General features: G+C 40.6%; 1 protein-coding gene across 1 annotated transcript in view; it reads left to right on the top strand.

The window, feature by feature from the left end:
- Nucleotides 1-70,628: 70,628 nt before the first annotated feature.
- Nucleotides 70,629-72,089, top strand: part of LOC141628358 (uncharacterized) — a 3,607-nt gene continuing 2,146 nt past the window's right edge. Inside the window, exons 1-3 of the mRNA XM_074441514.1 lie at nucleotides 70,629-71,172; nucleotides 71,377-71,407; nucleotides 71,572-71,914. Of these exons, the coding sequence (XP_074297615.1) occupies nucleotides 70,629-71,172; nucleotides 71,377-71,407; nucleotides 71,572-71,914 (918 nt within the window). The remainder of the gene's footprint in view (nucleotides 71,173-71,376; nucleotides 71,408-71,571; nucleotides 71,915-72,089) is intronic.

Below are 72,089 nucleotides of genomic sequence, written 5' to 3'. Positions count from 1 at the left end.
GGGAATTATAGCTGTCTTGGGATGCGTGAAGCCTTTTCGAGAGCTAAAAGGACAAGTCAAAGTCAAACTAACGAGAATCATGAGCTGCTGAAGTCAAGATCCACTCGATCGAGTAATTAATTAGTCGATCGAGTGGTTTTAGGATAAATAATCAGGCGGTCGAGTAACTATTCTGGTCGATCGACCAGTTTTGAGCCTGAGTTGCTCGATCGAGTGGTTTTATTCCACTCGATCGAGTGGATTTTGCTACGGGCTGGGCTTTTTGCTTTAATTCCGTCAATTAGGTTTAGCAAATCCTATTTTCTTATAAATAGAAAGTCAGTATGTCATTGTAAACTCTCTCATCTCCTCCCTCCTTTTCATCTGACACTTCTATTACGTTACTTTGGCTACTGTTACTTTTGTTCTTCATTTCCGGATCTTTTAATTTAGTAATTCTTTCTTCCCTTTTCTCTCTTTAATTTAATGTTTATTGTTCCTATTTCTTTTATTCTAGTTTTCCTTATTCCCATGTCTAGCAAAATCCCCTTAGTATGTTAGGATTAGGGAAGTCGTGGTAGCAACATGTTATAATTGACTTGAATAGATTAGTCTGGCGATAAGAATTGTATTAGGCAATTTAATTGTTATTAGGTTGAATGTATGCATGCAGAAGACCAATTTATAAAAGTAGTTAACCCCGACTTGGATCGAAAGATTGGAAGGGAAGGCTTGCTTAATTACAATAGGTAATACCTAATTAGGGCGAAAGCTAAGTTAGGAGACCCTAGGGCGATTTAAGGACCGAAAGGTGACGACCATAGCTCTTCTTATCAATAGTCTAATCGCCTCAGTACACCCGATAGTACAGCTGCCACGGTAGACCGACTCCTAGCATATTCCCTTCTCCTCTGTTAAATTCTCGCTTTCCTCTCCCTCTTGCTTAGCATCTTTAGTTTAATATAAATAATCAAACCCCCAACTTGGTAGACAAATAGATAGTACACCGCCTCCCTGTGGAGATCGACCCTACTTATCTCTAGCTTCTGTTAGTTATACTTAGGTATTTTATTTTTGGTACAGAAACGACAGTATCAAATTTTGGCGCCGTTGCCGGGGAGGCATCTATTTATTTAATTGTTTCATTTTATCTGTTTCTAGCCTCAGGGGATTTTTCCCTTGAGGCCGTTTTAATCTTTTTCCTTGAGTGCTGTTTTGATAGGCCTTACAGGTTCTACCTAGACAGTTCTAGGTGAAAGATCGTCAAAGGGAAGGCTTGAGTACCTTTGACCCATCACCAATGTCCTATTATATGGGACAGCCGGTGATTTACTGCGGGAGATGTGGTGCTGCTGGGCATGATGCAGTTTTTTGTCTGGCAGAGAATGACGAATTTTACGCGTTCAAGCAGCGTAGTCGAGCTAGTCAAGCAGCTGTAGTTGTGGCGCCACATCCACCATATCAATGGCCACCGCAACAAGATCCTCCTTATATACAAGAAGAAGAAATTGTGGAGCTGAAATCTCTATTGGAGACACTTGCATCTCAATTGCAAGAGAAGCAAGATCATGATAGACGCACTTCTTCGCGACTTGCTAAGCTAGAAACTGACATTGCTCAGTTAGTAGCTGATATACAAGAAGAAGAGGTTGCGGAACTGAGGTCTTTAATGAAGACATTAGTGTCAAATTTATCCATGAGGCAAGAGAGTGATAGACGTAGGGATGCTCGATTCATTGAGTGAGTCGACATTGCTCGATTAGTATTTGAGATGCAAGAAGAAGAGGTATAACTTACCGAGAGCGGTTTTTCCCACGAAGAAACCGTGTTGCCCAATGCTGAGGATGACCTCTACAACTCGGATGACGAGTTTCTATTATATTTCAATGCCTTACGCGAAGATTTCAGCCCTGTACAGGAGGAATCACTCGGTCGAGTGACTTATATTGGTCGATCGAGTGATTTTCCCGGAAAAAGTCCTCGATCGAGTGATATTTCAACTCGATCGAGTGGAATTCAGGAGGAAATTGGTCGATCGAGTGATTATTCTGCTCGATCGACTGAATTGGCCATTGGGATCTTTGATCCGTCATATGGGTTTGATTTAGATGACAATTTTGATGACGACAATGGTTACGGTGAATCTCCCTTATTCAAAGCCGATTTAGATGCACTCGAGGCCGAGATTTACGGGACGAATCCCGCTGAGGGCGACGAAAGGACAGCTGAGTCGGTACTTGCTCCTAGCACGGATGAGGTAATGCATTCCCTTGTCAGTGATTCCGTTGTTGAGAGCGACCAACCTGAGGTAGTAGACGATAATCTTATTATTGTTTGTTTTAATAGCATATTGCCCCGTTTGATTCATGCTTCTTCCTTTAATGCTATACCCCCTCCCATGTGGACGAATAAATTAGCGATTATTCACCATCCTTGTCGTCTTAATTTTGTTAATCCAAAACGAATCCTTACTATATTGACGATTGCTCCCGCGCTCCTTTATTTTGTCGATAAATTTAGGAGTTCGCATAGGAAATTTGTTCGACTTAAACGGTTGTTTAATTTTATTTCCTATTTCTTCATTCCACTTTGGTGCTACTTATGCTTTTGTGTAGCACATGCGCAGATGTACGATCTAATGCTGCGCGCTTTGAGCTGTTTTGATTGTAGCTGATTATAAAGACTCGAAGAAAAAGGAGGTCGAGCTGGGACCTGACTGAAGCTAGCGCTACTCGGGAGGCAACCCAGATAATTTTATTTTGTTTTGCATTTTATTAACTTTCAGTTGTAATAAATGGTTTTTATACCATAGACTATCTTAGTATGCTTGTTTAGTTAGTTTGCGGGCCGTTTTTAATTACGTTTTGCAGGGAACACGCTGGGAATCACTCGATCGAGTAGTTTCCCTACTTGATCGAGCACTTTTCTTTGATGAATTCACTCGATCGAGTGAAATATTTACTCGATCGACCACTGCAGGAGAGAAGCGCTCGATCGATTGTTTTTCTCCTCGATCGAGCAAGTTTTGGATGCCCACTCTACTCGATCAGCTACTGTTCATCTGTTATCGAGTGTATTTGACTTGGATTAGCTTCCTGAGACGATTTTTCCGGGCCTTTAGCAACCTCCCATGTTCATGGTCGGTTTGGGGAGGTCCCTTTATTCGCGCATTTGTGAGTTTTTCCGTATTTACTCTCTTTCTCCTTCAGTTTGCATTTCCTTTCCATGTTTTGGTACAATGGGGGCATTGTACGGTTTGGTTTGGGGAGGTTTTGCATCCATATCTATGTCTGCATTTTATTTTCATTGCATTTCAGTTATCACGTTTAATTTATGTTTGCATTGTTGTTTATTTTTGTTAAAAACACAAAAATTCCATAAAAATTAAAAAAATTGTTAAAATTCAAAAAAATCACGTTTATTTTTGCATATAGGTTGAGTCGGAATGGTAGATTTCAGTGATGAAATTGCACTATTTTTTTGTCTTTTTGCTTAAGCCTTGCAATAAACTTTTATCTTTTAGCTTTGTCTTATTGCATATCTACGAGTTTATGTTAAAATTTAGCTGAACATATAGACTTGACCTGAGATTTTGGCAACCTACTTATAATTTCTAAGATTTAGAGCCTTATAAACTGGTGTCATTTGTGACCAGTTTCATGTAGGATTGTGAGTAGTTACTCCTTGCATAACATGTACCATTAATTTGCACATATATGAAATTCAATTGCTTTTTGCCTACATACATTTGGTTAGTGGTTGGTGTCACATGCAGGGAGGTGCTTACAATTTCCCTTTCTTTCATTTTTACCCATTTAACTCCACATTAGCCAAATTTGCCTGTTGACCCTTAACTACATTCCAAATTTAGCCTGCCTTGTCAAGCTAGTTTAGATTGTTTTTGCGGTATATTGTCTATTGTATCAAGTTTGGCTTATATCTATTGTTTTGGAGTTGGTATTTATGAAGAAAAGGAGGAAAATAGAAAAAAAGAGTTGAAAAAAAAACGTGAAAAAGAAAGAAAGAAGAAAAAAAAAAGTTGAAAAAAAAAAACAAGAAGAAACCGAAAAAAAGAATGAAAAAAAAAGATTTGAAAAAAAAGATGTTGTTTGGTTGTTGACGGTTTCTGCTCCTATGTTTTATTTATATCATTTGAGGAGTGTTTCTAGTTCGGTTTGGTGAGTTTTGTGCCAAATGAAGGGCATGTATTTATTCATAATTGAGTTGGAAATGGATGTTGCCATATGGTTTTGTTTAGGTACTAGCTTGGCCGCCTATACCTCCACATTTCCATAAAATGTTTTGCCTTTTCTTACCCATTGCCTCACTTTACCATATTTTTGTAAGCCCTCGGCTGTGACAGGACCTTGTTTGGTTGGAATGTATGTACGGTAGTTAGAATTGTCTATCATATTAGTTGCATGCATGTTTATGTGGGTCGTAGTCTAGGTGAGCGACTATTTTTCTTTCTCTCTTACATATATATGTTCACCCTTTGCTTCATGAGAGAAGAGTGACCCGTGAGAGTCCATTATTAAAGATCTTGCAAGGTCGACGGTTCAGCTTTATTATAAACATCCTATAACTCGTTTGCATTTGACTCTTTTTAGCTATAAGTGTTAGTTTGCTTGCACTAAATCGGCTTAAGTGGGCATTTGTAGCTAGCTCTGAGTTATCTTTCCCGTTCCTTTAGTTGCATTTTAGTTTACTCGAGGACGAGTAAAGGTTTGGTTTGGGGAGATTTGATACGTGCATTTTATATAGTCTTATTAGCCTATTTTATGCACGTATTTCTATGCTTTTATCGTGGTTTTATGCTACGAAATGCCCCGAATATGCTACTTTGGTGTATTTTTTCTTAATTGCAGGAATGGACCATAAAGTAGTGAAATCAAGCCATTTACCGTCCGTTTTGCATGCATTTTGAGGAAGAGTGGATTTGGAGCGGGAATTATAGCTGTCTTGGGATGCGTGAAGCCTTTTCGAGAGCTAAAAGGACAAGTCAAAGTCAAACTAACGAGAATCATGAGCTGCTGAAGTCAAGATCCACTCGATAGAGTAATTAATTAGTCGATCGAGTGGTTTTAGGATGAATAATCAGGCGGTCGAGTAACTATTCTGGTCGATCGACCAGTTTTGAGCCTGAGTTGCTTGATCGAGTGGTTTTATTCCACTCGATCGAGTGGATTTTGCTACGGGCTGAGCTTTTTGCTTTAATTCCGTCAATTAGGTTTAGCAAATCCTATTTTCTTATAAATAGGAAGTCAGTATGTCATTGTAAACTCTCTCATCTCCTCCCTCCTTTTCATCTGACACTTCTATTACGTTACTTTGGCTCTTTATTACTTTTGTTCTTCATTTAGGATCTTTTAATTTAGTAATTCTTTATTCCCTTTTCTCTCTTTAACTTAATGTTTATTGTTCCTATTTCTTTTATTCTAGTTTTCCTTATTCCCATGTCTAGCTAAATCCCCTTAGTATGTTAGGATTAGGGAAGTCGTGGTAGCAACATGTTATAATTGACTTGAATAGATTAGTCTGGCGATAAGAATTGTATTAGGCAATTTAATTGTTATTAGGTTGAATGTATGCATGCAGGAGACCAATTTATAAAAGTAGTTAACCCCGACCTGGATCGAAAGATTGGAAGGGAAGGCTTGCTTAATTACAATAGGTAATACCTAATTAGGGCGAAAGCTAAGTTAGGAGACCCTAGGGCGGTTTAAGGACCGAAAGGTGACGACCATAGCTCTTCTTATCAATAGTCTAATCTCCTCAGTACACCCGATAGTACAGCTGCCACGGTAGACCGACTCCTAGCATATTCCCTTCTCCTCTGTTAAATTCTCGCTTTCCTCTCCCTCTTGCTTAGCATCTTTAGTTTAATATAAATAATCAAAACCCCCAACTTGTGACATTAGACAGATAGAATAGACAAGTAGATAGTACACCGCCTCCCTGTGGAGATCGACCCTACTTATCGCTAGCTTCTGTTAGTTATACTTAGGTATTTTATTTTTGGTACAGAAACGATAGTATCACTGTCCATCCCCAAAATCTCGAATATATGAGATATATCTGATTCTATACCCAAGTCCTTCAAGATCTCCGGGTCAACATAACGAGTCGGCCTCATGGTACGACCCATTAGGGCTATGAAAGCAGCCTGCTGTTTAAAGTTATCAAAGATTACCGATGGGTACTTGTTAACTTCAGGGACAAGCGGCTCTTCTCTTGATTGGCCTTTCTCGATCACGACATTAGCGCGAGTCCTCTTCTTAGGAGGTGCTCTAGCTCTCGGCATGCTGCAAAAATACAAGTTCAACAAGAATTTTCCGAAAATTATACCATAATAAGTGGGACTTTTCAGTTTATACACTTTTAAGACGGAGGTTTAAGACATATTTTTCTATCAAAAGGCATAAAATATCAACTTGGTAAAGCGTTACCACTATCAATTGAACCTTTATGAGCATCCTACAAGCAATCTAAGTGACCAAAAATCAAAATTTTGTGGCAAAACCCTAGAAATTTTCGGTACCAAATTAGAAGTTTTTGAGCTTAGAAACCATCGACAAATAGGAACAATTACTATTAGATTAACACCATACAAACATGAGTCTTTGAATTAAAAAACTAGAAACTTTCAGAGTTGGGGTAAATTTCTCAATTGCTTTGACTAAAAGTAAGAAGTTTTTGAAGATACATTACCTTAAGTCGGAAATTGATTAGAAAGAACGAAGGCAAGAACAAATCCGAGAACAAAATTAACACAAATCACCCAAGTTTGTGTTTAGAAAGAAAATTGAGTACACCTGCACAGTAACGGAAATTGAGTTTTTTTTACAATTAATTTCCCTGCAAAACAACAAACATTGTTCGGAGTCCAAACTTATTCGGTACTCATCACACTTAGTACTTACTTCTATCAAACATTAGGAAACTTATCAGCTACACACACCCCTATGACTTACTTGCAAAACACATATCATACTTCAGGTAATTCCTTAAATGGAAACTAATCATGTTACATGCACACTTAACCTACTCAAGCTTGTTTATATCACCAACAATGTATAAGCAAGGTCATACGCATACAAGCATCTACTCCATTTATATAAATAATACTAGCTCAAGTCATGCATACACCTTGTCATATCATTACATGTTAACCGTTACTATCTACCATCACTTCCTTTATCATAGCCAACCATACATAAGGCTTTTAACCAACCACGCAACTCATCCGTAAGCACAAGCACATAGCATCTCTTGCATCCTAGATACTTCATATTGACACCAAGCACAAACTAACATCCAAGAAAACCTCATATTAGACATCCAACACACACATGACCCCATACGTTTACCCCACGCGAAGTTACTGGCTTAAGCATGACGGGGCCGAGATTCTTAGATGAGGGCGCCTTCTCACCCAAAACCGATATAGAGGGCTCCCAACACACATATACCAGGTTCATTTTAAATTGACACCCTACATTCATTTGGTTAATTGGTTCATGTTTCAAAATCGTCGCTCTGATACCACTTTGTAACACCCCCACTTACCAAGGAGCCTTAAAAGGACCTTCCCTAATAAGTAAAGGCATTACCATCTCGGTTACCCAAGGTACGTATATCATATAAACAATAACAGAACGTTTATTAAAGGTATCTTTACAGTTATACAACCTAAAAAAAAAAAAACAACGCCGAAGTAACTGATAAGGTCTACTAAGCATAAGTGACAACGACAACTAGCTAGACAGCGTGATGACTCAATCTCCTCCATATCCCGCAAGCAACATATTAACCGACACCAGCTAAACCAACTGCTCACCATCCCCCAATGGATCACCACAAGTATAAAATAATAAACGGGGTCAGTCAACTGTATAATCAAGATAAGAATTCTCAACACAAACGATACAATCAATTCAATTACAATATCAATCCCCAACTCCATTATCAATCAATAACTGACTACAAACTTAAGTGTGTAGTCCTGCCAAACTACCCATCGCAACAGATAATCTTCACCGCCAGTGAGGGACCGCAGCCGTTCAAATCTAAGCCCCGCTCATCGTAACGAGCGCATCCATATCATTAATGTGGAAATCCCCCTTTGACAATTTACATGCATAAAAAATGGTACTATTCAATTATATGGAGCAAACTAATTATTGTTGATGCTATAATTTTTTTTTTTTTTTCTGTAAATTGAGCACATCATCACTATAATTTAGGGAGAGATACGAATTTGGGAAGGGTGAGACATATTCGTCATGCATAATACGATGCTTTAACCACCTTTAGCAAAAATATAAAAATAAATGAAAAAATTTAAACCTTAAAGGGGGTCACGTACTTGACAACTCTTCTATAGTTCTTTACCGCATTAATATTCTCATGAAGTTTATGACATTTATTTCATATTAATAAAAAAATAATTATACTGCTTCATACAATTTGTGATTTATAACTTTTCTAACTTATTTGAACTTGCTTAAATTTATATATTTTAAGTGAAGAATATTAATTATAAATATGATAAAGATAAAGTTTGATCTTTAATTTCCTCAGAGATTAAAAAAAACTCAATTTTTATTTTCTTATAATATACTAATTAAAGGTCATTATGTAAAACAGGAAATTGCAACACAATCTACTATTTCAATTTGTCGATGATCAACACTCAAACTAGCACATTTGTTATTTAAATAGTGTAAAAACTCCCAAAATGCTAAAAAAAATGTTCAATCTGTCGTTATCAAACAAAACCTAAGTTTCTGCGTTTTTTTGTCATGTTCAACTTAATATTTACGGGGATGTAAAAATGTTGAAGTTTAGAAAGTAGCGGTTAGTTTTATGTTAGTTAGACGGACTTTTTAATAGAGAGATGAAAGCTTTGCATTTTAGAGCGTTTTATGTGTGAACCGAAGGGATTAAGTAGTGGGGTAAAGGTTGTTTCGAGTGGGAATGAGGTTGATAATAAATAGGTAACATGAATAATAACAAGAAACCTCAAAAGATCATACTGATAAACTTAATCTTGGCCTCATCAATCCAAATTAAAATAAAATCTTAATTCTAACAACATTGTCGAGAGCAAGGGTTAGTTTCCTTTGGACTGTGGATTTTTCTAGAAGTAGGGGTTTAGTTTTTCACTTGGTTGGATAAATTTGAGAGAAGTTTCGAAGCCAATGACCGATCTTTCAAGGGATGAGATTGTTTTAGATCATGTGTGTGAATAAGGAAGAAAAATAGGGGTCTGCGTGAAGGATTTTGTTTCAAATGAGAAGATGGGGGGCAAGACTATTGTTATAGGGGGTGTCATAAGCAGCCCCAGCCATGTAGTATTGCGTTGGAATTTGGTTCACATTCAAAGGCACGTCTATAGTTTGACCGGGAGATAAACATTTAACTACCTGTAAATGTTTTTACGTAACTACCATTTGACCCAACAATAATTAAATTATGGTTGTTATTCTAAAGAAGGAGATTCGTTGCATCATTAAGTTGATAATGCAAAGTAGATATTATTGTTTTTCTTGACCAATTGAAAAACAAACAGGTATTAATGAACAAAATCTAAAAACTCGCAGTCCCAAGTATCATATATATAAACTTCATATTGCTTTTATTTTCCTAAAAAAAAACATTGTCGAGAGCAAGGGTTAGTTTCCATTGGATGGTGGATTTTTCTAGAAGTAGAGGTTTAGTTTTTCACTTGGTTGAATAAATTTGAGATAAATTTCGGAGACAAGGATCGATCTTTCAAGGAATGAGATTGTTTTAGATAATGTGTGTGAATATGGAAGAAAAATAGGGATCTGCGTGAAAGATTTTGTTTCAAATGAGAAGATGGGGGCCAAGACTATTAATATAGAGGGGGGGGGGGGTCATAAGCAGTGATACATGCATTTTATATAGGCATTTTATACTTCATTTGCACGCATGTCTATGCATTATGTGTAGTGTTTAGCTACAAATGTCCCCCGAATAGTCTACTTTGGTTTGTCTTGTATTATTTGCAAGTATGAACCGGAGAGGAGCATAATCAAGCTTAATACATGTCCCTATGCATACATTTAGGAGATGAGTTGAGTGGGAGCTTGGAAACTACTATTTTGAGATGCGCATAGAAGTAAGGAAGCTTAGCGGACAAAGGAAGAGCTTCATATTAGTAGTGCCTAATTTGAAGAGCCATATCTCTAGTTCTACAAATGATATTCAGGTGATTCCAAATGGATATGAAATATTATTCTCTTAGCTTTCCAACGCCACCAAAACGCCTGATTTGCCCAAGTAATGAAGAAATGGCGGCCGTTCGAAGTTCAGTGCGCAAAGCAGGAATTACGTGTTGAACATCGCTCGATCGAGGGATTAATCAACTCGATCGACCACCTAAAGTACTCGATCGAGAGGTGCTTAATTGGAGGTCCTCGATCGAGTAACAAAAGTACTCGATCGAGAGGTTTTAGCTTGGATTTGTTCGATCGAGTGATATGAAAGTGTTCGATCGAGTAACTTGCTATCTGACGTGAGATTTTCTGCGAGAGCTTATTTACTTATTATCCTATTATCGTACGTAGGTTAAATAAAATATCTTTCCTATATAAAGGAAAGATTAATTAGGTTAAAAACATTCCTTCATACTGTATTATTCATCTTTCATCTCAGCTTTTCTACTGTTGAACGTTGCTTTGCTTCTTTCTTTTCCGGATCCGAACTTTTGTAATCTTTCTCTCTCTTTTATTCTTTCAGGTATTGTTCCTCTTTTGCATATTGTTGGGCCCAGAATTACCCTGCCTAACTAGACAAGAATCAGGCAGTGTCCAAGGCCAAAATCTGAACAAGACATACTTAAAGCCAGGCATTTGGACTGCCTGGACAGGCACCAAGCAGGAGAGAAACTCAGGAGAAACAACTGCTAGGCCTGGCCTGAAAAGACACCACGTCAGGCACAAGGGTAGTATCATCAAAGCTGAACAGGAGACAAGAGAAACATGATCAGGCCATATAAACAAAATCCCTATAAACAAGGAAGACCTATTCAAAGGAAGAACATAGAGGAAAGGATCAAGGGCAATGGCTGGAATGAAGAATGGGTCAATTAACCACTTCCGGGTAAATAGGGCACGAGTCCTATTTACCAGGAAACCCTAAACAAACTTGAGGAGACCGTTTTGAAGCTACTATAAATAGAAGAGAAGACTAGATAAGAGACAGAGATACTCACCCACTCGTATACCCACACTACTACTCTCATTCTTGTATTCAACAGATAATTGAGCAACACTCTTAGCCTGTCACGCCTGACATACAAATTCCCTGTCAGGCTACTTAAAATCATAGTGAAAATCCCTCCTGGCTTGGTGCCCGTGGTTTTTTCCCTTATTCCCATGGTTTTTCCACGTATAAATCTTTGTGTCTTTACTTTTTGTTCATTTGTTTATTTAGATACATCAGTCAGGCGAGTTAAATTGAGTTAGATCACCCCTCAAATCTTACCCGGCAGGACGTTCTTATTCAGTAAAATCCTGCTAAAATAATTGGCGCCCATCGTGGGGCATCTAGCTCAAAAATAATCAAAACCCAAAACCAAACAGCACAAAAATTCAAAAAATGACTGGAGACAGCATTGAACAACAACTGGCTGCCGCCCAACAACAGTTGTTGGAAATGGAACAGCTGAAATAGAAAATGGCCCAGGCTGAAGCTGAAGTCGCAAAACTAAAGGAATTAGAGTCCAGCTTGAAACTTAGGCTAGGAGGAGACAAAGCTTCAGGATCAAAATTGAAGGTTCAACCTGGCACGCCATTCTCCTCAATCATCAGGAACATTGATTTCTCCAACTTTGGTACTCCTACTCCATTAAAGTCCAGAGCAGGAGAAGATACAGACTCAGAAGAAATTCCAAATGAAGAAGCTGTACCGGATCAAACCAACACAGCAATCATGATGGCCATGCTCCAGGAAATTCAAAAACTCCATGAAAAATTCGAAAAGATCCCTGGAGTACCCCTCCCATTGAAGAGGCAAATCCAGAAAGCTATGCTGACTCACCCTTTGTGGATGAGATAGCAAGGATAGATTTGCCAAAGAAATTTGTGGTTCCTTCGATGAGAATCTATGATGGGACTACAGATCCACAAAATCATGTAGCCTACTACAAACAAAGGATGTTGGCAGCTTCTATCCCCAGTGAACTACGACAAGTCTACATGTGCAAGGGATTTGGGACAACCCTGAATGGGCCTGCCCTACAATGGTACATAAACTTGCCAAATGGAAGCATCAAATCCTTTGCTGACCTGGTCAACTCCTTCAACCATCAGTTTACCAGCAGCAGGGAACTTGAGAAGAGATCCAGTTATCTATACAGGATCAAGCAAAAGCCTGGTGAATCAATTAGATCCTACATGACGAGATTTAACAAAGAAAAGGTGTCAATCCCCAGATGTAATGTTGGAACAACCGTGGAAGCTTTCAGACAAGGGCTACCCCTGGAGAGTGACTTCTACGATGCAATGACTATGAAGCCCTGTCATACCTTTGAAGATGTCCAGGCATTAGCCATAGGCTATATTCGGCTGGAAGAAGATAAGGGCTTCAAAGTAGACAACACTGACAATAACTCAGGATATGACAAAGTCAACAGAAAAAGTTCCAACCACAGAGAGAGCAGTTCCAGGCCATCTCCTTATACAAGGCCTGACAGATCAGAAGTTAACTATGCACAAGAACAACGAGGTAATTCCTATACTTATCCCCCTATCCAAGAATATAACTTCTCTGTTGATATTGCAGGATTGATCAAAAGACTTGACAGCATGGGAGACATTGTCAAATGGCCAAAGAAGACAGACAACCCCAACTCAAGGAAAGACACTACAAGATGGTGTGAATTCCACATGGACATAGGGCACACAACAGAAGAATGTCTGGGATTGCTCAGGAAAGTAGCCTACCTACTAAAGAAGGGATATCTGAAAGACCTGATGCCATCAAAGAATAGGGAAGATGATGGAGCAAGAAAGAATCAAGAAAGGCAACAACGTGACCTGCCCCCAGCACCACCCATCTATGAGGTAAAATTCATCAGTGGAGGATCTGAGATCTGTGGCTTGACCAGTTCAGCTGCAAAGAAAATTGCCAGGGAGTCAAAAATCAAATCTCCTTTTAAATTTATAAATTTACCTCAAATTACTTTTGTTGACACTGATATGTAGGGAATTCCTGACCTACACCATGATATCCTGGTTATCACCATGTAAATAGGAACTGCACATATCCTGCGAATTCTAGTAGATGGAGGCAGCTCAGTAAACCTGATCATGCTTGACGTCCTTAAAGCAATGAAGATTGATGAAAGCCAAATCATAAAGAAATCAAATGTCCTAGTGGAATTCAGTGGAGAGACAAAAAACACGTTGGGAGAAATATACCTGCCAGCATATGTGGAATGAGTCTCCTCGTATGAGAGATATGGAGTCCTGGACTGCCTGTCATCCTACAATGCTATCCTAGGAAGACCATGGATCCATAATGTCAGGGCTATACCTTCCACCTACCACCAATGTGTCAAGATACCGACAGAATGGGGAGTGGCAACCATAAAAGGTGAACAAAAATCTGCCCAAGAATGTTACACTGAATCGTTGAAACCTTCCAAGACAGATAAGTCTCTCGCCTAGCAACTACATTACCCTGTCAGGACCACTTATGTGGCAGAAACCAAAATGGAAACAGATCAAGTTATTTTAGACCCTGAGTATTCTGACAGGCATGTACTGGTGGGATCTGATGTCCCTGACAATATCAGACCAGAATTAGTAAGCTTTCTTAAGAGTAAATCTTCATGTTTTGTCTGGTCTCATCTTGATATGATTGGTATACACGCTAACATCATCACACATAAACTTAACATTGACAAATCTTATAAGCCTGTGCAACAGAAAAGATGAAAATTTGCCTCTAAACGCAATACCATTATTAATGAAGAAGTAGACAAATGGCTAGACATGAGAATGATAAGAGAGGTCATGTACCCTGAGTGGCTGGAAAATGTGGTGGTAGTACAAAAGAAGAATGGCAAGTTGAGAGTTTGTGTAGACTACACAGACCTCAACAAAGCCTGCCCAAAAGACCCATTCCCACTCCCTCATATAGATGCAATGGTAGACGCCACATCACGACACGAACTCCTAACATTTATGGATGTCTCAAGTGGATTCAACCAGATTAAGATGCACCCATCTGACCAGGAACACGCTGCATTCATCACAGAAAGAGGCATATACTGCTACACATCAATGCCCTTTGGCCTGAAGAATGCAGGGGCAACATACCAACGCCTGGTCAACATGATGTTTAAAGATCAAATAGGGGATACAATGGAGGTCTACATTGATGACATGGTGGTCAAATAAAAAAAGGCTGAAGATCATGTCAGGGATCTAGAAGTAGCTTTCAAGATCCTGGAAGAATTTAATATGAAGCTCAACCCTTCCAAATGCCATTTTGGTGTTTCTTCAGGCAAATTTCTGGGATACATGGTAACCAAAAGAGGAATAGAAGCCAGCCCAGATCAGATAAAATCCATCCTGGAACTAGAATCTCCCAAATCAGTCAAAGACAACCAAAAGTTAACAGGAAGAGTTGCAGCCCTGAACAGATTCATATCCAGATCATCAGAGAGATGCATACCATTCTATGACCTCCTCAGGAAGAACAAGTCATTCAAATGGTTGCCTGAAGGACTTAAAAGCATACCTGACCACCCCTCAACTATTGGCTAAACCAAACAAAGGAGAACCCCTGACGGTTTACCTATCTGTCACTGACACAGTAGTGAGTGGAGTTCTAACTAAAGAAATTGAGGGTCAACAGCACCCTGTCTACTATGTAAGTAAAAGTCTCCTAGATGCAAAAACAAGGTATGGTTTACTTGAAAAATATGTATTGGCTTTAATTATATCTTGCACCAAACTTAGACCTTACTTTAAAAGTCACCTAATAATTGTCAGGACTAACCTGCCTATCAAATCTGTCCTGAGAAAACCTGAGCTCTCAGGCATAATGGCAAAATGGTTAGTACAACTAAGCACTTATGAAACCTTTGAACCTAGGACAACAATTAAATCTCAGGCATAAGCAGACTTTGTGGCTGAATTCAGTACCAACCTAGAACCATACCTCATAAAAGAGGTCAACCATCTAGACACCCGCAAATCAGGCCATGAATGGACCTTATACGTAGATGGAGCAACAAATATGAGAGGAAATGGCCTAGGACTATGTTTTGGGTGGATTTTGCGCAAGGCGAAATCCAGTCAGGGTAGATTTGGATAGGGTTAACTAACTTTAAATGCCCTAATAGTCAGGTCGTTAGGGGCAAAATATAAACTGTAAATGTAATAAGAAATAACAACAATAAGACAAAGAATTTTATACGTGGAAAACCCTTAAATGGGAAAAAACCACGGGCACCAAGCCAGGAGAGGATTTCACTATTGTATTATGTATTGAGCACAATTGGACGTAATTATCTATGAATGAAATGAGAATGTTGTATATTGCCTTGTCTTGTGATGATCCTTCAAATGATTTCCAAATATCCCTTATATAAGCTCTTGCTGAACGGTTGTGTGATGGTGGCATTAATGTGGATTATTCTCCTTAATTACCCGTAATAATTGCCAATATTATGCCCTTAATTACTGTATTTACTACGAGATCTTCTATTCAATGTTGCGCATATATTCCTCTTGTAATATGTCTTCCTGGTCAAATATCGTCCTGATATTTTGACCGTTTTCCTCTCCATGGCCTGGCGCCTATCTTCATGTGTCCTGATACCCTAACACCCTGACAGCCTGATGGTCAGGTTAAGGTGAGATACTGATCAGGGACGTCTGCGGATTTCCAGGCCTAACAATTGCCCCTTATCTCCTCATTTTCAATGTGTCAGGATAAAAAATGAGGAGATAACTTTAATCTCAGGAAAATTATCCAACGGTTGAATTTTGCCTGGTCAGTTCCTGTAACAGCTACTTCCTGCAGTTTATGACGCGTGTAGCTTTTACTGCAACTCCTTCAATGATTATCCATCCACTTGCGGTTAAAACCTTAATTTACTCTAGTATAAATACCCGTTAACTTCATTAAGTTGATCTCCATCAGAATAATCTCCCTTATTTCTTTCTTAATAAGCTTCTTCTCTAATTTTCCTTAATTTCCAATTCTCTAATCCTCAATTAATCTTCATAATCTTTCAATAATGGACGCAAAAAAGAAGTCTACCAGGGCAGCGACTCCTGCAACCCCTCCTTCCCAGAATCCTGAGGAAACTTCTTCTGAGAATTTGCTTATTTCCTCTGCTGCTCAACCTTCCACGATCAATAAGCCGAGTGACTCTTCATTGGATATGATCTCAATTTTCCATGGGGATTTCCAGTTCAAGCCTATAAAGGATTTGAAGGGCGATCAGTCTCTTGCAAATCGTTTGAAGCCTGAGTTTGAAAAGGTGTTGAAGGATAAGGGGATCATCCCAGCTGATGCTGAAGTCTGGATCCCTGAGAATTTTCCTATCAGGGCTGACTGGGCTTATCCTAGTTGGTTCTACATTCATGACTGGGCTTTCAGGTGTTCCATCTTATCAGCTGATGCCTATGGTGTGGAAGGTTGTGTGTTCCATTGAGTATCTCTGTAAAAAACATAATATCTCGTTTTCCCTTGATGATCTGAAAGCTTGTTATGCTGTCAAAACTAATAGTCCTAGCCGTATAAGCTTTAAGGCCAGGGCTTCTACTACTCCCCTTTTGAGCAATCTGGATAGCGGCCATAATAAGGGCTGGGCTGCTGGGTACATGGTTGTCAGGACCAATTCTGTGGGTCCTGACTTGGCGTATTTAAATTACGAAGCTTGCGTTGCTGGTGAGTTTTCTAGTTTTGCTTTTGTCCTGCATGTTTTACTCGTTAGTAAAAAATAAAATGAAATTCATATTGAATCATACCTTTTATGTGTGCAGTTGATGATTGGGTTACTGAAACTGAGTATCCCACTGCTAATATTTCTGCTTTCCTTGCTATTCCTCCTTTGGAGAGGTCTTGGCCTCTCTGTTGTGGGGTTGGCCATCTCCCTCGTTGTTTGAAGACTGATGGCGCTGCCAGGGTGGCTATACCTTCTAGGGCTGTTAGTGCCACTACCTTAGGCAGTAAGTCTATCTTAATTTCTTTTTTCTTCTTACTTTGGCTTCCTGGTGATGTTTAGTTTATATTGCTAATATAGTGTTTCGTTTTGTAGGCACCAGGTCGTCTACTCGCCTTGCCAGGTTTGGTATGGCTGACCTCTCAGCCAGGTTGGCTAAGATCAAAGAGGAAGGCTCCCAAGGAAGCAGAGATGCTAAGCCTGTTATCGATTTGACTGAACAACCTGATGCTCCTAAGCTTACTGTTGTACCTGCTGCCCCTGCTGAAATAAGTTCAGCAGCCCAAAAAAGAAAAATTGAAGACGTTGACATTTCTGCCCCGGTCAGGGAAGTGAAGGCCAGGGTGGACAATATGGAGGCTGCTAGGTTGAAGATTAGGGATCATACTGCTTCTAAGTAAGACGTTATGCTCACCCTTGACCCTGTTGAGACTGTTACTCAGGCGGTTGCTTCAGTGGATTATTCAGTCAGCCTTTTGGCAGGTGCCTTGGCTGCTGTGAGGCAGGTAGGCTATTTTTATTTTTATGTGTATTCTGTTTAGGTATGTTTATTATTAGGGTATATTATTTATATTCTTCTTCTTGTTTTTGGTCAGGGTGCTGTGACCTGTCTTCATAACGCTTATCAGGCTACTTCTTTGGTAGCTAGGATTGATCTGATGAGATCAGATTATGATAGGCTGAAGTCTGAACTGGATTTTGCACGGGCTGACCTGCTGCTAAAGCTGCTGACTTGGTGAGGGTGCAGGCTGGGGGGGATGCTGCTAAGGCTGAGGCAGATTCAAGTAAGCGACTCTTGCAGGACGCTTTGGACAGGAATGAAGAGCTCACCCAGGAGAGGGATGACCTGGAGTTCAAGCTAAATGATGCTTCTCTTTATTTTTATATTAAGGGGAGGGCCGCTGCTATGTCAGAGCCTATCGAGGCCAGGGAGAAATGGAACCCTAAAGCTGAGATGGCTTTTGTTGCTTCAAAGTATCCTGACCTGCATAACATGGGAAATGAACAGGAGGTCGATTCTCCTGGGGAGCAGGACGTTGATGCTGATCCGGCTAAGAGTGGAGTCTGGCATCTTGTTTCTAAGGAGAAGCGTAATTTGATTTCTTTAGTTGGTTTTTGGCCCATCCGGGGGGGATGTTCTGGACGAACAATTTTTATTTTCTTTTTTCTGTCTTTATCCAGTCGGGAGACTATCCTGGCCTTTATGAATATTTTGGCGCCTTTGCCCCAGGGGGTAAGGGCTTTATTGATATAGGCATGGTGGCCTTTTTTGGCTGATTTTGCTTTTTTGACTTTGCTTGAGCCTGTGAGTTTTTCTTTTTCCCATCCTGATGGACCTGTCAAAATTTGTGTTTAGTTAACCTGCAAAGCATTTTTTGATTTATCTTGTTATTTGAACCATCGTGAGTAATTCAACCAAGTATAGTTTTTTGCCATAATGGTTGAAGGGGTGGGAAAACCGGCCTGTTAGGGGGGCTTATGTCCCCTGCCTATCTGGAGGGCTTGGTATTCGGCCCGTCAGGAGGGCTTTTAGACTAAGGGGTTGGGAGAGAACACCCTTGCACCTGTCTTGCTGCGTTCAGCCGGTTGTAATCATTGGCAGTAAACCTAGTCAGGTCAGGCAATTATTTCATGCCTGATTGGTCCTGACATTTACTGTATCTGGGATGGTTACCAACTCGTTAGGCACAGTTAAGTGCAAAGTTTTGTTTCAGGAATTGATATATAGTAGATTAGCCTTTAATCCTGAATATTTATGCATATAAAACATTTATCATGTATAATTGTTCAGGATTCAAAAAGTGAGAGAAAATGGGTTAGTTAAATATATAGACATGAGTTGCATACAGAGCATGTAAAGCACATAGTTTTCCAGGTAGCACATTTGGTTGAGTAATGATATGAGTTTGTACCTGATTGTAGCCTGATCTGATCTTTACATATGGAATAATTTTAAATGGGTTACATTCCAGGATCTTGGGATTATTTCTCCTTCTAGTGTTTGGAGCCTGTATGCTCCTTGTCCAACAATTGAATCAATCAAGTAAGGGCCTTCCCATGTGGGGGCCAGTTTGCCTGCTGATTTTTCTTTCTTATTTGGAAAAACTTTACGTAAGACGAGGTCTCCTTCCCCGAAAACTCTGATTTTGACAATTTTGTTGTAATTCCTGGCAACTGCTTGTTGGTATGATGCCATCCTGATTTTGGCGGCATCTCTTAGCTCTTCTGTTAGAACCAGGTTATCTTGCATCAGGTCTCTATTTGCTTCAACATTGTTCAGGCTGTACCTTGATGTTGGCACCCGTACTTCTGCAGGAATGACAGCTTCACAGCCGTACACCAAAGAATAAGGTGTTTGGCTTGTTGATGTCTTTGGAGTTGTCCTGTCTGCCCATAATACTAATGGAAGTTCTTCAACCCATCTGCCTCGTCTTCTTTTTAGCTTCTTTTTTTTGGCAGATTATGACTACCTTATTGCTTGATTCAGCCTGGCCATTATCTTTTGGGTATCCAGGGGTTGATGTTACCAGGTTGATATTCCATTCTTGGCAAAATGCTTAGGTCTTTTTCCCCACAAATTGGGTTCGATTATCACATACTATTTCTGACGGGACTCCATATCTGCAAATGATGTTTGTCCTAATGAAGGATATTACTTCCTTTTCAGTTAGTTGCCTGAAAGAATCAGCCTCAATCCATTTGGAGAAGTAATAAGTCATAGCCAACATGAATACTTTTTGTCCTGGAGCTACGGGCAGTTTCCCCACAATATCCATGCCCCACTTTATGAATAGCCAGGGTGCAGAAATTGAATGTAAGAGCTCAGATGGTTGATGTATGATTCGTGCATGGATTTAGCAGGCTTCGCATTTTGAAGTGTATTCCAGGAAGTCATCCCTCAGTGTAGGCCAGTAGTAGCCTGTCCTGAGAACTTTATTTGCCAGGCTCTTTCCTCCTTTGTGGTTGCCACAGTGTCCATCGTGTATTTCTTGAAGTACTAGTTTGGTTTCGTCAGGCTCCAAGCATCTTAGGTAAGGTCCAGCCTGCAATCTCTTGAATAAAGTGTTATTGATAATAGCATAAGTTGAAGCTCTAATTTTAAAAGCCCTTGCTTCATGTCTCCCTTGAGGCAGTATTCCTTGGAGAAACCAATCATAATAGGGTTTAGTCCAAGAGTTATTACCATGATTAACAGGATTGACTTGTTCAGGCTTGCTGATGGCTGGCTCTAATAAATGAACAATTTGTATTTTATCGAAAACTGTAGGGGTAAAATTTGAACCTAGGCTGGCCAAAGCATCAGCCTGGGTGTTCAAGTCTCTCGATATTTGGTATATATCAAATAAAGCAAATTTAGCGGTAAGGTTTTTTGCATATTCTAAATACGAAATCATTTTTGCATCCTTAGCCGTATAAATTCCCTTTATTTGATTGGCAATTAGAAGTGAATCACTTTTTACCTTTAGGTTTTGAACACCGAGGTCTAGACATACCATTAATCCTGCTATCAGAGCTTCATATTCTGCTTCGTTTTTTGTAGCTTTGAACTCACAGCTTATAGCCTGTGCTAACATATCTCCCTGTGGTGATTTGAGCACTAATCTTAACCCTGTTCCCCTGGCGTTGGATGCCCCATCTATGAATAGGGTCCATTCTTGGTCTGGGGTTTTATTTTCTAATTGGTTGACCTCTTTTTTTAGGTTGGGTTCCAGGTTAGGGCTAAAGTCAGCCACAAAGTCTTCTAGGGCTTGCGATTTGATCGCTGCCCTGGCCTCAAAGGAGATATCGTATATGCTAATTTGCACTGACCATTTAGCCATCCTGCCTGATAATTCAGGCCTTCATAGGACAAATTTTATGGGTAAGTTGGTCCTGACTATAATGTGATGGCTTTCAAAATAAGGTCGCAATTTAATACATGACATAATCAAATCTAAAACATATTTCTCAAGTAGTCCATACCTCATCTCAGCATCCAACAAGCTTTTACTTACATAATAAACAGGGTGTTGTTGGCCGTCCTATTCTTTTACTAGGACTGCACTGACCGCTGTGTCAGTAACAGGTAAGTATATTGACAGGGGTTCTCTCTTTTCTGGTTTAGCCAGTAAGAGTGGAGATGATAGATAGCATTTCTAGTCTTGAAAGGCTGTCTCATGTTCATCCGTCCATTGGAACTGTTTAATCTTTCTGAGGAGGTTGTAAAATGTTTTGCACCTCTCAGAGGATCTCGATATTAAATGATTCAGGGCAGCTACCCGTCCTGTCAATTTTTGGATATCCTTGACAGATCTGGGCGACTGTAGTTCCAGGATAACTTTTATTTGTTCAGGACTGGCTTCTATGCCTCTTTTTGTGACCATGTATCCAAGGAATTTACCTGCAGAGACTCCAAAGTGGCATTTGCAGGGTTGAGCTTCATATTGTATTTCTCCAATATCTCGAATGCTATTTCCAGATGCTTCACGTGATCTGCTGCATTTTTGGATTTTACCACCATGTCGTCTATCTACACTTCCATGATATTACCTATTTGGTTTTTAAACATCATGTTGACCAGGCGCTGGTACGTTGCCCCTGCATTCTTCAGGCCGAAAGGCATGGTAGTGTAACAGTATATGCCTCGGTCTATAATGAATGCAGTACTCTCCTGGTTAGCAGGGTGCATCTTTATTTGATTGAACCCACTGGAAGCGTCCATGAATATTAGCATTTTATGGCCTGTTGTGGCGTCTACCATGGCATCAATATGTGGTAAAGGAAATGGATCTTTGGGACAAGCTTTGTTCAAGTCAGTGTAGTCTACACAGACTCTCCACTTTCCATTCTTTTTCCGCACAACAACCACGTTAGCCAGCCACTCAGAGTACATTACTTCCCTGATCGTTCCCATATCCAAGCATTTCTTTCAGCTGCAAACTTTCGTCAACATTGAGTTTATGTGTAATTACATCGGCACTAATTCCAGTCATATCAAAATGTGACCAAGCAAACCAGGATGATTTATTTTTAAGAAACTTTACCAGTTCGGGTCTGACACTATCCGGGGTGTCAGATCCTACTAAAACATACCTGTTAGGGTACTCAGGGTCCAGAATTACTTGATCTGTTTCCATTCTGGGAGGTGCTACATAAGTGCTCCTGACAAGGTACTGTAATTGCTATGCAAGGGACTTACCTGCCTTGGAAGGCTTCAAAGCTATTGTGTAGCATTCCTGGGCTGTCTTGTGATCCCCTTTGACTGTGGCTATGCCCCAGTCTGTTGGCATCTTGATACACTGGTGATAGGTTGATGGTACGGCTTTGACAATATGAATCCAGGGTCTACCCAAGATCGCGTTAGAAGATGACATGCAATCAAGGACTCCAAACTTCTCATAAGATGAGACTCCTTCAACATAGGTCGGGAGGTGGATTTCTCCTAAAGTGCTCCTGGTTTCGCCATTGAATCCTACCAGGACACTGGATTTTTTGGTGATTTGGTCCTCGTTGATTTTTATAGCTTTCAGCACGTCAAGCATGATCAGGTTTACTGAGCTGCCTCCGTCTACTAGGATCCTTCTCACTGTGGCGGTTCCAATCTGCATAGAAATTACCAGGCCATCATGATGAACATCAGGAATACCTACCAGGTCACAATCGTTGAATGTGATTGTTGGGATATGGTCTGGTTTGCAGGGTGAGACAGTCATTGGCGTCCTGGCTATCTTGTTTGCTACTGAACTGGTCAGGCCGCAGATTTCTGATCCACCAGATATGAATTTTACTTCGTATATTGGAGGTGGTGGAGGGAGGCTGCGATCCTGCTTGTGCTCCTGATCCTCTTTATCCTGGTTCGCATTCCTGCATTTCTGCCTTTCGTCTTGATCAGGTCTTTTAGGTATCCGGATTTCAGAAGATAAGCCACTTCTTCCCTCAGGGTGAAACAGTCATCCGTCGTGTGTCCAATGTCCATGTGGAATTCGCACCATTTGGAATTGTCCCTTCTAGGGTTGGGATTTTTCGACTTTCTGGGCCATCTGACTACTGATCCCATGTTGTCAAGTCTCTGGATTAACCCTGCAATATCAACACTGAAGTTATGTTCAGAAATAGGTGGAAAAACTTTAGGCTTACCTTGATACCCATGAGCCAGGTTAACTTCTGATTGATCTGGCCTGGAATATGGAGTGGGACTATAGTTGTTTCCCTTGTAGCTCTTCCTACTGCTCCTCTCATAACCCTTCGGTTCACTGGGTGATCCAAGTTTGTAGGTTTTGTCTTCTTCTAGCCTGATAAAGGTAAGAGTTTTGGCCTGAACGTCTTCAAAGGTATGGTAGGGATACTTGGTGAGCTCGCTGTATAAATCACTGTGTGGTAGCAACCCCTGCCTGAATGCCTCCACTGCTGTTCCAACATCACACCTGGGAATGGATACTTTCTCTTTGTTGAATCTTGTAAGGAATATCCTGAGAGTTTCATCAGGCTTCTGTGTGATTCGGTAAAGGTCACTGGATCGTTTCTCCAATTCTCTACTACTCGCAAACTGCTGGTTGAAGCTATTGATCAGGTTGGCGAAGGAATGGATGCTCCTAATTGGTAGGTTGATGTACCATTGCAGAGCAGGGCCGGTCAAGGTCGTTCTAAATCCCTTACACATGCAAACTTGTCTAAATTCACTGGGAATAGATGCAACCATCATTTTTTGTTTATAGAGAGCCACTTGATTTTGTGTATCTGTGGTTCCATCATAGACCCTCATGGATGGGACCACAAACTTCTTTGGTAAATCTACTTTTTCTATTTCGTCTATAAAAGGCGAATCAGCATAATTGTCAGGGGCATCTTCTTCCTCTATGCTGGCAGGTACTCCAGGTATCTTGTCAAATTTTTCATTGAGTTTCTTGATCTCCTGAACCACTGCCATCATGATGGCTGCTACAGATTCATCGGGTTTTTCATTGTCATTCTTTGGTTCATCGTCACCATCAACATTAATGAATTTAGAACCACTTGGGCTCCCAAAACTGGAGAAATCGATTTTTTGGTGATTGATGCAAATGGGGTTCCTGGTTAGAATCTAGAGCCTACTCCTTAGGTTTTCTCTAATTTTTGTTTCAGAGCTGACTCAGATTAACTTAGTTGCAGGATTTCTGCTTCAGTTTTGGCTACTTTTTCTTTCAAGCTTTCCAACTCAACGATTTATTGGAGAGCTGCATTCAATTGTTCTTCAATGGTAGGCTGGGCTATTTTTGTAGGATTTTTGAGTTTTTGTAAGATGACAAAAAAGGATTTAAAGAGCTAGATGCCCCACGGTGGGCGCCTATTGTTTTGTGTGGATTTTGCGCAAGGCGAAATCAAGTCAGGGTAGATTTGGGTAGGGTTAACTAGCTCTAAATGCCCTAATAGTCAGGTCGTTAGGGGCAAAATATAAACTGTAAATGTAATAAGAAATAACAACAATAAGATAAAGAATTTTGTTCGTGGAAAACCCTTAAATGGGAAAAAACCACGGGCACCAAGCCAGGAGATGATTTCACTATTTTATTATGTATTGAGCACAATTGGACGTAATTATCTATGAATGAAATGAGAATGTTATATATTGCCTTGTCTTGTGATGATCCATCAAATGATTTCCAAATATCCCTTATATAAGCTCTTGCTGAACGGTTGTGTGATGGCGGCATTAATGTGGATTATTCTCCTTAATTACCCGCAATAATTGCCAATATTACGCCCTTAATTACTGCATTTACTGCGAGATCTTATATTCAATGCTGCGCATATATTCCTCTTGTAATATGTCTTCCTGGTCTGATATCGTCCTGATATTTTGACCGTTATCCTCTCCATGGCCTGGCGCCTATCTTCATGTGTCCTGATACCCTGACACCCTGACAGCCTGATGGTCAGGTTAAGGTGAGATACTGATTAGGGACGTCTGCGGATTTCCAGGCCTAACAGACTAGTATTGAAATCACCAGAGGGAGACCTAATTGCTCAGGCTATTAGTTGTGAGTTCAAAGCAACAAACAATGAAGCTGAATATGAAGCCCTGATAGCTGGACTAAAGGTATGTATAGAACTTGATATGACAAATCTCAAGGTAAAAACTAACTTCCTTTTAATTTCTAATCGAGTCAAAGGAATATATGCTGCAAAGGATTCAAAAATGATTCTCTATTTGGACTACGTCAAAAACCTTTGCAAAGAATTTAGTTCATTTGACATTGATCAAATACCAAGAGACCTGAACACCCAGGCTGATGCTCTGGCCAGCCTGGGATCAAATTTCATCCCTACTGTATTTGATAAAATACCCATTGTCCACCTGTTGGAACCAACCATAGAAAAACCTGATCAAACTTGTCCTATCCATGAGAACACAACTTCTCGGACCAAACCATACTATGATTGGTTCTTACAGGGAATACTCCCTAATGATAAGAACGAAGCAAGGGCCCTAAAAATCAAAGCCTCAACCTATACCATTATCAATAACATGTTGTTCAAAAAGTCACAGGCTGGACCTTACCTGCGCTGCCTGGAAGCTCATGAAGCTAAACAGTTCATAGAGGATATACATGATGGATACTATGGAAATCACAAAGGCGGCAGAAGCCTGGCTAGTAAAGTTCTAAGAACAGGCTACTTTTGGCCAACCCTGATAGCTGACTACATAACCTACAACTCCAAATGTAAAGCCTGTCAAATACACTCCCCTTATATCCACCAACTTTTAGAGCTACTAAACTCCATCTCAGCTCTCTGGCCATTCATGAAATGGGGCATGGACATAGTAGGCAAATTACCTCAGGCACCTTGACAGAAAGTTTTCATGCTAGCAATGACTGACTACTTTTACAAATGGATAGAAGCAGATTCATATAGGCAAGTAAAAGAGAAGGATGTCATATCATTCATTAAATATAATATCATATGTAGATATGGGATACCTTCAGAAATAGTCTGTGATAATGGTACACAGTTTGTGGGAAAGAGGACAGCAACTTTCTGTGCACAATGGAATATTAACCTGGTAACATCCACACCAGGCTACCCAAAAGCCAATGGTCAGGCAGATTCTTGTAACAAAGTAGTAATTAACTGCCTGAAGAAGAAGTTAAAAAGAAGAAAAGGCAGATGGGCTGAAGAACTCCCCTTAGTCCTCTGGGCCGATAAAACTACACCTAATATAGCCACAGGCCAAACTCCGTACTCCCTGGTCTATGGCTGTGAATCAGTAATCCCAGCAGAAATTCATGTACCAACCACCAGAAGCAGCCTGAATACCATAGAGGTAAACATGCCGTTATTACAAGATAGCCTAATCCTAACTGAAGAACTGAGAGATGCAGGCAAAATCAGGATAGCCTCCTACCAGCAAACAGTAGCCAGAAGTTACAATAAGAATGTCAACATTAGGGTGTTCAGGGAAGGAGACCTGGTCCTAAGAAAAGTCTTCCCTAACACCAAGGACAAAAATGCTGGCAAGCTAGCTCCCACATGGGAAGGACCATACCTAATTGACTCAATAATAGGACAGGGAGCTTATAGACTGCAAACTTTGGACGGAGAAATGATCCCCAGATCTTGGAACATTTCCCACCTAAAGTTATTTCATGTCTAAATTAAGGTAAATCTATCAACTCTATCTGTGCCTGACTAAGTTTTATATATAGCAAACCCCAACATAAAATCATGCGACCTTAGAAAATTATGTTTTCCTGCTACCTGCTATCTTGCCTGGATATCTGCCTATTTTCTTTTACACAAACTCTATCATGTCTGCCTATTTAAATCATAATATATTGAATCCTGAAAACTTGTTTTATGCCATTTTTGCATTAGTTATACATTATACACAGGCTTAAACAAATATTCAGGATTGAGGGCCACTCCACCCAACCTGAAAAGCATCCCAAAAATGCTTTCTTCAAAAACTAGGCACCTGCCTACTTGACATAAAGAACACACATAAAAAACTGAGCCCAGTACAAAAAAAATAAAAGACAAGTACAATGGTGGAATAGACCAAACCACTTGTCTAATAAGCCCTCCTGACTGGCAACCGCCCCTTCTTTTTAGAAGCCCTCCTTACAGGCAACAAAGCCATCATTTCCTAAATACGGAATGAGGGCCATAAGCCCTCCTGACAGGCATCATTCTAACAAAACACGTTAAAATGCATAATTTACAGGTACAAATCAAGTCACTCAAAGGAATCAAAGAAAAGAGGATTCAATTTATACCAAGACAATGAAGTTGTCCAGGAAACACCCCTCCGGGATAGGGCAAAACATTCTCAAAAATAAAAAACAAAAAACAATTTGTTTGTCTAGGGAACATCCCTCCCTGGATGGGCCAAAACAAGAAAACAACTACTTTAAAAAAACAAACCAGAAACAACTAACCTGCCTTGGAAGTAGTAGCAGAGCTAATCCCCTCATCAAGAGGCTCTTCCTATTCCTCATCATCCTCCCCATCACCAGCCTCACCACCCTTTTCCTTGGACGGAGGAGAATCTACCTCCTCATCAGCATGTAGCTTGCAAAGCTCAGGTAAAGTGGCATTAAGGTTAGCTATCTCCTGGTCAGGATCCCAAAAAGGCCTGACTTCAACGGGCTCCTTCATAGGATTCACACGACCCCTACCAAAGAAGTAAAGAGCAGCATCCTTATACCTGCCCTGTACCAAATCCCTCTCAACAGCCAATTCCATATTTACCTTTAGCTGCTCATGCATAGCCTGCTTCTCAGGCTTTAACTCCTCCTGGACAATATCAAATTTAGCCTGAAGAGCTTTTAGAGCATCTTGGGCAGAATTAAACTTGGATGACTCCACCACCAACCGAGCCTTCGCTGCCTCATTGTCCTCTTTCAAAGAATGATTCTCAGCATTTGTTGCTTCCAACTTAGCCTTAAACTTCACAGCATCTTTCTTCAGAATCTGCACCTCCCAATCCAAGGTATCTTTGAGATTGTTAATAGAATCCAGCTGACAGGCACCTCTCAACATATCATTTACATTCTGACAAGAAATATATCCCCATTTAAGCCACATAAAATAAAAAATAAATACCAACACAAAAACAGACAAAAAGGAAAATACCTCCTGAAGCATAATGATCAGATTGGCAGCATAATCCCTGGTGCGTTACATGACAGCCAAAGCACGAGCAGAACAACCTCATCCACAACCATAAAACATTGAGCCTGGATCTGTTCCTTAGCAAACTGAACCTCATCCAACCGAGCCCTAAACCCCTTAACCTCATGAACTCCTCCTGACGATTCATCTACCCTTTTTCTCTTTTCAGCCCGACGAACCTCATCCACAACCTTCTCAGAGGATACCATATGTACTTCCTAAACAGGTTCTTGAGTTTGCACTGCACTATCACTCCCTGTAGCCTCACTACTCTTGGATTTCTCCCCTGTAATCTGTGAAACGCATGCCTTCACCAGGGATAAACCAAAAGTAGCTATCCTAGCAGAAGCCCTAGTAGTTGCACGACGAGATTCTACATCAGCAACATAAACACAGGATCAAACAAAAAAAAAATCTACAAAACAAAGGCAACAAAACTTACTACCTGATAAAGAAGCCCCTAAAGCTTTAGCACCCTTCACAAGTTTGTAAGTGCCCAATTTAGCTTTCTTGAAGCGAGGCATAGGTGCCTGCCCCAGACAGGTAGGCCATGTCCTTTCCTCTTCAGGCAACGTCATAAAGGCAGCAATCCGGTCAGCCGACCCCTCAGCATCAGGATCATTTGCCCAATCAGTCACTATAAAATCAAGTAAGGATATTTTCAAAAAAGTATAAATCATCTCTAACCAGAATACAATGCAGGAAAAGAAAAATTACCTCCCTCAACGGCAGGGTAATAGAGATAATCCAGATCAGGGGCAATAGAGTCAGCCCTGATGAACATATAGGTCTGGGCCCATCCTTTATCATCTCCTGAATCGAAGTTGGTAATCAGATGAGCCATCTTCAACCTGACCTGAAGATTAAACCGACCAGGGGAATGACTCTTCAAGTGATAGACATTCTTGAAATCTTCCAGAGTGATGACCAACTCCTGTTTAGTACATAATTGCTCCACTGAATGGATGATCTTCCAAACCATTGGCATGAGTTGAAATGGAGGAACCCTGACAGCCCTGATAACCTCGGCCATGAAGGGAGAAAGTGGAAGCTGACATCCACCCTTAAACGCCCATTCAATGATGCAAAACCAGCCTGGACTACTCCAATTGGCCCTGTGATCGGTCCGTTTCGTGTTCACAATTGAATAGAGGTTGTCGTTGGGTCACGTCCGAATCAAAACACAATTTATAACTTCACAAACAACTCTACAATTAGTAAAGAGGCAAGTAAAGGTCGGATCCCAAGGGACGGGAATTGAGATGATATTTCTATTGAAACTAGTGGTGTCTTAGGGGTGTCACAATTTGGGTTGATGTAGAAGGTCACTAACTAAATAGCAATGAAAGTAAATAAGCAATATGAAATAAAAGGGTTGTAAACAATTGATAAAAAGCAGTAGGGTATCATGGGGTCATAGGGGAATCATGGGAATTGATCATACAAACATGTTCTCAAATTATAAGCAAGCAATTATTGTTGTGATGGATTGAGTTGGGTTATATCTTACAATCTTAGGAAAGTTTGGGTCCCGGAGCCGAATTGATTAGATTGTACAACACCTACAAGTCGACTTAGTCTTTCCTACTCAACAACATGCATGGTCTAATGAGACTCGAGTTGGTTTATGTCTTACAAGTCTCATTGAAAAGATAGGTGATGGGTAAAAAATGCAAGGATTCATAGGCTCACATTTCATCAAACATAACATGTTCATGAGTTGAGATCAAAACAAGCAAGCAAATAAACCATGAAAGCATATTAATTTAAGCATGAATCATTCCCCATGTTGGTTTCCCCTAATTACCCATTAACCCTAGCAAGGTCACTACTCACTCATTATCATGTTGATCATGCTAGCAAGGTTGTCAATCATACCAACAAAATGAAACATGATGAACAAATGAAAGTAATTAACAATAATTAAAGAGGGATTAAGAGAATTATACCTAGTAATGATTCCAATAATAAAGCAAAGAATAAAAGAAGTACTTGATGCTTGATTGAGAGGTTGTCAATCTCCCAATAATAACCCAAATAATCTTCAATTACCCAAAATAAAGGATGAACAAAAGAGAGATTAAGGAAATAAAACTTGTATTAAAACTTGATTAATTGTTGATTACAATACTAAAGAGAGATTTGATTGATATTAACTACTATAATAAATGATAAGAAGAACATGCTCTTCTAATTAGACTAATGGGGTATTTATAGTGGAAATTAGGTGGATACATTAGGGTTAATTAAGGGCTAAACTAGTAATTACACTTTTTAGATTGAGCACGAAGAAGTCGGTATTTTTTGAAGGAATGGCTTCTTTCTTTGAAGCTTGAAGAGACGAATTTGTGCTGGGCTGGAATCCGGGCGTATTGGTGTCGGGACGGACGGATTGTAGCAGGGGAAGACGGGCGTCTTCAAGGGAATCCGGGCGGATTCTGGTGGCTGCTTACCCGGGCGTCTTTGAAGGAAGACGCACGGATTGTGCTGTGGAGGACGGGCGGATTCAAGGCAATCCGCTCGGATTGTAGCTCAACATTGTTTCTTCTTCTTTTCTTCCCTTTTCTTCATAAAATCCTTGGGGATTTCCTTGGGGATGCAAGGATCCTTCCTCAACAGTGCTCATCTACTATCATATGTACAAAGGCCTTCTAATCTTGTCTCTCCTTGATGCTTGGTCATTGAATTTAATCAATTTAGTCTCGTTTTGCCATGAAAATACAAGATTTGCACTCCTTTCCTACCAAGGGATCAAAATCTAAAAGAATATGCAAAACAAAGAACTAAAGACATTAAATGACCCAAATATGCACTAAAAAGCATGGGAACAAGGCTAATTCGGGGGCTAAATATGCGCTAATTATGGTCACATCAAATATCCCCAAACCGAACCTTTGCTCGTCCCGAGTAAAGAGGTGACAAAGACTAGGACCATTATTTAAACTAACCTAATAACATAGCCGATATGAGACAACTAGCGGGTCTCACTCCGCCCCTTCAACTCACAACAAGACAACCATGAGGTAGGATGCCTTCTTGCAAGGCAAGGTGGGTCTTGCCAAAATGGCGACACATCCAAACATTAAGCACACAAAATCAAATAATGGATGCATCTACAAAAGGAATAGCCACTTCCTCATCAAGTTTCGGAGGCAACTAAGAGAGAACAAATTTAAGAGCATATAATCCTTCACAAATACTAGTTCAACAAATTACTAAGGCTAAGAGGATGGTACTAAATCACCTCCAAATGGTGTTAAACTAGACTACTTTCGTCCTCAATTTCCAAATGCTTTTGTCAAGAACGATCGGATGGTGGTGGAATGATGATCCCTATGATGCTAGTAGCATATGACATGACAAGTCTCGAATTCTCTACAAAAGTAAAGGTCATGGATCGTCCCAAGCTCGACAAAGTGGTTTGACAAAAGGCTTTTTGGGAATGAAATGCTCAAATCTTTATAAACAAAGGGTGGATATGACTAGTATTCAAAATTGTCCTCATTTAACTTTCACATTTCAAAAATTTAAGATGGGGTTTGTCCCTTCCGGGCTAGTGTCCTTAGCTTTCGCCAATCGCTTATTAGGCAACCATTCAACCTCTAGACAATAGCTTTTCGGGGTGATAGTCACTCTGTCTCTGGGCGGTTGAATTCACAACCGTGTGGGGGCCCAATTCAATGGATCCCTCTCCAAAGCACATCGAAGTGGTACGCCTCCATCAAACAACTAAAATTTCTCAACATTTCAACATTTCATAACATTTGAGGTTTCCTTAGCAATAAATTACTTCCACATAACAAAATTTTCGAAATGAGCATTTCAAACTTATTGATAGAAAGTATTTTTGGGTTGCCTTACCACAAGGTCAATAAAGATCACCTAGACAAGTTAACCAAGTCCACATCGCATCACGGGGTTGGAATAGGTGACTCACATGCAAACCCTTGACTAGGCTTTGGGTCATGGGTTAAAAGACACTAGTATGACACAACCTTGGGTGTTTTACAACCGTTCTAGTAGGCAAAGTCTTAAGTTGAAAAAGTATTTGTAATGGCTTAGTTGCTCTTGTCAAAGTTCTCAATTAGGCACTTTTCAAAATATTTCATCTAAATGCAACTACATGCCATAATGAAACTATTATATACATCCTAATGCAAGTGATTCTATCAACTAATATGACATATAAACTAAATGCAAGTCCTAAGTTCACATTGTTATACCGCATCAATCAAAATAAAGCCACATAGTCATTAACATAAAGAGGAAAAAGGAGATTGGAAAGATCATACCATGCGGTCTTCATGATCCTCATGTCTCGGATGTGGCGTAGTCAATCAATGTGAACAAGGATAGAACAAACACATATACAATATATACATGACTACACTACAAAGGAAATAAACATGTTTTTGGGTTTTTCAATTTTCAAATTTTTATGGTTTTTCGAAATTTTTCAATTTTTTTGGATTTTTGAAGAAAAGTTAAGTTAGAATTCCCCATTCCCACACTATATGGGCATTTTCCTCAATGGCCAAAATGATGGGAAATTATGCAAACATGATGCATGATTTCTACACTAAATGCAAGCTACACTAATCTACACTACATGATGCATGGTTTTTGTTTATAACGGAGAGGATAATTTAGATTACCTCCCGTTGTGTATGCATTAACTCAAAGGGGTTCCTTCTATTCCTTCCGTTAAATCATATACTGTTGTTAATTTGACGCCTCCGCCCCAGTTTGGGAGTAAGTTGGAGGAATATCGTCTTATTTCTTCTTATACAGGTCTTGAAAGGTTAGAAGACCCGAGAGGAGGATTTGAAGATTCCATCCCACATAAGAAGAAGGCGTGAAATAAGGCCAAGAAAGATGGTGGTGTGGTCGATGCTGTAAAGAGTCGTTGTTTTTCCAATACAGTGTTATGGCGACCGAAGGTGAAAGTCATGGATTCTGAAGGGACTGCATTCAGTCAACAACCTTGTTGTGGGCCATTAATTATTGTTAGTGGATGAAGAGAAGAAGGTCGAGCTGGGGCCTATCTGAAACAAGCGCTGTCTGGGCGGAGGCAACCCGGAGTTTAAAACTTTTTAGTTGATTTTCGAACATTTCAGTTTTGTTGTGTGTTTAATAATTGGTTTTCAGACTATAAACTGTGAACAATTTAGACTTGGTTTTTGGTCGCCATTAGTGGTCTGCAGGTACCCCTCGATCGAGTGCCTGATCTTCTCTATCGAACGCTTCTGCGACCCATTGTACTCGATCGAGTACTATATCCTTGCGATCGAGTTCGCTGTTTGATTCGCTTCTAGTAGCGTTGTTATGAAGCTGTTTGCGACCTCCCGTGTTGCTGGCTGGTTTGGGGAGGTCCCTACTTCGCGCTATCTTGTAAGTTTTCTACAGCTTCACTCTTCTTTTCAGTTTGCATTTACTTTTCCTATTTTTGAGTACAATGAGGGCATTGTACAGTTTGGTTTGGGGAAGGTATATGCATCCATATATGTGTCTGCATTGTGTTTTTATTGTATTTCTGTTATCACGTTTAATTTTTGTTTGCATTGTTTTATTTTCAAAAATTGAAAAATCCAAAAAAAATTAGAAAATTCGGAAAAATTCAATAATATTCACGTTTATTTTTGCGTATATGTTGAGTTGGAACGATATATTTCGATGATGAAACTGCACTACTTTTTGTCATTTTGCTTAAGCCCTGTATAAACTAATTATCTTTTTAGCTTTGTCAATTTGCATATCTACGAGTTAATGTTAAAATTTAGCTGAACAAATAGACTTGACCTGAGATTTTGGCAACCTACTCCTATATTCTAAGATTTAGAGCCTTAAAAATGGTGTCATTTATAACCAGTTCATGTAGGACTGTGAGTAGTATACTCCTTGCATAACATGTATCATTAATTTGCATAAGTATGAAATTCAATTGCTTTTTTCCTGCATACATTCGGGTTAGTGGTTGGTGTCACATGCAGGGAGGTGCTTACATTCCCTTTCCTTTCATTTTTACCCATTTACCTAAACATTTTGCCAAATTTGCCATTTGACCCTTAACTACATCCTAATTTAGTCTGTCATGTCAAGCTAGTTTAGTGTATGTTTTTGCGGTATTTTATCTATTAATCCGAGTTTGGCGTGTATTGTATGGATTTGGAGTTGGTAATTTATGAAAAAGGAGGAGGATAATGAAAAAAGATGAAAAAAAAACGAGAATGAAATAAATAAAAAAAGAAACCGTGAAAAAAAAGAAAGAGTTTGATTGTTGACGGTTTTTACTCCTATGATTTATTTATATCCTATGAAGAGTATTTATACGGTTGACACGGCTATCGCAACCCTATCAAAGATAAAACCTAACGGTCTCAACTAAAATGTAGCAGAGACAGTCGAGTATCGAATCCACAGGGAGGTAACGTAACTATAGCTGTCTATTTCTAATCCTATGGTAACAATTGGGGGTTTGTTTGAAATTGGTTCTAAACTACGAAGTCTGAAGGGAAGAGAAATAAGGCAAGGAGTAATAAAAGCAATAAATATGATTAAACTATCAAGAAGAGAGGGACATGTCGGGATTTCGGTTCACTACGGTAGTCCAATAACTCAGCTGTAAATGATTCAGACGAACTAATGTGAGACGGATGTTAAAAGGTCCTTTCGGTCCACTTTCTATCCTAAAATACCACTAACTTAACTTTCGTCCTCATTAGGGTAGTCTACTGTTTATAGCAGGCCTATTTAGTCCAATCTTTCGATCCAGGATTAAGTTTAGCTTGATTTAATGGGTGACATAGAAGCGTGCACTCAACTAGGTCGGGAATTACAGTTAAATTGCTATAGTGACAGAGTCTCGTGATTAATTCGTCTAATTCATCTACTAAATCGTCATCTATCTACCGTAGATTCCCTAATCCCAACATGAAGGGAGTTTAGCTACTCATGTCGGTAATTAAACTAACAAACGGAGACAAATTTCCAATGAGAAAACATAATGAATAAACAATGAATCGCAATAATGAAAATTAGGGCAAAGGGAAAATAAGAACACAATGAGAAATTAAAGCAACAATTGATTATTATTAATAAAGGGAGAGAAAGGATTACAATCAGTGCGAATCCGGTGTAAAGAACAACTGAATCCGAGCAATAATAATCCCAAGCAAAAGTAATGATGAAGGAAAGAAAAGCTACGTACTAAGGTTTCAAAGAAAAGAGTTGATGATTAAAATGTAAGATCCCTTATTAACCTAATTAACTTAGGTTTATATGGAAAAGTACTAAAGCTTTGCGAAACAAAATAATACACGGACTAATTAAAAGCCCATGCTCATAAAAACCACTCGATCGAGTGGATTAAACAACTTGATCGACCAACTTCTCAAAAAAGTTACTCGATCGACCAACAAAGTTACTCGATCGAGGACTTGGTCTTGTGCGGCTTACTCGATCGACCGAGGAACAGCTCGATCGACCATCGGGGTGTATAAATCACTCGATCGATCGAGAAACAGCTCGATCGAATGACTATGTCTTCATTTCAGCTCACGTCTTCACCCAAGTGTCTCATAATGCGTGCCATGACGCTTCCAAGCGCTTGATATCTCACTGGGACAATCCCGTCTCCTCTAAATGCATGCAAAAAGGACAAAAAGGAGTGTGGTTCCACTACTTTCGCGATCATTCCTACAAAAAGGACAAAATACACCAAAGTAGCCAATTCGGGGCAAAATACCATAAAAACGGTATAGAAATGCATAGAAATACGTGCTGAAATAGGCTAAAAAGACTATACATTAGGCACGTATCAAATCTCCCCAAACCAAACCTTTACTCGCCCTCGAGTAAACTCAAAACTAAACTAATGGAACGGAAATGATAACTCAGAGCTAGCTTAACTTGTCTACTTGAACGAATTTAATGCAACAAAAATCAACAGTTAAAGCCAAGCAGTCAGTACACAAACGAATTATAAGCTGTTCAGAAATAAAGCTGACCTATCGACCTTGCAAGACCAACAAAACTGGACTCTCACGTGGTCACTCTTCTCTCATGAAGCATAGGGCAAATGTTATATGTAAAAGAGGGAAGAAAAGACAGTCACTCACCTAACTGCGACCTACATAGCATGCATGCAACAAAAATGAAAGACAATTCAAGTACTAATGCACAAATTCCAACCGATAATGTCCATCACAGCCGAGGGTTTGCAAATAATATGGGAATAGTGAGGTTCAGGTGAGAAAAGGCAAAACAAGTTATGGAAAAGTGGAGGTAAAAGCGTCAAGCTAGTTCCTAACAAGACCATAATGAAACCATTCGGATCTCAACTGACTGAAAGACTAAGTACAAGCGCCCTTCACTTGGCACAAAATTCACTAGACTCAAAGCACAATCTCCTCAAAAAAAATGGGATAGAACGGAGGAGTCAGACAGTCACAACTTCCCTTTTAAAAAAAACACCGTCTGAAATAACTAACTGAAACAACAACCCTTGTCGATTGTACGTCTTCAAACATCTTCTCAACTCTGACAAGAGGGCACAACTATTTTCGCAAATTTTCTCTCTTTTTTTTTCGTTTCAGCTCTTTTTTTCTGTTTTTCATATTTTTTTTTCTTTTTTTTGTTCTTTTCAATACTTTTTTTCTTTCCTCCTTCCTTAATACAAACACCAACTCCAAACAAGAATTACGGACCAAACTGCAATGGAAAACATACCACAAGGAACATACTAACTAGCTTGACTAGGCAGGCTTAGTTTGGAATGTAGCTAATGGGTCAAAAAGGCAAGTTTTGGCTAATGTGGAGCTAAATGGGTGAAAGATATAAAGAAAGGGGAAATTTCAAGACCCTCCCTGCATGTGACACCAACCACAAACCCGAATATGTGCATTTGACGAGAAATTGAATGTCATAAATGTGCAAATGAGATGAACATGCTATGCAAGGAGTACTACTCTCAAAATTCCTAATGAACTGGTCATGAATGTCACCAGTAATGGCTCTAAAACTCAGAATTTTTAAGTAGTTTGCCAATTTATAGGTCAAGTCTAAACAGTCAGCTTATATTTGAACAGAAATTCGTAGATTATGCGTATGACAAGGCTAAAAACTATCAATAAAAGTGCAAGGCTCAAGTAAAATGACAAGTTAAAGTGCAATTTCATCACGGGAATCTACCGTTCTGACTCAACCTATATGCAACAGTAAACGTGAAATGTTTTTGAATTTTTGAAATTTTTCTAATTTTTTTGGGTTTTTGATTTTTTATTGAAAATAAACAACAATGCAAGCTGAAAAATTAAACGTGAATGCAAAACAAATGCAGATGCAGACTCAAAAGGATGCAATACCCTCCCCAAACCAAAACGGACAACGCCCTCGTTGTCCTCCAGCATACACCAGCAGAAAAATGGGGAACGGGAAAATATAACCAACGAAATAAAAATAAAGGAGACGAAATAAAAAGAGTAAGAGAACATACAAAACACGAACTTCCCCAAACCAGCCAGAAAACTGGGGAAGTGAGTAGACCAGTAGCTACTCGTCGTCGTCGCCGCCTCCATGGTACTCCGACCCAACAAAACGGTTTCCCCAAACCAGCAACAAACCAGGGGAACCTCTAATCGTCATCTCCGCCCTCATCCTCCGTACCTGGTGTGAACGGGGGGTCGCTCGCCTCCTCTCTGGCAGCTCGCTGTGCCGCCTGCTCAGCCCGCAACCGCACCTCTCGTGCTACCAGTGTCTCCTCCGCCTCGTCATCTGAGTTAGAGGGGAGTGGAGGGTACCCACCCTCTGGGTATCGGTAGAAGGAGGGATGCGGCCACCCCTCTGGAATCGGTCGTCGTGCTCGGATATGGAACTCGTAGAGCGGGAATACAGCCAAGGCTATATCCCGTCTCATCTCAGTAAGGTACCTGCACATATCCAGAAGCAAGGCATCACGACGCCCTTGGTCCATGACCTCGGGCGCCCCTAAAACAGGAGGGCAAACAAAATTGGCCGGCAAGGCCGAACCAGAAGGAGGAGGGGTAAGTGGAGGTGCAGGCGTGGGAGTCTGTGTGGGTCCGATCCCGAGCGGAGTCCGAACACGAGGGGTAGATGACTCTCCGGCCTCCCGCTTCCTCTTCCTAGAAGAAGTAGGGGTGAAGGTAAGGTGGTAAGTGGGTGGAGGTCGCCTCGCTCCCTCAGCAGCAGTCGGGAGCGGTAAAAGTGGAGGAAGGGTAAGGCACGGCAAGGTAACAGACGTGGAACCACAAATCTTCCACGTCCTGGCGCCCTTCTTCGGGAACCAGGCGAAGTCAACCATGGCGGCCAAGTCAAGGTAAGCTTCGCTTTTGAGGCGCAGTAAGTCCAGGCTCGGTGGGGTAAAGATGGCGGGCAATCCTAGTCACTAGCCCGCCGCAGGACAACGAGGTCTTGACCCTCGTCCCAATCCCGTTCAATCTTTGAGCTACCAAGTAAGCAATGTTTAGAACAAACGGGGTACCGTAGTCAATGTTAAGGTACCCGCGAGAATCGCTAGCTCGGTGTTGGTCACGTTATTGGGCTCAGGTCGCCCAAAGATGGTCTCTCCTATCAGTCGCAAAAAGTAACGGGGAGCAGGTAAGTGAACGTGAGCTCCCTTCCGCGTGGCGTAAGGAGTGTGAGAAAGTGCAGCCCAGAGTGGCTGAAGGAGATCCCGAGGTGGGTTGGTGGGACTGTCACTAACGAGGACAAGAACCTCCCCAAACCTGGCCAAAGTCCAATGGTGGGACTCGTTGCGGAGTCGGAAGTGAATGCAAGGACTAGAGGGGTTGGAATCGTAAGAGTCGGTGTCAAAAGAGTAGGAGCTGAAAAACTCGTATGTAGGGATACGAATAGCGGCTTCCTGCATGGTAATCAGACCCGACATACCCGTCCCGTTCAACAAACTACAGACCTCCTCATAAATCCCTAAGGTCTCTAGGTTAGTCCGTGCAAGGAAACGGGTAGAGGAAAGAGGGCAACGAAGCAAAGCGGATAACCGAGTCCGGTGATCCGCGGAAGCAAAACGTACCGTGGGCATCCCTGGTAAAGGGGTGAGAGCGGCCTCTCCCGTAACAACAGCCTCCGAAGGGCTGGAAGCAAGGGCTAACTGACTAGCCGGCTGGCTCGTCCTAGGTGGCAGCATACCAGGTTGCGGGAATCGAGGCGTGGCTCCTCGACCCAGCATAGAGAACGGCCCGGAAGGTGTAGAAGCAACAGCTGAAGCTGCCGTGGTGACTAAGGCGGAGCTAGTGGAAACAGCAGGGGCCACTGACTCGCTCGAGGATGGACTGGAGGCGGTACTAGTAGAAGGTAAAGCACCGGTATCCATCCTGCAACATGGTAAAGGGCATGATAAGAAAAACGGCTGCTAACCGTGGCTAAAATAACACGTTAACCAGCATGTGACAGTACATAAAGGCCCTATCAGTCGAAAGATAATCGACTCTCAGCAGATAAAATCCAACAATACTCAATAAGTTCGAAGTACAGTACGTGAGTGATAATAAAATGACAATGTAATGACTGCTAACGGAGACTAAAAACAGCATGAAAAACTGCATGATAGCATGTAAGTCCCCTAGCAAGCGAAAAATTTCGACTCACAGTGCATGATTCCCAATGATTTACAGCATGTAAAGGCGATAGGAGACGGAAAAAGCAGTTAACTACAGCAACAAGTATGCAAGAACTGAAGTTAAACAAGCAAGAAAGCATATAGACCGTCTAACAGTCGAAAAATTCGACTTAGAAGCCCTAATCGCGGGAACTCGCGCAAAGTTCGAACTAAACATGTGGAAACAGTGAGGAATTGAGATATGATCATCAAGCAAGCTAAATAAGGGCACACAAACACAATTAAGTCGAAACAATTCGACAAAATATGGATACTCAAACCCTAATTCGATTTTTACATCATAATAATCAAAGTAATTGAAATTAAAATGCAGAAAAAAGTAAAAGGAATGCTTACTTGGTGAGAATGATCCTACAATTGCAATTAAACATCAAATAAACAAGCAACAATGGCGATTTAACAGCTTAAAACCGCAAACCCTAAATCCCCTGAAATACCGAGAAAACGAGCACAAATAGGGGGGAAAACAAGGGGCTTTTGAAGATTATAGCAAGGAAGGAATTGTAGGTGGCGGATTTGGTGATTTGGGCAAGAAAATGGGGATTTGGGGGAATGGAAAACGCAATTAGGGAGAGGGGTTAGACGGAATTAGGGATATAAATGAATTAGAAAAGGAAATAAAGAGTTTAAGTTTAGAAAACTCCCGTGTCCTGTTCATACCACTCGATCGAGTGGTTTTAAATCACTCGATCGAGGACTTTTGATGTCCCTGTTGCTCGATCGAATATAATGCACTCGATCGACCAGTTCCTCTTTTGGCCTTTCTCGATCGAGTAAATAGACTACTCGATCGACCCTTTTTCCACTCGATCGAGTACAGAAAGTACTCGATCGAGGACTTTTCCTCACGTAGGCCTTTTTATTTCGTCTTTTCTTCCTCGGAATGCGTGAAACTTTCCCAAACCTGCATAAGACAAGTGGAAAAATTTCCCAAAATACTAAAAACGCAAAAACACAGTCTATAGTCTTACGTATACGCTAAAAATTGTCTAAAACTAATTGTCCTAATTAAAAACGCAATAAAACAAAGTTAAAAGAAATTCAAAAATTGTCTATTACAAGGTGTTACACGGGGCATTTCCCCGTTTAATTCTCATCAAATTTCAGTAGCCCCTTCGTGGGCTTCTGACTGGAGGACGTCACTTCAGCAATACTGACCGACCTCTTTAATTTCCATGAGCTTGAATTACTATTTGCAACAGTAGGAGGAATGTAGTTCCAATCCACGTAGGTTCGAACTTGCTTCGTCCTTGCTCCTCTGTCATCTTCTTTGGCATCCTTGTTTCCGAGTTGATTGATAGTGGTTGCACTATGTCCCTTGACAGCCCCATCTTTGCTTTCATCTGTACCTGCAGTGAGAAAAACAGACGAACTTTCCTCCTTTTTGCTCTCAGTATGAGGCGGAGGGTTAGCAATAACAGCAATATTCTCCAAATTTTCATCTGGAGTGTCAATAACAGGACTAATAGAAGAAAGAGCATTGCAAGGCTGCGCTTGCATGGGAGCTCTCCGGAACTTGACTGATGAAAAATCAGCTCCTCGTCCCCTACCTGGAAGGTCAAAGTCTTCCCCCTGACGTCTATTACTGCACGGGCAGTGGATAGAAATGGTCTCCCTAAAATAATGGGGGTGTGTGCATCTTCGGGGATGTCTAAGACAACGAAATCAACGGGAATAAAGAACTTCCCGATCTGAACAGGTACATCTTCTACTATACCTAATGGCCGTGATAGACTACGGTCGGCCATCTGGACAGTCATGTTGGTGCAACTCAGTTTTGTCAAACCGAGTCTCTTAGCCAGAGACAAAGGTAAGACACTTACGCTAGCGCCTAAATCGCATAGCGCATTATCAATCAACTGCATACCGATATGACACGGAATCGAAAAACTACCCGGGTCTGATTGCTTAGGGGGTAACTTATTTTGAAATAGAGCTGACCCCACCTCAGTCAAAGCTACGGTCTCACTGTTATTAATAGTCCTCTTACGTGCTAAAATTTCTTTCATAAACTTTAAATAAGAGGGTACCTTAGTTAGCAATTCAGTGAACGGCACGCTGACTTCCAGGCTTTTTAAAAGTTCGACAAATTTCCCAAACTGTTGATTAACTTTGGTATTCTGCATCCGCCTCGGGAAGGGAACCGTGATTGGTATCTCGAGTCCCTTGTTTCTCTCCTCCAAAGTGTCTTCCGGTGCAAGTTCAATATCCTTTGGGCGCTTCTTACCTCTCGAACGAGGTCTTTCCGGTGATATCTCGCTTAAACGAGCACTAGCAGGCTCTCGTATAAGCTTCCCGTCATCAATACCACTCGATTGACCAACTTCCTCACTCGATCGAGTTGTTTCTTCATCATTGTTAGTCGATCGAGTAACATTTCCACTCGATCGACCAACTTCACCTTCCTGTTCACTCGATCGAGCAGGGAAATTACTCGATCGACCTGTTTCTTCACCATTTCCACTCGATCGAACACCAGCCTTCAGTCGATCGAGTAACTGCTTTGTCGTGAGTCCTTTTTTCTTGACAGTACACTGTTCACCATCAGTAATGGCTTCCTTAGGGTCTGATTTTTGCACTTCCGGTCCCTCATAAGAAATACCGCTTCTCAATTCTATCAGATTTACCGTCTCGTGTAGATTCTTCTCATTTTGAGTCGGTAATTGACCCGGCTTCCTCGAGGATTGATTTGCAGCAAGTTGGGCAACTTGAGTCTCAAGTGCCTTATATGACGCATTTTGCTGTTGATTTTGTTGATCATTCAGCTGCAATTGCTTCGATATGGCTTGCATCATGGACTTAAGCTCACCCAATTCACTCACCCCACTAGAAGATGTACTTTGGTTAGGAGGGTTGTAAGAGGGAGGCTTCTGATAGCCCTGTTGATTCTTGTGTGGAGGAATGTACGGCTGCTGCGGAGGGGCAGTGGGATTGAGCACATTCTGATTGCTCCACCTCAAATTGGGGTGGACATTCGGCTCGTAGTAACTGTTATTCTGCCTGTAGTGTTGAAAGGCAGCGCATTGCTCAAAAGGACTGGGACAATGATCTGAGACATGTCCCTCTCCCCCACATCTTCTACAGACGAAAGGACCGTCTGTCATAGCATTAACCTGATACATGCCTCCCTTGGAGGCTCCTCCTAGCTCATACTTGTCAAACCTTGCAGTAAGAGCTTCAAGTGCAGCGACAGAAGAAGATTCAGAAACTCTTCTTTGATTTCCTCTCGAGTTCCCATATTCAGCCTTATGGATGGCCAAATCATCTATGATCTTCCACCCTTTGGTTGCTCCCAAGTTTTCAGCGAATCGGCCATTGGCTGCAGCATCCAAAATAGCCCTTTGATCGTCGTACAGACCATTATAGAAATGATTGCACAAGCTCCATTTTTCGAAACCATGGTGCGGTATGGTACGCACTAGCTTCTTAAATCGAACCCATGCCTCGTGAAAGTTCTCGTCAGGCCCTTGTTTGAAGCTCGTTATCTGAGCTCTAAAGTCAATAGTCCTCGATGCAGAAAAATACTTCTTATAGAACGCTAAAGCCAGTGAATTCCAGTCAATTATGCCGTGAGCAGCTCGGTCCAAATCCCTATACCACTCCCTCGCAGCATCGCAGAGTGAGAAGATGAACATGGTTTCTTTTATACGATCTCTTTGTCACGCAAAGCAGGTGGGGGTATGGAGCAGCAATAATCAATAAAAGTCTCCATATCGAGTTTGCATCTTGATTTGCAGCTCCCAACGATTTCTCTCGATCAAACGATATAAGCGGGTTTCGGTTCGAATTTCCGAGCTTCCACGGTAACTCGAACCCCTTGTAAAGATCCTCATTTGTGGGTTCAGAATGACCGGCAATGGTCGCTTCTTCGGCCATTTCGGGAAAGTCGGAAAAGTGACGGTTTCAACCGATGAGTGTGAAATCGGAGAGGAAGGTGGATTATCCTCGAACAGTTCGTTCTCGTAATAGTTGGAACGAGAACTAGACTCTTCCTCTGACTGTTGGTCTTGAAATAATCTCCTCTTTACGTGCAAAGATCTTTCAATCTCAGGATCGAATGGTAGTAGTGGACCACCCTGCGACCTGCGCATTAGAAGAAACTACAACAGAAAATAAGAATAGTCTAAGGAACGGGTGTCCCTTAGACTGAAAAGGACTAAAAATAAAGCAACTAATAAATTGAACAATTGCCTCCCCGGCAACGGCGCCAAAATTTGACACGGCTATCGCAACCCTATCAAAGATAAAACCTAACGGTCTCAACTAAAATGTAGCAGAGGCAGTCGAGTATCGAATCCACAGGGAGGTAACGTAACTATAGCTGTCTATTTCTAATCCTATGGTAACAATTGGGGGTTTGTTTGAAATTGGTTCTAAACTACGAAGTCTGAAGGGAAGAGAAATAAGGCAAGGAGTAATAAAAGCAATAAATATGATTAAACTATCAAGAAGAGAGGGACATGTCGGGATTTCGGTTCACTACGGTAGTCCAATAACTCAGCTGTAAATGATTCAGACGAACTAATGTGAGACGGATGTTAAAAGGTCCTTTCGGTCCACTTTCTATCCTAAAATACCACTAACTTAACTTTCGTCCTCATTAGGGTAGTTTACTGTTTATAGCAGGCCTGTTTAGTCCAATCTTTCGATCCAGGATTAAGTTTAGCCAGTTTAATGGGTGACATAGAAGCGTGCACTCAACTAGGTCGGGAATTACAGTTAAATTGCTATAGTGACAGAGTCTCGTGATTAATTCGTCTAATTCATCTACTAAATCGTCATCTTTCTACCGTAGATTCCCTAATCCCAACATGAAGGGAGTTTAGCTACTCATGTCGGTAATTAAACTAACAGCAGACAAATTTCCAGCAGAAAACATAATGAATAAACAATGAATCGCAATAATGAAAATTAGGGCAAAGGGAAAATAAGAACACAATGAGAAATTAAAGCAACAATTGATTATTATTAATAAAGGGAGAGAAAGGATTACAATCAGTGCGAATCCGGTGTAAAGAACAACTGAATCCGAGCAATAATAATCCCAAGCAAAAGTAACAGTGAAGGAAAGAAAAGCTACGTACTAAGGTTTCAGTAAAAGAGTTGACAGATTAAAAGGTAAGATCCCTTATTAACCTAATTAACTTAGGTTTATATAGAAAAGTACTAAAGCTTTGCGAAACAAAATAATACACGGACTAATTAAAAGCCCATGCTCATAAAAACCACTCGATCGAGTGGATTAAACCACTCGATCGACCAACTTCTCAGCAAAAGTTACTCGATCGACCAACAGGTTACTCGATCGAGGACTTGGTCTTGTGCAGCTTACTCGATCGACTGAGGAACAACTCGATCGACCATCAGGGGGTGTAGAAATCACTCGATCGACTGAGAAACAGCTCGATCGAATGACTATGTCTTCATTTCAGCTCACGTCTTCACCCAAGTGTCTCGTAATGCGTGCCATGACGCTTCCAAGCGCAGTATCTCACTCTGGGACAATCCCGTCTCCTCTAAATGCATGCAAAAAGGACAAAAAGGAGTGTGGTTCCACTACTTTCGCGAACATTCCTACAAAAAGGACAAAATACACCAAAGTAGCAAATTCGGGGCAAAATACCATAAAAACGGTATAGAAATGCATAGAAATACGTGCTGAAATAGGCTAAAAAGACTATACATTAGGCACGTATCAACGGTTTAGTGAGTTTGTGTGCCGAAATAAGGGGCACTTGTGCTTCATTTTATTGGATTAAGAATCATATTTGGTTCACTTGGTTTTGTTAGGTAGCTAGCTTGACTATTACCTCACATATCCAAAATGTTTTGCCCTTATTACCCATTGCCTTCCTTTTCCATATTTTTGTAAGCCCTCAGCTGTGACGGGACCTTGATTGGTTGAAATGTATGTGTACGGTAGTTAGAATTGTCTATCTATTAGCTGCAAGCATGTTTGTGTGGGTCGTAGTTTAGGTGAGCGACTATATTTCTTTCTCTCTTTCATTTAACTACTTACCCTTTGCTTCATGATAGAAGAGTGACCCGTAAGAGTCCATTATTAAAGGTCTTGCAAGGTCGACGGTTCAGCTTTATTATAAACATCTCATAACTCGTTTGCATTTGACTGTTTTGCTATAAGTATTAGTGCTTGCATTAAATCGGTTTAAGTTGACAATTTGTAGCTAGCTTTGAGTTTTCTATTCCGTTCCATTAGTTTTACATATAGTTTGCTTGGGGACAAGCAAAGGTTGGGTTTGGGGAGATTTGATGAGTGCATTTTATATAGGCATTTTGTACTTCATTTGCATGCATTTCTATGCATTTTGTGTAATGTTTAGCTACAAATGTCCCCCGGATAGTCTACTTTGGTTTGTCTTGTGTTGGGCCCAGAATTACCCTGCCCAGTCAAATATGAGTCGGGCAATACCCAAAGCCAAGCCTGAATAAAAGTCATTCCACAAAACATTAGAACGCCTGAGCAGGCACCAACCAGGAGGGAAAGATAGGACAAGCATTTATTATGCCTGGCCTAAAGGGATATCTCATCAGCCATAAAGTCAACAACATCAGGACAAGGCAGGGAACAATTAAAGCATGGTTAAGACTTAGGAAAACAGTTCCTACAATCAAGGAAGACCCATTCAACATTCCACACAAAGAGCATAGAGGATTTGACTAAGCAAGAATAACGGCTGGAAGATTATAAGAGTCAACAAACCATCCCCGGATAAATAGGGCACGAGTGCTATTTATCAGGAAACCCTAAACCCCCCCTGAAGAGACCGTTGCAAGGCTACTATAAATAGAAGAAGAAAAAGAGAAGAGGATTACTTGCTCACACACTTACTTACTCTCACTTTACTTTCATACTTGTATTTAACACAATATTTAACATTGCTACTTAGCAGCCGTACTATATATTTCGGCTGACATACATATTCCCTGCCAGGGTATCAAAAGTCATAGTAATAATCCCTCCTGGCTTGGTGCCCGTGGTTTTTTCCCTTATTCCCAGGGGTTTTCCACGTATAAATCCCTATGTCTTACTTTTGCATTTATTCCTTTATTTATTCCATCATACTAGTCAGGCTATTTGTTTTTAGTTAGATTACCCTGCAAATTCTTCCCTGTCAGGACAATATCTCCGTGATAATTCCTGCTAAAATAATTGGCGCCCACCGTGGGGCATCTAGCTCAAAAATAATCAAAACCTAAATCCAATCAACACAAAAACAATTCCAAAAAATGACTGGAGATAGCATTGAACAACAACTGGCTGCTGCCCAGCAACAACTGTTAGAGATGGAACAATTGAAACAAAAATGGCCCAGGCTGAAGCTGAAGTCATGAAACTAAAGGAATCAAAATCTAGTCAGGCTCAAAGTTAAAGAGCCAACCTGGTACGCCATTCTCCTCAATCATCAGGAACATTGATTTCTCCAACTTTCGTACTCCAAATCCATCAAAATCCAAAGCAGGAGAAGATGATATATAGTTAGAAGATATTCCAAATGAAGAGGTTGTACCAGATCAAACCAACACAGCAATAATGATGGCAATGCTCCAGGAAATCCAGAAACTAGTCCCTGACAATATCAGACCAGAACTACTAACTTTTCTTAAGAATAAATTTTCATGATTTGCCTGGTCCCACTTTGATATGAGTGGTATAGATGCCAATATTATTACCCAAAAACTTAATATTGACAAATCGTTTAAGCCTGTGCAACAGAAAAGGAGGAAGTTTGCCCTTGAACGCAACGCTATCATTAATAAAGAGGTGGACAAACTCTTAGATATGGAAATGATCAGAGAAGTAATGTACCCTGAATGGCTAGAAAATGTGGTTGTGGTACAAAAGAAAAATGTAAAGTGGAGAGTTTGTGCAGACTACACAGACCTAAACAAAGCCTACCCAAAGGATCCATTCCCACTTCCTCATATTGATGCCATCGTAGATGTTACAGAAGGGCACGAGCTATTAACATTTATGGATGTTTCAAGTGGATTCAACCAGATCAAGATGCACCCAGCTGACCGGAAAACACTGCATTCATCACGGGAAGGGGCATATATTGTTACACAACCATACCCTTTGGCCTGAAGAATGTAGGGGCGACCTACCAACGCCTGGTCAACATGATGTTCAAATATCAAATAGGTGACACAATTGAGGTCTACATTGATGATATGGTGGTTAAATCAAAGAAGGTTGAAGATGTAAGGAAATATCCGTAAAATTCCCATAAATTTTAGGACTATAACGTAGATTTAGCATGTGATTATTGTCATAAAACATAAATAAAAGAGAAACGATAAAGGTAAAGAATCAACCTCGGGTCCTAGTGCAATTCGGCAAAATGAACAGAAATCAACGTAGATTTCCTCCTAATTGTTGCACCCAAGACCGTCTGAGAATATGCCCTTGTGCTAGAATGTATTCTCTAATTGCCTTGCAATATTGAGAGAATTTGTTGTGAGTTTTACGAGATGTGAGATCTAGGTTTCAGAGGAAATTTTTCAAAATCCTAGTTTTGTGTGCAAAATCAATTGTCTAGGTCACAAAGGAGAGGAGCTCTCCTTTTGTGTGTTTCGGCCAACCGTGGGTTTGCATGGGGAAGTGGGCTTCCACTTCCTCTTAATTTTACCTCGTGGTCCGGCTCGAAAAATGCAAAATGTATATGACTCGTTTTTATTATAAATCGTCATCGGTTATCGGTTATTAAAACATCAACTAATAACACGGATTAGTTGAAATATTAATACATGTCCGACAAAGACGATATTGTATAATTAATTCAATATACATCAATTTAAATATAATCGTTTATATTTAATTTACGAATTAACTGTTTAATTCGTTTTAGCCATTATTATTTAATCTGGATTAAATAATTATCTCAACATCGCGTTTGACTAATTATCAGTCAATGACTCCGACTAACTGCTTAGTCAACTTTGGCATCAACATGACTGTATTTTCATACCGTCACATCTCTCAAACGTGTCCTATAGGTGTGACTTTTAGGGACCAGTTGATCACCGCCATCTGTATGACAATAACGTCAAACTTATCTAGCAAGCCAACCGTTATTGATAAACGTGGACCAACTGATTATAATACAAAAGTATACCCTTTGATCCTTTTGGAGATTTATAAGTCCTTGCACTAACTGTAAAGGACACCAGCCCCAACAAGCTCCCACTTGTCCGAACAAGTGTATGTGCAATGATGTTATCCGCACTAACTGGAGGACACAGCTCCAACAAACTCCCACTTGTCCGAACAAGTGTATGTGCAATAATCGATTCTCATATTCATTTAAAATTTCTCCCACTCAATGTAAAACAATTTGCAGATCCGGATCCGCAAAGGTCGTATTTTACAATCGATCTGTATCAAGAGTGGTTTCCCCGACTAGAGAGTAACTCAACTGATAAAACGAATTCGTATTCGAGCATGGCCATGCATTTCGATTCTGACTCCTCGAGTGGCCCCGAGAAATATCGAGTACCTGATAAAGGCTGAATATTTCCTTCAACTCGACTCCTTCCGATCTAAGCACAACATGAAATGACCCAGAAAAAATCTACTTGGCCCCCTGTTACGGATGACCGTGAGAAAGAAACCAAAGTCACCCAAAATCTGCCTTAATCTCAAGAGACAGTCGATAGTCAAAAGAATCGACTCTTAGGATCACCATGGAGGTCCTATCCACGACCTGGCAGCGAATTTTATAAAACATTTAGGACTCCACGTCGATGTCACAATTGTGTCCTACGAGATATCCGTATAAATCGCCTCTGTGATTGGTCAGTCAACCTTTTGACTTATGGCTCGTTGAACCCACCATCAACCAACGTCACAAAATAATTACCTTGAGTTATCAGCTCACGTGGGCAATTAAGGACCAAAAAAAAAAAATAATGTTTGTTCAGTTCACTTTGTGGTGTTCAAAATTGTCGTACAAATCCACATGAAAAACAAAATATATAAATATCAAAACGATGATGCCGTATAGAGTACAAACGAGAATGAATCTAATCCATAAAAGAGTACTACAACTCAGGAACACGTTTAATTCCCATGGAATTAACATGCCCTTCATGCTTATCTTGTCGTAATGGTTTAGTGAGAGGATCTGCTATATTATCATCTGTAGCAATCTTTTCTATCACTACCTCCTTTTGCTCCACGTAATCTCGGATTAGATGAGCTTTCCGTTGTACATGCCTAGACTTGTTGCTAGACTTGGGCTCCTTAGTCTGGAAGATGGAACCTCTATTGTCGCAATAGATAGTGATCGGGTCATTCGAACTAGGCACTATAGATAGTCCTTGTAAGAATTGACGCATCCATATCGCTTCCTTCGAGCTTCAGACGCGGCATAGTACTCGGACTCAGTCGTAGAATCTGCTGTAACAATTTGTTTGGAACTCTTCCAGCTGACTGCAGCGCCATTAAGAGTAAAAACGAATCCAGACTGAGATTTTGAGTCATCTCGATCCGTTTGGAAGCTAGCATCTGCGTAACCGGTTGCGCATAGCTTTTGATCGCCTCCATAAGTCAATGCCCAATCTTTAGTCCTCCGTAGGTACTTAAGAATGTTCTTGTGACCATCCAATGTGATTCACCTGGATTCTGTTGGAATCGACTTGTCATACTCAATGCATGTGCCACGTCTGGACGTGTGCATATCATGGCATACATGATTGATCCTATAGCCGAGGCATAAGGAATCCGTGTCATGCGCTCTTTCTCTTCCGGTGTCTCTGGTGCCAGAGACTTACTCAAATGCACCCCTGGAGCCATGGGAAGGAACCCCTTTTTGGAGTTAGTCATGCTGAATCTCTCTAGGATCTTGTCTATGTAAGACTCATGGCTGAGAGATAACATCCGACGGGATCTATCTCGATAGATACGGATGCCCAGAATTCTTTGTGCCTCACCCAGATCTTTCATCTGGAAATGGTTCTTCAACCATACTTTTACCGAAGTTAAGAGAGGTATGTCATTCCCAATCAGGAGTATGTCATCGACATACAATATTAGGAAGACAATCTTGCTCCCACTCGACTTGATATATAGACATGGTTCCTCGACCGATCGAGTAAATCCATTTTCTTTTATCACTTGGTCGAAGCGATGATTCCAACTCCGAGATGCTTGCTTAAGTCCATAAATGGAACGCTTAAGCTTGCACACTTTATTAGGATGTTCAGGATCGATGAAACCTTCGGGTTGTACCATGTACAACTCTTCCTCCAAAAAACCATTTAAGAAGGCGGTTTTCACATCCATCTGCCAAATTTCATAGTCATGAAAAGCGGCAATCGCTAAGATAATCCGAATGGAACGCAGTATGACTACGGTTGCAAAAATTTCATCGTAGTGCAAACCTGGCACTTGGGTGAAACCTTTAGCAACTAGTCGTGCTTTATAGATATCTTGTTGACCTTCCACAGAATGCTTTATCTTGTAAAGCCATTTGCATTGAAGGGGACGAACCTTAGCAGGTAAGTCAACAAGATCCCATACGTTGTTCTCATACATGGAGTCCATCTCGGATTGCATGGCCTCAAGCCATAGTTTTGAGTCAGAACTGGTCATGGCACCTTTATAGGTTGCGGGTTCACTGCTCGTTAAGAGTAGAATGTCATCTATGTCATGTTCCTCGACCATACCAATGTATCTGTTCGGAGGAATAGAGACTCTTCCCGACCTCCTAGGTTCCTCAGGAATATTCACCGCAGCCGGGATTGAAGGAATTGGTTACTCCAATGGTTGCTCGGTATTTGGTTCTGGAATCTCCGACAGGTCGAAGGTTCTATCACTCTTTGCATTCTCGAGAAATTCCTTCTCTAAGAATGTCGCACTGGCCGCAACAAAAACACGTTGTTCGGTTGGCGAATAAAAGTAATGACCAAGTGTTCCTTTAGGATAACCTATAAAGTATGTCTTGACCGATCGCGGGCCGAGCTTATCCTCGTGTCTCCACTTGACATAAGCCTCGCAGCCCCAAACCCGTATAAAGGACAAGTTAGGGACCGTTCCCTTCCATAGTTCATATGGAGTCTTGTCAATAGCTTTAGACGGACTTCGGTTAAGTATTAGAGCGGTGACGAGAAGAGCATAACCCCACAATGAGTCGCAAGGCAACACGGTGTGACTCATCATGGATCGAACCATATCAAGTAGTGTTCGATTTCTCCGTTCGGACACACCATTCAACCGAGGTGTTCGGTGGAGTTAAGCGTAAGGCAATCCCACAGTCTTTGAGGTGTTGATCAAACTCGTGAGAAAGATACTCGCCACCACGGTCTGAGCGCAGTGTTTTAATCTTTCTACCCAGTAGGTTCTGTACCCGATTCTGGTATTCCTTGAATTTCTCAAAGGATTCACTTTTGTGCTTCATTAAGTAGACATAGCTATATCTACTTAAATCATCCGTGAAAGTGATGAAATACCTATAGCCTTCTCGTGCGGTGATTGACATAGGTCCACACACATCCGTATGTATGAGTCCTAATAGGTCAGCAGCACGCATTCCAACACCTTTGAAGGAAATTCGAGTCATCTTACCGATGAGACATGATTCACACGTGCCAAATGATTGAAAATCAAAGGCCGAGATAGCTCCATTCTTTATGAGTTGTTTTACGCGTTTCTCATTAATGTGTCCCATACGGCAGTGCCATAGGTATGTTTGATCTTTGTCACCGACCTTTAACTTCTTATTCATTACGTGTAATATTTCGGTGGTCTGATCTAAAACATAAATTCCGTTCATGGAGACTGCCTTGCCATAAATCATATCGTGTAATGAGAAAATGCAAGTATTATTCTCTATTACAAATGAAAAACCAAGTTTGTCAAGTGCAGAAACTGAAATAATGTTTTTAGAAAGACTGGGTACATAATAGCAGTTATATAAAAATAACTCAAATCCGCTAGGAAGTTGGATCACGTATGTTCCCCTCGAGACGGCAGCCACTCGTGCTCCATTCCCGACACGCAGGTCCACCTCACCCTTTACGAGGGGTTCGATGTTTCGGAGCCCCTGCACATGATTACACAGATGAGAACCACAACCAGTATCTAGTACCCAAGTTCCGTAACTTGCGTGGTTAATCTCAATCATATGAATAAAAGTAGAAGAGGAAGAAGACATACCAACAGGTTTAACGCGACCTGCTTTTATGTCCTCATGATAAACAGGACATGTACGCCTCCAATGCCCAGTCTTGTGGCAGTGATGGCATTCCATGTTTTCGGACTTGCTCTTTGCCGCGCCTGATGAGTTGGTTGCCTCACCAGGCCCACTCTTACCTGATCCCGACTTCTTAAACTTCGGTTTACCTACCGCTAGGTCGGCCTGAGCTTTGCCCTTACCCTTGCCCTTGTTTGACACAACGAGAACATCCTGTTTCAGGCTCCCATTGAACTTCATGTCCTTCTCGGTCTTTACGAGAAGGGAGTGCAGTTCATGGGGACTTTTCTTCAAATCATTCATATAGTAATTCGCTCTAAAGAGCGGAAAACCATCGTGGAGTGAATGAAGCATGCGGTCAATCACAATGTTCTCACTGATTTTACAATCAAGCGCCTCCAGTCTCTCGACATTCTCAATCATGCTAAGAATGTGTGGGCTAACCGGTTGGCCCTTCTGGAGTCTCGCATCAAAGAAGCGAGTGGTATGCTCATAGGTCACGATTCTCGGTGCTTTCGAGAATTCCTTAGTGAGCGTGGTGAAAATCTTGTTTGCACCTTGGGCTATGAAGCGTTTCTGCAAATTGGATTCCATTGCAAAAATGAGTACGTTTTTAATCGCACCCGCTTCCATGACGAAGTCGCTATACTTGGAGACTTCGTTAACTCGAGCCATGGGGCCTGGGGCTGGCGGGAGGGGCTCAGTCAGATACTTGAGCTTCCCGTCAGCAGTGGCAGCATTCCGTAATGCCGCCTCCCATTCCGTGAAGTTTGATCCATCATTCTTCAGTCTAGTAGACTGATTCATCTGATTCATAAAGATCCGAAGCCAGGACTCACGGTCCAATGTGGCACTTGGCATTGGGTCATCGAGGATGCCAGCCATTATGTTATTAGCAGTTTAAAAAACGTGATCTACTCTGAAAAAGAAAGAAAAACAAAAACGAAATAAGCAACTCATCGAGGTGATTTAAGTCTATTTAAAATTCATTTTAATCGTGTAGACTCATTGCACTTGCATTATTGATCTCCCTCAAGAATAATACAAGTGATCCTAAGACTCAATTTCCGTAAATTGATAATCCAACTGTTTAGCTAGTTCTTCCGTAAAAACTCTTGGTCGATAGATTTCCGTAAATCCTATCTATAGTCCACCATAATCACAGGATCGTACGAGTGACCATAGTGTTGAGATAAAATAAGTCAATCAGGTCCAACTTACCCGACGTAGAAGGGGTCATATTATGCCTACCGACGAAGAAGGGATTCATTGGAGTTTGACCTATAAAGACTATTCTCAATTTTTTGTTATACGAGGAAGATCCCATCAACTTAGTTTTAATTCATTTTAAGTGAACCAATAACTAGCATAACGTGAATGAATTAACTTAGGTGATGGCTTAAAATTGATCGTGTGACATAAGAATGTCAAAGAAAACTAACGCGTGACCTCTATATGAGTCAGTTTACATGCAATTATTAGGTGGTTTGGTTTTTAGGCGGAATATGATGCAATCTATCGTTACGAAAAAATAAATAAAAATGCAAAACGTAAATAAAAAAAAATCCTAGTGTGGCCTATCCTAGTAAAAAAAACATAATACAACTTTGGAATCCACCGTTGGACCCGAGAAGCTTGTCTTGATGTTCCATCTTTGTCCATGTAGCGGGAGTGAGCATCCGATCTCCATCTTTGGTCTTCTCAAAATTACAATTTAAAATTACAAAATATAAACCTATTTACATTCTAAATAAAAACTGTAATTATAAAAGAAAAACCAAAACGGAGATGCGAGATCTCAAAATACAACCAAGACCGTGTTCCATCATTACGGTAACACGTTCTACTAAGGCCACACTAAGTTACAACCGATTGTAAAAATAAATACGTAATTAAAAGCATTCAAACCATTCAACAATAACGATAAATAAAATGCATCAACTAAATCAAATTTATTCGTGACATAATTCCGTAATTATGTTAAATTTATCCAAACCACCAAAGACAATTAAAATTATGTAATAAAACAGATTTAATCAACTTAATTTTAATTCATTACAATCCGTTATTTTAAATCGTTTTAAAATAACTAAATGGTACGTGAGTGAACCGTTTCACTATCAAGCGAGTGTACAACATCCGTATGATGTACATTTTATGGCCAAAAGAGAATTTAAAACAAAAAGAATAAAATTCAATGCTGCCAAAACGAAATCCCTCGATCCAGGGACACAAGTTCTCGATCGAGGTACAAAAAGGGTCGATCGAATGAAGCTGCCATTCGATCGAGAGGTTGCCAAAAAGAAGTACTCAATCGACAGGACTCGAGGTCGATCGAGGACTCATATTAGCAATCGCTCGATCGAGTACGAGGATTTCTCGATCGAGCGTGGGGTTTTAAAAGAGGTCGATCGAGTGAAGCATGTGCTCGATCGAACGAAAACAACACTGATAGAGGTCTCGATCGAGTAGAAAATTGCTCGACCGAGAGCAAAACATGCTGAAACTTTAAAAACCCTCGTGAAAACAATTGGTAAAACAAAAACCAATGCAATTTTGATCTAAAACGCATAAAATCAATTCTACAATTGATAAAACTTAACATATTGCTATAATCTCCGTATAAAATAACAATATGCAAAAGAACAAATCAAAAAAAAGATTAGCCGTGTGTATACATGACACGGTTTTTAAGAACAGAAAACAACCGAAATAAAAATTCCAGCCGCACGGTTTTCTAGACAAAAACAAGATCGTTTCAAATCGTTTTTATGAAAATCACATTGAAAAATATACGTGGCCTCGCTCTGATACCACTTGTAGGGAAATATCCGTAAAATTTCCATAAATTTTAGGACTATAACGTAGATTTAGCATGTGATTATTGTCATAAAACATAAATACAAGAGAAACGATAAAGGTAAAGAATCAACCTCGGGTCCTAGTGCAATTCGGCAAAATGAACAGAAATCAACGTAGATTTCCTCCTAATTGTTGCACCCAGGACCGTCTGAGAATATGCCCTTGTGCTAGAATGTATTCTCTAATTGCCTTGCAATATTGAGAGAATTTGTTGTGAGTTTTACGAGATGTGAGATCTAGGTTTCAGAGGAAATTTTTCGAAACCCTAGTTTTGTGTGCAAAATCAATTGTCTAGGTCACAAAGGAGAGGAGCTCTCCTTTTGTGTGTTTCGGCCAACCGTGGGTTTGCATGGGGAAGTGGGCTTCCAGTTCCTCTTAATTTTACCTCGTGGTCCGGCTCGAAAAATGCTAAATGTATATGACTCGCTTTTATTATAAATCGTCATCGGTTATCGGTTATTAAAACATCAACTAATAACACGGATTAGTTGAAATATTAATACATGTCCGACAAAGACGATATTGTATAATTAATTCAATATACATCAATTTAAATATAATCGTTTATATTTAATTTACGAATTAACTGTTTAATTCGTTTTAGCCATTATTATTTAATCTGGATTAAATAATTATCTCAACATCGCGTTTGACTAATTATCAGTCAATGACTCCGACTAACTGCTTAGTCAACTTTGGCATCAACATGACTGTATTTTCATACCGTCACATCTCTCAAACGTGTCCTATAGGTGTGACTTTTAGGGACCAGTTGATCACCGCCATCTGTATGACAATAACGTCAAACTTATCTAGCAAGCCAACCGTTATTGATAAACGTGGACCAACTGATTATAATACAAAAGTATACCCTTTGATCCTTTCGGAGATTTATAAGTCCTTGCACTAACTGTAAAGGACACCAGCCCCAACAGAAGATCATGTAAAAGATTTAGAAGTAGCCTTCAAGATCCTGGAAGAATTCAATATGAAGCTCAACCCTTCCAAATGCCACTTTGGAGTCTCGTCAGGCAAATTCCTTGGATACATAGTGCTAAAAAGAGGAATTGAAGCCAGCCCAGAATAGATAAAAGCCATCTTGGAATTAGAATCTCCCAAATCAGTTAAAGAAATCCAAAGATTAACAGGAAGAGTTGCAGCCCTGAACAGATTCATATCCAGGTCATCTGAAAGATGCAGATCCTTCTATAACCTCCTCAGGAAGAACAAATTATTCAAATGGATGTCTGAACACGAAGCAGCCTTCCAAGATTTAAAAACCTACCTGGCTACTCCTCCACTGCTGGCTAAACCTAACAAAGAAGAACCCCTGACGGTTTACTTATCAGTCACTGAAACAGCACTAAGTGGAGTCCTAACCAAAGAGGTTAAAGGCCAACAACACCCTGTCTACTATGTAAGTAAAAGTCTCCTGGATATAGAAACAAGGTATGAACTACTTGAAAGATATGTACTTGCTTTAATTATAGCCTGTACTAAACTTAGACCTTACTTTGAGAGTCACCCAATAATTGTCAGGACCAACCTGCCTATCAAATCTGTCCTGAGAAAACCTGAACTTTCAGGCAGAATGGCAAAATGGTCAGTACACCTAAGTACTTATGACATAACCTTTGAACCTAGGACAACCATTAAATCTCTGGCATTAGCAGACTTTGTGGCTGAATTTAGTCCCAACCTAGAACCTGACCTCATAAAAGAGGTCAACCATCTAGGCATTCATAAATTAGGCAAGGAATGGACCTTACACGTAGATGGAGCAAAAAATAAGAGAGGAACTGGCCTAGGATTAGTACTAAAATCACCACAGGGAGACCTAATTGCTCAAGCTATTAGTTGTGAGTTCAAAGCAATAAAAAATGAAGCTGAATATGAAGCCCTGATAGCTGGACTCAGGGTATGCATAGATCTTGGTGTGAAAAATCTCAAGGTAAAAACTGACTCCCCTTTAATTTTCAATCAAGTCAAAGGAACATATGCTACAAAGGATTTCAAAATGATTCTTTATTTAAATTACGTCAAAAACCTTTACAAAAAGTTCAGTTCATTTGATATTGATCAAATACCAAGAGACTCAAATACTCAGGCTGGTGCCCTAGCCAGCCTGGGATCAAATTTCAGCCCAGCTGTATTTGATAAAAATAACTATTGTTCATCTATTAGAACCAGCCATTGAAAAGCCTGACCAAACTTATCCCATCAATGAGGACACAGACTTTTGGACCAAACCATACTATAATTGGTTCTTATAGGGGACACTACCTAAAGACATGCATGAAGCAAGGGCCCTTAGAATTAAAGCTTCCACCTATACTATTATAATTAACATATTGTTCAAAAAGTCTCAGGCTGGACCTTATCTGCGATGCCTTGAACCTCATGAAGCTAAATAGGTTATTGAGGACATACATGACGGATGTTATGGAAATCACAAAGGTAGCATAAGCATGGCAAGTAAAGTCCTAAGGACAGGCTAATTCTGGCCAACCCTTAGAGCTGATTGCATAGCTTACAACTCCAAATGTGAAGCCTGCCAACTCCATTCTCCATACATTCACCAACCATCAGAGCTATTACACTCCATCTCAGCTCCCTGGCCATTTATGAAGTTGGGAATGGACATTGTAGGCAAACTACCCCAAGCTCTTGGACAAAAACTTTTTATGTTAGCCATGACCGACTACTTTTCAAAATGGATAGAGGCACACTCATACAGGCAAGTCAAAGAGAAGGATGTCATATCATTTATAAAACGCAATATCATATGTAGATATGGCATCCCCTCGGAAATAATTTGTGACAATGGTACTCAGTTCGTGGGAAAAAGGACAATGGCTTTTTGTGCACAATGGAATATCAACCTGGTAACCTCCACGCCAAGCTACCCAAAAGCCAATGGCCAGGCAGAATCCAGCAACAAAGTAGTAATTAGCTGCCTGAAGAAAAAACTAAAGAGAAGAAAAGGCAGATGCGCTAAAGAACTCCCTTTAGTCCACTGGGCTGACAGGACCACACCCAAGACATCCACAGGCCAGACCCCATACTCCCTGGTCTATGGTTGTGAAACAGTAATTCCAGCAGAAATCCATGTACTAACCACCAGAAGTAGCCTGAACACTATAGAAGAAAACAGGCCACTACTGCAAGATAGCCTGACCCTGGCTGAAGAATTAAGAGATGCAGCCAAGATCAGAATAGCTTCCTACCAGCAAAATAGTAGCCAGAAGCTACAACAAAAATGTAAACAACAGGGTATTCAAAGAAGGAGACCTGGTCCTACAGAAAGTATTCCCAAATACCAAGGATAAAAATGCTGGCAAGCTAGCTCCTGCATGGGAAGAACCTTACCTGATTGATTTAGTAGTAGGATAGGGAGCCTACAGGCTACAAATCCTGGACGGAGAAATGATCCCCATATTCTTTTTAATTAAGAAGAAGAAAATGGAGTCTTTTAAATTCTTAATCATCAAGATTTAAAAATCAAAGCCCAAAGCAAAGTAAAGTGTCGTTTTAGCTTCTTAATTCACCTAAAAATTGATGAATTGTGATGAAAAATAAGACCCAAAATTTTGTGAACAATGCAAAAAGACTGATCTTTATTCTTCTTTTTGGTAAAGCAAAGATTCTACTAATACCACCGGTATTGCAGCTAACCCGATCTCACATGCTAACTCGAATTAACTAAAACCCATTTCCCAAAACTTATTATTTAATTATCGCATAATTAAATAATAACTGCCGCTCCTCGAGTTCGCAACTCGAAATCTCTCTAAAAATAATCGACTAACCTCTTAGTCTATAAATCAAGGGACTAAACATATTGTATCTCATACAATTAATTAGCTATCAATTGGGGTTCGTTCCTTTAGGTGTGACCGGAATGGATCAGTTGATCACCGCCATCTCACGACAATAACGTCAAACTCTAGTCAGCCAACCGTTATCGATTTACGTTAATCAACTGACGAGGATCAAATTATTAAATATCTGATGATATTCCATTAATGAGATTTATTATGTTAACGCACTATTGTGGAGGACACTAACTCCAACAATCTCCCACTTGTCCGACACAAGGTGTGCGCTACCAATTCTCTTATCTGTTTTAATCTCCCACTCAATGCAAGGTATCTTTCAGGTCGCACTTGCACAAGAACACATCGCGAGTGGTTTTCTCGATCGGGAGTGTGACTACCTGACCAGAAAAATCTCTCACAAATTACTTCCGAGCGTGGCCACGCATTTGTAGTCATTAACTCCTCGAGTGGCCTTGAGATGTAGTTACCCAACGTGGGTGGACAATTCCTGTATGCCCTATCTATCCTATTGCACAATACAGCTCACCATGACCTAGTAAATGCCCTTTGGGCCTCCTTTCACGGCACGACCTAGGACAAAAACCAAAGTCACTCGAAAACTGCACCTGCTCAGATAATAGTCTCCAGTCAAAAGAATCGACTCACTAGAACATCTTAGAGATCCCCGCCAAGACCAGGCGTCTATAATAGAACTTAGGGACTCTCTAAATGGTCACTGTCCGGCACAGTGTCACACACTCTGCCTATGTAATCGACCAGTCATCACATATGACCTTATGGTGTTGAATAACCATCAATCGACTTACAATCTAGTCACTCCGAGAAGTCACCTCATTAAGTGTCTAGGGACAAAATACAATGTTCATCTTATTCACTTGAATAGTGTTCAACATTGTCTCCACAACTTATTCAGATAAACAAGGTATTAAAATTTAGTCACACTAAATAAAAGATTCATAAAAGAATGAATACGAAAACAATGAATGTGATTATCATATATATAATAAAAGATACACTATCCAATTATTACATATCCATAATCTAAAGAAAATATGGTACTCGTCTCAATCCCATAGCGAAGACATGACCATCATGCTTAGCCTTTGATAAAGGTTTGGTTAAAGGATCAGCAATATTATCATCTGTCCCAACCTTACAAATGTCAATTTCCTTCATTTCCACATAATCTCTAATTACATGGTATTTACTTTCAATGTGTCTAGATTTGTTACTAGACTTAGGCTCTTTGGCTTGAAAAATAGCTCCACTGTTATCACAATATAGAGTGATAGGATCTTTGGCGGAATGGACTACTCCTAGCCCCTCCATGAATTGCCTAATCCAAAACACTTCCTTCGGAACCTCAGACGCTGCAAGGTACTCAGCCTCTGTTGTTGATTACGTAGTAACACTTTGTTTGAAGCTCTTCCAGCAAACAGCTCCTCCATTTAGCATAAACACATAGCCGGATTGGGATTTCATGTCATCCCGATCTGTTTGGAAACTTGCGTCCATGTAACCTCTTACATGCAACTCAGTTTCTCCTCCAAACACTAAGAACGAATCCTTAGTCCTTCTCAAGTACTTAAGGATGTTCTTTACGGCTATCCAGTGACTCTCACCAGGCTTGGCTTGATACCGACTTGTCATGCTCAAGGCATACGCAAGGTCGGGGTGAGTGCAAATCATAGCATACATGATAGACCCAACAACGGAAGCATAAGGGACGGTCTTTATGTGTTCAATTTCCTTAGGGGTAGAGGGAGACTGTGACTTGCTCAAAGTAATCCCTTGGCCCATAGGTAGAAATCCTCTCTTGGAGTCTTTCATATTAAACCGGTCAAGAACTAAACTATTCCATGTATAAACCTGATATCCTATAATCTAAATCAGGTAAGGCCATTAACTCTGTCTCTTACCTGGCAAAAATTTTATGTGGAAAACCCCTGAATAAAATCATGCGACCTTAACATGCTATGTTTTTCTGCTAACTGTCATCTTGCCTGAATATCTGTCTGCTTTATTTAAGTACAAATTCTTCCATGTCTACCTATTATATCCTTGCTATGTTGAATCCTGAAAACTTGTTTTACGCCTTTTTTCCATGTATTATATAGATCATTACACACAGGCTCAAACAAATGTTCAGGATTGAGGGCCACTCCACCCAACCTGAACAGCATCTCAGAAATGCTTCACAAAACTTGGCACCTGCCTGCCTGACCCAAAAAATCATATACAAAAAACTGAGCTTAGTGCAAAAAATAAAAATACAAGTATGATGGTGGAAAAGACCATACCACTTGTCTTAAAGCCCTCCTGATAGGCTAAGGGCTATAAGGCCTCCTGATTGGCAACCACCCCTCTTACCCATAAAAGCCCTCCTGGGAGGCAAAAAGCCATGATTTCCTAAAAAGGATTGAGGGACATAAGCCCTCATGACAGGCATTATTACAGGTACCAAACCAAGATATTCAAAGGAACATGAAAACACCTTCAAATTGCATCAAAACAAAAAAACAGATCCAAAGTTGGCCAGGGAACATCCCTCCTCGGTAGGACAAAATAACAGCAACATCTAAAATTGTTTGTCCAGGAAACATCCCCCCTGGATGGGCAAAAAAACAGCTAATCTAAGAACTAAGTTAATTAGCCTGCCTTGGAAGCAGTAGCAGAACTAATACGCTCATCAGTTGGCTCCTCCTCCTCTTCATCATCCTCTTCATCATCATGCTCACCGCTTTTTTCCTTGGATGGGGGAGAGTCAACCTCGTCATCAGCATGAAATTTGCAGAGGTCAGAATAAGTGGTGTTGAGGTCAACCATCTCCTGATCAGGGTTCCAGTATAGCATGTCTTCAATGGACTCCTTCATGGCATCTACACGACCCTTGCCAAAGAAATACAAAGCAGCATCCTTGTATCTACCTTGCACCAAATCCCTCTCAGCAGCTAGCTCCTCATTCACCTTCACCTGATCCTGCATAGCCTGCTTTTCAGCCTGTAACTCCTCCTGAACGATGTCAAGCTTGGCCTGGATAGACTTCACAACATTCTGAGCAGAACCCAGCTTTGATGTCTCCACAACCAACCGCGCTTTCCCTGCCTCATTGTCCTTCCTTAAAGATTCATTCTCCGCTTTGACCACCTCCAAATCTGTTTTCAGGGATGCAACATCCTTCTTCAGGCATTACACCTTCCAGTCCAAAGTGTCCTTGACACCATTTGCAGACTCCAGCTGACAGGCACCCCTTAACATATCATTCACATTCTACAAAAGACCACCAATCAGGCAAAACGAAACAAAAAACACACAACCAAAACAAAATTAAAGAGAATAGAATCATTACCTTATGCAGCATAGTAACCAAGTTAGCAGCATAATCCCTGGAATGGTACATAGCAGCCAAAGCACGAGCAGACGACTCCTCAGCCTAATACTTATAGAAGGGATCATAAACCAAGAAAGAATGGGCCTGGATCTGTTCCTTGGCAAATTGGACCTCGTCAAGCCTGGCCCTAACCCCCCTAACCTCATCAACTCCCTTTGAAGTCTCATTAGGCCTCTTCCTCTTATCAGCATGACTAGGGTCATCAACCATGACCTTTAGAGGAGACACCAATTGAGTTTGCTGAATAGGTGCCTGAACCTGTAATGTACTATCACTTTATGTAGCCTCACTGCTTCGTGATTTTTCCCCGTGATCTGGGAGACGCCTGCCTTCACCAAAGACAAACCAAAGCTTGCAATCCTGGCGAAAGCCCTGGTAGCTACACGACGAGACCCTACATCAGTAATACTAACATGTGTTCAGACAAAACAAATCACAGAGAAAAGGCAACAAACTTACTGCCTAACGAAGAAGCCCCTGAAGCTTTAGCACCCTTAACAGCTTTATAGGTGCTCAACTTAGCCTTCTTAAAATGAGGCATAGGTGCTTGCCCTATACAGGCAGGCCACGCCTTCTCCTCATCAGGCGGGGCCATAAAAGCAGCAATCCGGTCAGCCGATCCCTCAGCATCAGGATTATTAGCCCAATCAACCACTACAAAGACAATTTAAGTAACCCTATTTTCAAAAATTAATAAGCTATTTCTAAACAAAATTGAATGCAGGAAAAAGAAAATTACCTCCCTCAACGGCAGGATAGCTGAGATCATCCAAGTCAGGGGCAATGAAATCAGCCTTGATAAACATATAGGTCTGTGCCCAACCCTTGTCATCACCTGAATCAAAGTTGGTAATCAGATGAGCCATATTTGACCTGACTCGAGGATTGAAACGCCTAGTAGAATTGCTCTTCAAATGGTAAACGTTCTTAAAATCTTCAAAAGTAATCACCAACTTATGCTTGGCACACAATTGTTCAACAGAATGAATAATTTTCCAAACCATTGGCATGAGTTGGAAAGGAGGAACCCTAACGGCCGTGAGAACTTCAGCCATAAACGGAAGAAGTGGAAGCTGACAGCCTCCTTTGAATGCCCACTCAAAAATACAAAACCAGCCAGGACTACACCAATTAGTCCTGACTGGACCATTCTCAGGAATCCAAACTCCAGCTTCAGCAGGGAGAAGACCCCTACCTTTTAAATAATGCTCAAAAGAAGGCTTCAATTGATTAGCCTCAAGAAAGGAAGCAGACAAAGACTTCACAGGGGCAAAAGTGACTCACCGTGCGTCATGGACATAATTTTTGGAGGAGCAAGAACCTCCACAACTTCATCCTCAGGAATGATTTCAGGAACATCAACAACCACATGAATCTCTTCAACATCAGCAGCAGCCTTGGACGCAGCTGTCTTTCTTCTTCCTCTAGCCATTTTTTAATTTGAATTGAAGATTGATTTTTTTTTTTCAGAGAAGGCAAATTCATAAAAGGAATTATAGAGAAAGAAAGAAGTTTTTAGAGAATGAGAATATGGAAGCAAAGCAAATGGTGCAAAGATATTTATAGCCGCAAAAACACAAACGGATAGCACAAGTGGACAAACCTAATCATGACTCTCCTAGGGTTTGATGAACCTACCTTATTTATGAAGACTAGCCGTTATAGAAGTTGAAATAAACTCAAACTCTTTCTGATAAAATAATCTTATAGATTTTTTGCCTGGCCCGAATTTTTATCTCCTTGTCTCTGGCCAGAACCATTGGGAATAAGAAGATAAGGGGCAATTGTTGGGCCCGAAATTACCCTGCCCAATCAGATATGAGTCAAGCAATACCCAAAGCCAAGCCTGAATAAAAGTCATCCCACAAAGCATTAAAACGCCTGAGAAGGCACCAACCAGGAGGGAAAGACAGGACATGCATCTATTATACCTGGCCTGAAGGGATATCTCATCAGCCACAAAGTCAACATCAGGACAAGGCAGGCAACAATTAAAGCAGGGTCAAGACTTAGGAAAACAATTCCTAAAATCAAGGAAGACCCATTCAACATTCCACACAAAGAGCATAGAGGATTTGACTAAGGAAGAATAACGGCTGGAAGATTATAAGAGTCAACCAACCATCCCCGGATAAATAGGGCACGAGTCCTATTTATCAGGAAACCCTAAACCACCCTGAAAAGACCGTTGCAAGGCTACAATAAATAGAAGAAGAAGAAAAAGAGAAGAGGATCACTTGCTCACACACTTACTTACTTTAACTTTACTTTCATACTTGTATTCAACACAATATTTAACATTGCTACTAAGCAGCCGTACTATATATTTCGCCTGACATACATATTCCCTGTCAGGGTATCAAAAGTCATAGTAATAATCTCTCCTGGCTTGTGCCCGTGGTTTTTTCCCTTATTCCCAGGGTATCAAAAGTCATAGTAATAATCTCTACTGTTGAACGTTTCCTTGCTTTTTTTTTTTTCCGGATCCGAACTTTTGTAATCTTTCTCTCTCTTTTATTCATTCAAGTATTGTTCCTGTTTTGCATATCTCTTTACCATGTCTATTGTTGCTTTATTTTTCGCTATTGTTTTATTAGTTATTATGCGTAGCTAATTCTTTAATGCTAGGATTAGGGGAGCCACGGTAGTAAAGCAATGAGGCGATAATTTTTTTAGGAGGTTTTGTTGTGAGAATTGTTTGATAGCAATATAACTATAATTATTAGGTTGAATGCATGCAACTAAAGTAATTAAACTATTTAAATTAAGGCCTAGATCGAGAGATTGGAATAAATAGACCTGTTATGAATAATAAACTACACTAATGAGGGCGGGAGCTAAGTTAGTAGTATTCTAGGGCGGATAGCGGACCGAGAAGACCTTTCCTTTACCCTTCTCACATCAGACCGATTGACTTACCTTTAGCTGAATTGTGTAATATCATGGTGAATCGACATCCTAGCATATTTCTCTCTCTGATTAATCTCTTATTTCAATCCTTGCTATTTAGTTTCAGTTTGTTACTTTAGTAAAAACCACTCAAACCCCCCATTGTGTGACCGTAGACAAACTGAATAACGAGTAGATAGTGACCGCCTCCCTGTGGATACGATACCCGACTTGCCTCTGCTGCATTAGTTAGAGCCTGTTGGTTTTATTTTTGATAAGGTTGCGATAGCCGTGTCAAGCAGCCCTAGCCATGTAGTATTGTGTCGGAATTTGGTTCACATTCAAACGTAGTTATATAGTTTGACCGGGAGATATAACATTCTAACTACCTCTAAATATTTTTACATAATTACAATTTGATCCAACAATGATTAAATTATGGATGTTATTCGAAAAAAGGAGATTTGTTGCATCATTGATTTGATTATACAGAGTAGATATTATTGTTTTCCTTGACCAATTCAAAAACAAACAGGTATTTATGAACAAATTCTAAAAACTATCAGTCCAAGTATCATATATATATATATATATATATATATAAACTTCATATTGGTTTTATTTTCCTAAAAATACTATTTTATTAATCAAACACTCTTTTATTCTAATGTCAATATTATGTTAACGGGAATTATTTGTTGGTCAAGCAGCATACATAAAATCTTAGACATGAACGATATACTATATGTCTATATTCCATTTTATTATGAAATTTATCACACATTATTTTAATATCCGTGCAACGCACGAGCAAGAAAACTAGTTTATCATTATAAGAAGTTTGTGAAACACGCTTTTACTAAATTTATCGAAATTGAAAATAATAATAGCGTGACATATGATGTAGGAGTATATTAGTATCGACATGTATTGGGAATCAATTATGTCATCCCTTCTTTGTATCCGACTAAATACTTCTATATGATTTCAATAAAATCTACATGAAATAGTGCATGTATGAGCAATTGAAAAATCATATCAATTTATATCTTATTTTTATACTCGTACTAAGTAAACATCTATTCTAACGACATCAAACTCGTTGATATTATAAATAGGGGCTTGTTTTACGAAAAAAGTGGTCCTTTCATTGAGTCATAGTGTTACCTTATTCAATACTCCGTATATATAAGTAGAGGTGGCAATCGGTTCAGTCGGGTCTGGTTTGGGCGGGTCACGTCGGGTCGGGTCGGGTCATATAGGGTTCGGGTCATATCGAGTCAGCAAAACCTTTCAGGTCGAGTCGGATCGAGTTCGGGCCGTTGTCGGGTCGGGTCATTTCGGGTCAAATGATGTATCGGGTTGGGTCAGGTCATTATCGGTTCCGGTTACTTAATCGCATTACTACAATTTTTTACCATTAAATTTAGTTTTTAACCTATTATTTAGTATAATTAATTCATTACTAAGTCAGACATATCAATCTAAACACAAAATCACTTTCATTTTGATCAAAATTAAGCTTAATAATTGTCGGGTCATCAATTTAATTGGGTCAGCATCGGGTCGGGTCAATATTGGGTCGAGTCTAGGTCGGGTTCGGGTCACTGATAATCGGGTCGTGTCGGGTTACGGGTCGTCATCGGGTCGGGTCGGGTCGGTTCCGGGTCACAATATTTTCGGGTGCTGTCGGGCCGTGTTTGCTCGAGTTCGGGTCGAGTCAAACTTGCCAGCTCTATATATAAGTGTAAAATTAGTCATGTTACATCACCCAATATTAATAATGAGTCAGTATAGAAGTTAAATTTAAAGTGGAACTTGAAAGGCAACTATATAAATAAGATGAAAAAATATAAATTTTAAATAACATAAAAATATACGCAAAAATTCACATACGAAGTAAAAGAGATATAACTTACTCTCTCTTTGATGAAAAATATTGCAATTATGAATTTAATGCCACTACGTGAACTTTTGCAACTAATTTTGCTTACCTTAGTTAAAACCTTTGTGTGCGATTAATGTACGACCTACAAATAGAAGATCAGAATAAATTCATTAGAACACATCAAAGATAACTTGAACCATAGTCTACAACAAAAGGGGTGAAACAACAAATGCAAAAATAAAACTGTAGTAAAAGATGCATAGAATAAAATATGAAAATATGTAGTCAGTAAGCCGTAAGGTGAGAACGGATGAGTATATATAGCAGTATCGAAAGCCGATTAAGAAGTAAAATAAAAGTATGATTCTAATGGTACGAAAACTCTTATTTTATTTATGAGAAACGTGTTAATTTCTAGCTAAGAGAAGATTCTCCTTGAAAGATATAAATTCATTTATGATTGTTAATTATATCTTTAACTATTATCTTCACGTATATTTTCATTAAAAATATTTTAGGTAATTTGCATCACTTGGACTCTCTATAATCGCTCGAAAAAAACTTCCTTTAATAATATATATAGATATAGATATTGATGATTTATGACGATATATAGCACTTCAATTCTATTACAACTAAAATTCGTATTCTGACTTACTTAAGTTCCCTCTAGGGTTTTTTTCCTAGGGAGGGTGTGCGCCCCTAGGTGGTTTTCCTAGGTTTTTGGAAACTGCTTCTCTTTTTTCAATCAAAATCTCTTCAAAATCTAACCTTTTCTCTCAAAAAGTGAATGTTTTTGCTAGTTTTTTTTCGTTTTTCCACATCATGTCGATCACTCAAAGCCCTAGAAACGAAATTACTTTAAATGAAGAGTTGGAGAACGATGGGGAGGAAGAAATTTCTGCGAGGCATACGGTTGAATTAGAATGGGTGGCGGGGGAAGAGTCGGATGTGGAGGGGCACAAGTTGTGTATCGTTGGCCGTCTTTGGACGGACAGAAATGTCAATCTGAAGGCTCTTATAGATACTATGACAGTATCTTGGAAAACGAGGGAGTGGTGGGGGAGGTGGTGGAAAAGAAAAACAAAATTGTTACGTTCAAATTTGAGGCAGAAGAGGATAAGAGGCAAGTGTTGGAAGAATAGCCATGGCACTTTGAGAGGCATATTCTTGTACTGGCTGATCTGTGTGGGGATGCGATTCCGGCAAAGGTACCTCTTTTTTTTTCTCCAATTTGGCTTCGTGTTTATGACTTACCTATCATGGGTAGGCAGAATTTGGAAAATGCGTGTAATATCAAAAATGCCATTGGGACCTTTGTGTCTGTTGACAACTCGGTTAATCCGTTGATCAATAGGTCGATGAGGATAAGGGTCATTATCGATGTCCGTAAAGCCCTTATTGACTCATTGAATATGAAGCTTAAAGGGGGAAAGCAATGGAAAGTGAGGCTTAGTTATGAGAGCCTCCCTCTGTTTTGTTACATATGCGGACATGTGGCGCATGGGGAGAAGGATTGTGGTAGGAGGAGAGGTCCTATTGGAGAAGGGAGGTGCTATGGAGAATGGTTGAGGGCATCGCCATGGAAAGTGGCTCGTAATGAGGGCGATAGGGGAAGAAGGGAGGTCTCGTGTGCAAAGAATTTATCTTTTGTCGACGAGACGACGAGGGAGGTGGAGGAGAGGGAACTGAACCGTATGGTGGAGATGTTGCGGGGTGTTAAGCTTGGTTCTCCGGTGAAGGGGACTGGGGAAGAGGGGTTGATGGTGGCTAATGTGCAGGAGACTGTGAAAGAAGGAGGGGAGCAAAGGGAGGGGGGAGGGAAGAAAATGGCGAATAATGAGGTTAAGGAAAGGAAATTTATCAAGGTGAAAAGAAGTAGTGGCTGCCCTGATGGAGGAGTGGGGGGAGATGTTGGGGAGGATGTAGGAGGAGGAACCATGGGTATAGGGAAGAGGAAGGATCGTGATGTGGGTGTTAATGAAAGTGGAAGGGAGGTTGACCTGGTTCCAAGGAAGGTGCGTGTAATGGATGACAGGTGCATTTTAGTACATGAAGTAGCGGAGGCTGACGGAGATCAGCCCCGAGAACAACAATGAAATCTTAAGCTGGAACTGTTAAGGGTTGGGCAATCCCTTGACGGTTAACACCCTCCGCGACTGGTGTTGGAGGGAAGGCCCAAACATTGTCTTCGTTATGGAGACAATGATTAGTGCGAGTAGACTAGAAACAATTAGAAATAAATGTGGTTTTGTGTCGGGTATATGTCTTAGTAGCAATGGCCGTTCTGGTGGGTTAGGGCTGTGGTGGAAAGCTGTAAATGTGCAACTATTGTCGTATGACAAAAACCATATTGCACTAAAGGTAGTTGGGGAGGACGGGAATACGTTGTGGAAAGCGGTGGGCATTTACGGGTGGCCGGAGTTGGCAAATAAGCATAAAACATGGAGCATGCTGCGTGCTTTGTGTCGAAACAATGCTGACCCCATGGTCCACTTTGGCGACTTTAATGAAATTCTTTGTGAGAGCTAGAAGGAGGGTGGGGCTACGAGGAGTGAGAGGCAGATGGAGGCTTTTCGATCAGCCTTGGACGAGTGTGCTCTTGGGGACTTGGGTTACTATGGTAATGTATTCACATGGCAGAGAGGGAATGGCAATGGTATGGTAATTAGGGAGCGTTTGGACCGAGCTGTTGCGACGATGAATTGGTGTGAACGTTTCCCGAGTGCTGTTGTGAGACATTTCCCGTTATATTCGTCGGACCACTGTGCTATTCTTATACATGAGAGGGAAGTGGGAGATCGACCAAGGGGGCAGAAAGGTTTCAAATTCGAACCCTTTTGGATGTCGGACCCGGAATGCGATACGATTATACAGGAGGCTTGGGATCATTCGGTGGATGGGGATGTTATTGGGAAAGTACAATGGAGTTCGCAGAAGTTGCGGGCATGGGCGCGTAACAAGTTCGGGTGTTTGAAGAGAGAAATAAAGGAGAAGGAAGCTGAGTTGGAGAGATGGCAGAAACGTGCTCCGTCGGCTGACATGCTGGGAAGGTGTCGACAATTGGTGAGGATTTGGAGAAGCTTCGACAAAGAGAGGAATCCTACTGGTACATCCGCGCGCGAAAGTGCGAATTACGAGACGGGGACAAAAATACTAAATATTTTCATCACAAGGCCCAACAGCGGAGAAAGCGGAATACTATTAAGGGGATTGAAGATAATGAGGGCGCATGTCACACGGAAAAGAATAAGATGGCGAGTATCTTTGGAGATTATTTTGGTCAGTTGTTTTCGTTATGTAATCCGATCAGTGATACACAAGTGCCGAGCTGTGTACAACAGGTAATTAATTCTGAAATTAACTCTTTCCTTGATGAACCGATCTGTGATGAGGAAGTCCGGTGTGCCGTCTTTAATATGCACCCGAATAAAGCCCCGGGGCCTGATGGTATGCACGCGCTTTTCTAGCAAAAATACTGGGCTATTGTTGGTAACGATGTCTGTAGGTTTGTGAGGGAATGGTGGGATGGGGGAGGAGATATGCCGGCCCTTAACCAAACACTTGTGGTACTGATCCCAAAATGCAAGGACCCGAAGAAAGTGACGGAGTTTCGCCCTATTAGCCTTTGTAATGTACTTTATAAAATTATATCCAAGACCATGGCCAATAGATTGAAGGGCTTCCTTGACGGGATTATTACGGAGAATCAGAGTGCTTTTACCCCCGGAAGACTTATTACTGATAATGCTCTTGTGGCCTTTGAAATTTTTCACACTATGAAGAGAGGTGGGGAGGGGAGAAAGGGCAACGTGGCACTGAAACTGGATATGAGTAAAGCATATGATAGGGTGGAGTGGTCTTTTTTGGGGGATGTGATGCGGAAAATGGGCTTCTCGGACGCGTGGTGTGGTCGGATTTTGAGGTTTCTGTCGATCGTCTCTCAATCCTTTCTTCATAATGGCCGTGTTGTTGGGTGTGTGAAACCGACTAGAGGGCTTAGGCAAGGGGATCCCATTTCGCTAT

The sequence above is a fragment of the Silene latifolia genome, chromosome Y (genome assembly GCF_048544455.1).
Source record: "Silene latifolia isolate original U9 population chromosome Y, ASM4854445v1, whole genome shotgun sequence".
Lineage (NCBI taxonomy): Eukaryota > Viridiplantae > Streptophyta > Magnoliopsida > Caryophyllales > Caryophyllaceae > Silene > Silene latifolia.
Note: the sequence above shows the minus strand (reverse complement) of the source record. Positions and strands in the feature narration are given on the sequence as shown.